This window comes from Spea bombifrons, chromosome 8 (assembly GCF_027358695.1).
Source record: "Spea bombifrons isolate aSpeBom1 chromosome 8, aSpeBom1.2.pri, whole genome shotgun sequence".
NCBI lineage: Eukaryota > Metazoa > Chordata > Amphibia > Anura > Pelobatidae > Spea > Spea bombifrons.
Window position 1 is genome coordinate 6,124 of NC_071094.1, and position 67,529 is coordinate 73,652.

General features: G+C 52.2%; 7 protein-coding genes and 1 non-coding gene across 10 annotated transcripts in view; 7 read left to right on the forward strand and 1 right to left on the reverse strand.

Moving 5' to 3' along the window:
- Positions 1-13,915: 13,915 nt before the first annotated feature.
- Positions 13,916-15,838, forward strand: RPL10 (ribosomal protein L10). Its single transcript, XM_053474234.1, has 6 exons — positions 13,916-13,995; positions 14,288-14,346; positions 14,480-14,587; positions 14,676-14,814; positions 15,285-15,447; positions 15,645-15,838. Exons 1-6 carry the CDS (start codon positions 13,973-13,975, stop codon positions 15,798-15,800), a joined length of 648 nt encoding a protein of 215 aa, XP_053330209.1. The 5' UTR covers positions 13,916-13,972; the 3' UTR covers positions 15,801-15,838.
- LOC128504160 (small nucleolar RNA SNORA70) lies at positions 14,910-15,043 on the forward strand. The gene has a single exon (XR_008355393.1). It is a non-coding gene; the product is annotated as a small nucleolar RNA SNORA70 (small nucleolar RNA).
- A 501-nt stretch (positions 15,839-16,339) lies between the features above and the next one.
- On the reverse strand, positions 16,340-19,769 carry LOC128503647 (deoxyribonuclease gamma-like). The gene is made up of 8 exons (XM_053473805.1): positions 19,632-19,769; positions 19,409-19,497; positions 18,183-18,269; positions 17,959-18,059; positions 17,562-17,674; positions 16,983-17,140; positions 16,514-16,610; positions 16,340-16,425 (listed from the first exon to the last, which is right to left on the reverse strand). Exons 1-8 carry the CDS (start codon positions 19,767-19,769, stop codon positions 16,351-16,353), a joined length of 858 nt encoding a protein of 285 aa, XP_053329780.1. The 3' UTR covers positions 16,340-16,350.
- A 1,077-nt stretch (positions 19,770-20,846) lies between these two features.
- TAFAZZIN (tafazzin, phospholipid-lysophospholipid transacylase) lies at positions 20,847-24,782 on the forward strand. Of its 3 annotated transcripts, XM_053472864.1 has the most exons (11): positions 20,973-21,058; positions 21,324-21,465; positions 21,685-21,813; positions 22,042-22,087; positions 22,324-22,409; positions 22,540-22,620; positions 23,054-23,095; positions 23,181-23,243; positions 23,531-23,583; positions 23,924-24,001; positions 24,431-24,782. In XM_053472864.1, the coding sequence occupies exons 1-11, from the start codon at positions 20,975-20,977 to the stop codon at positions 24,530-24,532; spliced, it is 906 nt and encodes a 301-aa protein (XP_053328839.1). In that variant the 5' UTR covers positions 20,973-20,974; the 3' UTR covers positions 24,533-24,782. The 3 variants fall into 3 exon arrangements, with proteins under 3 accessions (XP_053328840.1, XP_053328839.1, XP_053328838.1); XM_053472865.1 differs by lacking the exons at positions 20,973-21,058; positions 23,531-23,583 and adding an exon at positions 20,847-20,944; XM_053472863.1 differs by lacking the exon at positions 23,531-23,583.
- Positions 24,783-26,180: 1,398 nt separating this feature from the next.
- ATP6AP1 (ATPase H+ transporting accessory protein 1) lies at positions 26,181-29,705 on the forward strand. Its single transcript, XM_053473138.1, has 10 exons — positions 26,181-26,301; positions 26,812-26,938; positions 27,131-27,205; positions 27,427-27,620; positions 27,907-27,947; positions 28,269-28,354; positions 28,449-28,690; positions 28,797-28,847; positions 29,031-29,274; positions 29,496-29,705. Exons 1-10 carry the CDS (start codon positions 26,198-26,200, stop codon positions 29,703-29,705), a joined length of 1,374 nt encoding a protein of 457 aa, XP_053329113.1. The 5' UTR covers positions 26,181-26,197.
- A 1,828-nt stretch (positions 29,706-31,533) lies between these two features.
- On the forward strand, positions 31,534-39,418 carry GDI1 (GDP dissociation inhibitor 1). Its single transcript, XM_053473007.1, has 11 exons — positions 31,534-31,743; positions 35,221-35,328; positions 35,705-35,804; positions 36,737-36,871; positions 37,077-37,275; positions 37,555-37,686; positions 37,779-37,878; positions 38,206-38,377; positions 38,498-38,642; positions 38,936-38,990; positions 39,251-39,418. The coding sequence occupies exons 1-11, from the start codon at positions 31,699-31,701 to the stop codon at positions 39,401-39,403; spliced, it is 1,344 nt and encodes a 447-aa protein (XP_053328982.1). The 5' UTR covers positions 31,534-31,698; the 3' UTR covers positions 39,404-39,418.
- A 2,468-nt stretch (positions 39,419-41,886) lies between these two features.
- On the forward strand, positions 41,887-45,402 carry FAM50A (family with sequence similarity 50 member A). The gene is made up of 13 exons (XM_053472547.1): positions 41,887-42,109; positions 42,486-42,570; positions 42,766-42,865; positions 42,933-43,087; positions 43,325-43,401; positions 43,479-43,545; positions 43,664-43,725; positions 43,891-43,967; positions 44,277-44,331; positions 44,446-44,494; positions 44,707-44,777; positions 44,947-45,057; positions 45,234-45,402. The coding sequence occupies exons 1-13, from the start codon at positions 41,999-42,001 to the stop codon at positions 45,240-45,242; spliced, it is 1,029 nt and encodes a 342-aa protein (XP_053328522.1). The 5' UTR covers positions 41,887-41,998; the 3' UTR covers positions 45,243-45,402.
- An 8,612-nt stretch (positions 45,403-54,014) lies between these two features.
- The window catches only part of PLXNA3 (plexin A3), a gene marked incomplete at its 5' end in the record, with an annotated part of 16,909 nt that continues 3,394 nt past the window's right edge, over positions 54,015-67,529 (forward strand). The window contains 24 exons of the mRNA XM_053473119.1: positions 54,015-55,118; positions 58,916-59,098; positions 59,541-59,669; positions 59,753-59,853; positions 60,572-60,695; positions 61,119-61,272; positions 61,359-61,458; positions 61,567-61,681; positions 62,285-62,485; positions 63,138-63,234; positions 63,452-63,642; positions 63,898-64,043; positions 64,323-64,443; positions 64,573-64,709; positions 64,857-65,027; positions 65,143-65,236; positions 65,382-65,624; positions 65,720-65,863; positions 65,953-66,187; positions 66,402-66,544; positions 66,694-66,950; positions 67,063-67,129; positions 67,257-67,403; positions 67,474-67,529. The exon at positions 67,474-67,529 is cut by the window's right edge and continues 104 nt beyond it. Coding sequence (XP_053329094.1) covers positions 54,015-55,118; positions 58,916-59,098; positions 59,541-59,669; positions 59,753-59,853; positions 60,572-60,695; positions 61,119-61,272; positions 61,359-61,458; positions 61,567-61,681; positions 62,285-62,485; positions 63,138-63,234; positions 63,452-63,642; positions 63,898-64,043; positions 64,323-64,443; positions 64,573-64,709; positions 64,857-65,027; positions 65,143-65,236; positions 65,382-65,624; positions 65,720-65,863; positions 65,953-66,187; positions 66,402-66,544; positions 66,694-66,950; positions 67,063-67,129; positions 67,257-67,403; positions 67,474-67,529 — 4,460 coding nt within the window. The remainder of the gene's footprint in view (positions 55,119-58,915; positions 59,099-59,540; positions 59,670-59,752; positions 59,854-60,571; positions 60,696-61,118; positions 61,273-61,358; positions 61,459-61,566; positions 61,682-62,284; positions 62,486-63,137; positions 63,235-63,451; positions 63,643-63,897; positions 64,044-64,322; positions 64,444-64,572; positions 64,710-64,856; positions 65,028-65,142; positions 65,237-65,381; positions 65,625-65,719; positions 65,864-65,952; positions 66,188-66,401; positions 66,545-66,693; positions 66,951-67,062; positions 67,130-67,256; positions 67,404-67,473) is intronic.

Below are 67,529 nucleotides of genomic sequence, written 5' to 3' on the forward strand. Positions count from 1 at the left end.
TAACCCTAACCCTAACCCTAACCCTAACCCTAACCCTAACCCTAACCCTAACCCTAACCCTAACCCTAACCCTAACCCTAACCCTAACCCTAACCCTAACCCTAACCCTAACCCTAACCCTAACCCTAACCCTAACCCTAACCCTAACCCTAACCCTAACCCTAACCCTAACCCTAACCCTAACCCTAACCCTAACCCTAACCCTAACCCTAACCCTAACCCTAACCCTAACCCTAACCCTAACCCTAACCCTAACCCTAACCCTAACCCTAACCCTAACCCTAACCCTAACCCTAACCCTAACCCTAACCCTAACCCTAACCCTAACCCTAACCCTAACCCTAACCCTAACCCTAACCCTAACCCTAACCCTAACCCTAACCCTAACCCTAACCCTAACCCTAACCCTAACCCTAACCCTAACCCTAACCCTAACCCTAACCCTAACCCTAACCCTAACCCTAACCCTAACCCTAACCCTAACCCTAACCCTAACCCTAACCCTAACCCTAACCCTAACCCTAACCCTAACCCTAACCCTAACCCTAACCCTAACCCTAACCCTAACCCTAACCCTAACCCTAACCCTAACCCTAACCCTAACCCTAACCCTAACCCTAACCCTAACCCTAACCCTAACCCTAACCCTAACCCTAACCCTAACCCTAACCCTAACCCTAACCCTAACCCTAACCCTAACCCTAACCCTAACCCTAACCCTAACCCTAACCCTAACCCTAACCCTAACCCTAACCCTAACCCTAACCCTAACCCTAACCCTAACCCTAACCCTAACCCTAACCCTAACCCTAACCCTAACCCTAACCCTAACCCTAACCCTAACCCTAACCCTAACCCTAACCCTAACCCTAACCCTAACCCTAACCCTAACCCTAACCCTAACCCTAACCCTAACCCTAACCCTAACCCTAACCCTAACCCTAACCCTAACCCTAACCCTAACCCTAACCCTAACCCTAACCCTAACCCTAACCCTAACCCTAACCCTAACCCTAACCCTAACCCTAACCCTAACCCTAACCCTAACCCTAACCCTAACCCTAACCCTAACCCTAACCCTAACCCTAACCCTAACCCTAACCCTAACCCTAACCCTAACCCTAACCCTAACCCTAACCCTAACCCTAACCCTAACCCTAACCCTAACCCTAACCCTAACCCTAACCCTAACCCTAACCCTAACCCTAACCCTAACCCTAACCCTAACCCTAACCCTAACCCTAACCCTAACCCTAACCCTAACCCTAACCCTAACCCTAACCCTAACCCTAACCCTAACCCTAACCCTAACCCTAACCCTAACCCTAACCCTAACCCTAACCCTAACCCTAACCCTAACCCTAACCCTAACCCTAACCCTAACCCTAACCCTAACCCTAACCCTAACCCTAACCCTAACCCTAACCCTAACCCTAACCCTAACCCTAACCCTAACCCTAACCCTAACCCTAACCCTAACCCTAACCCTAACCCTAACCCTAACCCTAACCCTAACCCTAACCCTAACCCTAACCCTAACCCTAACCCTAACCCTAACCCTAACCCTAACCCTAACCCTAACCCTAACCCTAACCCTAACCCTAACCCTAACCCTAACCCTAACCCTAACCCTAACCCTAACCCTAACCCTAACCCTAACCCTAACCCTAACCCTAACCCTAACCCTAACCCTAACCCTAACCCTAACCCTAACCCTAACCCTAACCCTAACCCTAACCCTAACCCTAACCCTAACCCTAACCCTAACCCTAACCCTAACCCTAACCCTAACCCTAACCCTAACCCTAACCCTAACCCTAACCCTAACCCTAACCCTAACCCTAACCCTAACCCTAACCCTAACCCTAACCCTAACCCTAACCCTAACCCTAACCCTAACCCTAACCCTAACCCTAACCCTAACCCTAACCCTAACCCTAACCCTAACCCTAACCCTAACCCTAACCCTAACCCTAACCCTAACCCTAACCCTAACCCTAACCCTAACCCTAACCCTAACCCTAACCCTAACCCTAACCCTAACCCTAACCCTAACCCTAACCCTAACCCTAACCCTAACCCTAACCCTAACCCTAACCCTAACCCTAACCCTAACCCTAACCCTAACCCTAACCCTAACCCTAACCCTAACCCTAACCCTAACCCTAACCCTAACCCTAACCCTAACCCTAACCCTAACCCTAACCCTAACCCTAACCCTAACCCTAACCCTAACCCTAACCCTAACCCTAACCCTAACCCTAACCCTAACCCTAACCCTAACCCTAACCCTAACCCTAACCCTAACCCTAACCCTAACCCTAACCCTAACCCTAACCCTAACCCTAACCCTAACCCTAACCCTAACCCTAACCCTAACCCTAACCCTAACCCTAACCCTAACCCTAACCCTAACCCTAACCCTAACCCTAACCCTAACCCTAACCCTAACCCTAACCCTAACCCTAACCCTAACCCTAACCCTAACCCTAACCCTAACCCTAACCCTAACCCTAACCCTAACCCTAACCCTAACCCTAACCCTAACCCTAACCCTAACCCTAACCCTAACCCTAACCCTAACCCTAACCCTAACCCTAACCCTAACCCTAACCCTAACCCTAACCCTAACCCTAACCCTAACCCTAACCCTAACCCTAACCCTAACCCTAACCCTAACCCTAACCCTAACCCTAACCCTAACCCTAACCCTAACCCTAACCCTAACCCTAACCCTAACCCTAACCCTAACCCTAACCCTAACCCTAACCCTAACCCTAACCCTAACCCTAACCCTAACCCTAACCCTAACCCTAACCCTAACCCTAACCCTAACCCTAACCCTAACCCTAACCCTAACCCTAACCCTAACCCTAACCCTAACCCTAACCCTAACCCTAACCCTAACCCTAACCCTAACCCTAACCCTAACCCTAACCCTAACCCTAACCCTAACCCTAACCCTAACCCTAACCCTAACCCTAACCCTAACCCTAACCCTAACCCTAACCCTAACCCTAACCCTAACCCTAACCCTAACCCTAACCCTAACCCTAACCCTAACCCTAACCCTAACCCTAACCCTAACCCTAACCCTAACCCTAACCCTAACCCTAACCCTAACCCTAACCCTAACCCTAACCCTAACCCTAACCCTAACCCTAACCCTAACCCTAACCCTAACCCTAACCCTAACCCTAACCCTAACCCTAACCCTAACCCTAACCCTAACCCTAACCCTAACCCTAACCCTAACCCTAACCCTAACCCTAACCCTAACCCTAACCCTAACCCTAACCCTAACCCTAACCCTAACCCTAACCCTAACCCTAACCCTAACCCTAACCCTAACCCTAACCCTAACCCTAACCCTAACCCTAACCCTAACCCTAACCCTAACCCTAACCCTAACCCTAACCCTAACCCTAACCCTAACCCTAACCCTAACCCTAACCCTAACCCTAACCCTAACCCTAACCCTAACCCTAACCCTAACCCTAACCCTAACCCTAACCCTAACCCTAACCCTAACCCTAACCCTAACCCTAACCCTAACCCTAACCCTAACCCTAACCCTAACCCTAACCCTAACCCTAACCCTAACCCTAACCCTAACCCTAACCCTAACCCTAACCCTAACCCTAACCCTAACCCTAACCCTAACCCTAACCCTAACCCTAACCCTAACCCTAACCCTAACCCTAACCCTAACCCTAACCCTAACCCTAACCCTAACCCTAACCCTAACCCTAACCCTAACCCTAACCCTAACCCCTAACCCTAACCCTAACCCCTAACCCTAACCCTAACCCCTAACCCCTAACCCCCTAACCCTAACCCTAACCCTAACCCTAACCCTAACCCCTAACCCCTAACCCTAACCCTAACCCTAACCCTAACCCCTAACCCCTAACCCCTAACCCCCTAACCCTAACCCTAACCCTAACCCTAACCCCTAACCCCCTAACCCTAACCCTAACCCTAACCCTAACCCTATAACCCTAACCCTAACCCTAACCCCTAACCCTATAACCCTAACCCTATAACCCTAACCCTAACCCTATAACCCTAACCCTATAACCCTAACCCTATAACCCTAACCCTAACCCTATAACCCTAACCCTATAACCCTAACCCTATAACCCTAACCCTATAACCCTAACCCTATTGTAGATTAATTTTTTTTTCACACAAATTACTGTTGCACAAAGGCTTTAATATGAATTCACTGGGGCCTATGTGTTTTATTTAATTTTCTAAACAAATTGTATGTGCGAAGTAATAAAATATACAAACACCTAATAACCTAATTAGCACTATAAATAATCTGTAGGTGTTCCAAGATGGCCGACGGGGTCAGGGTGTTCTAAGATGGCCAATCGCAACTAGGTGATCCAAGATGGCCGACGGGGTAAGGGTGTTCTAAGATGGCCGACGGGATCTCGGTGTTCCAAGATGGCCGACGGGATCTCGGTGTTCCAAGATGGCCGACGGGATCTCGGTGTTCCAAGATGGCCGACGGAAACCAGGTGATCCGAGATGGCCGACGGGATCAGGGTGTTCTAAGATGGCGGATCGCAACTAGGTGATCCGAGATGCCCGACGGGATCAGGGTGTTCTAATGTGGCAGATCGCAACTAGGTGCTTCAAGATGGCTGAGAGGATCTGGTTGCTTTGACGTGGCGGATCGTAGCTGAGTGTTCCAAGGTGATATATGTGGTTTATTCGTTTTCTTTCGCTTGTCGGGTCTGTGAGGTAATAATATAACAACTAAATAAACTTATGCAGGACATTGCTGCTCAATAAATGTCACAAAAGCCATCCTAGACGCAGATTACACTAAATCTACACCCTGTGCAGCAGCGCTTTAAAAACGGGGTGCAATCACAATATGTCCACACGAGGGCGCTATAGGATAACAAATGCCAATGTCATAGCAGCTTTACTAATAAAATGAATGCCAAATATTATTACAAACTATGTCCACACGAGGGCGCTATAGGATAAGAAATGCCAACGCCATAGCAGCTTTACTAATAAAATGAATGCCAAATATTATTACAAGCTATGGCCGCTGGGAGGCTGTTCCATTTATCTACCACTTAGGTAGTGAGGTAAACCTCTAACTTAACTATAAATGTATAGTTCAATTAAGGAGCCTGCCCTGTATGTGGTATACTTTGATAGGAGTCAGCCCTGTAAGATATATATAAGTAATCAGAAGCCTGTAGAGTTTTTTTCCTTCTTCCTTTGGAATTAATTTAATATGCATTCTCGTACCCAAAGTAGTTTGCCAGAGAGGGAAGTGTTAATGTGTGTAACCATTGCATTGTGTATTATTTCTGTGTTCTCAGCCTTTGTCATCGTGGGGACTCCCTGATCCAGACACCGTGCTAGACCACTGGAGACAGAACTGTTATGGATCCTGGTCGCGTGCGTTGCTGCGCAACTAGAAAATTCCTGGATAAACTAAGCAGGTGAGCTGTTTATTGGGCAGACATGGCATGTTTGCTTTCCCGGGGTCTTGTAAACTAAGAGCTATTTCTCTACTCTCATGCTCTGCTGTCTCTGCTGCCATCTCCCAGTCTCTGCTGCCATCTCCCAGTCTCTGCTGCCATCTCACAGTCTCCCCCTAGTCTCTGCTGCCATCTCTGTGTCCCCCTAGTCTCTGCTGCCATCTCCTAGTCTCCCCCTAGTCTCTGCTGCCATCTCCTAGTCTCCCCCCCAGTCTCTGCTGCCATCTCCCAGTCTCTGCTCCCAGTCTCCTCCTAGTCTCTGCTGCCATCTCCCAGTACCCCCCTAGTCTCTGCTGCCATCTCTCAGTCTCCCCCTAGTCTCTGCTGCCATCTCCCAGTCTCTGCTGCCGTCTCTGTCTACCCCCAGTCTCTGCTGCCATCTTCTAGTCTCCCCCCAGTCTCTGCTGCCATCTCCCACTCTCTGCTGCCATCTCCCACTCTCCCCCAGTCTCTGCTGCCGTCTCCCTAGACTTCTCTGCCATTTGCTCGTCTCCACTGACGCCTGACAGTTTCCCAGGAGTCGCTGCCGTTTGACAGCCCCCTACGCTCTGCTGCCTGCTGCCATCTCTGTGTCCCCCAGTCTCTGCTGCCATCTCCTAGTCCCCCCCCAGTCTCTGCTACCATCTCCCAGTCTCTGCTGCCATCTCCCAGTCTCCTCCTAGTCTCTGCTGCCATCTCCTAGTCTACTCCTAGTCTCCTCTGACATCTCCCAGTCTCCCCCTAGTCTCTGCTGCCATCTCCCAGTCTCCGCTGCCATCTCACAGTCTCCCCCTAGTCTCTGCTGCCAACTCCCAGTCTCTGCTGCCATTTCCTAGTCTCCCCCTAGTCTCTGCTGCCATCTCCTAGTCTCCCCCTAGTCTCTGCTGCCATCTCACAGTCTCCCCCTAGTCTCTGCTGCCAACTCCCAGTCTCTGCTGCCATTTCCTAGTCTCCCCCTAGTCTCTGCTGCCATCTCCTAGTCTCCCCGCAGTCTCTGCTGCCATCTCCCAGTCTCTGCTACCATCTCCCAGTCTCTGCTCCCAGTCTCATCCTAGTCTCTGCTGCCATCTCCCAGTCTCTGCTGCCGTCTCTGTCTCCCCCTAGTCTCTACTGCCATCTTCTAGTCTCCCCCCACTCTCTGCTGCCATCTCCCACTCTCTGCTGCCATCTCCCACTCTCTGCTGCCGTCTCCCTAGACTTCTCTTCCATTTGCTCGTCTCCGCTGACGCCTGACAGTTTCCCAGGAGTCGCTGCCGTTTGACAGCCCCCTACGCTCTGCTGCCTGCTGCCATCTCCCCCTAGTCTCTGCTGCCATATTCTAGTCTCCCTCCACTCTCTGCTGCCATCTCCCACTCTCTACTGCCATCTCCCACTCTCCCCCCAGTCTCTGCTGCCGTCTCCCTAGACTTCTCTGCTATTTGCTCGTCTCCGCTGACGCCTGACAGTTTCCCAGGAGTCGCTGCCGTTTGACAGCCCCCTACGCTCTGCTGCCTTTTGCCAGTCTTTTCAGACTCTAGTGCCATCGGCCTTTCTCCGCTACCATCTCACAGTCTCCCTACACTCCACTAAGTTCTGCTGGTCTCTTTATAGTCCCCTACCATCTGCCAGTCTCCCCAGACTCTGCTGCCTTGTGCCAGTCTCCCCAGAGTCTGCTGCTGCTCTGCTGTCTGCCAGTCTCTGCTGCTGTCTGCCAGTCTCTTCTGCATCCACATACACCTTAACCTAACCACATACACCTTAGTATATACCTGCAATGCTGGGTTTGTGTGTTCTGTTGGTTTATACCTGCAATGCTATGTTTCCATACATTATTTATGTACCTGCAAATACAAGTTTTTTTTTTTATCTCATTCAGTTGCATGTGCTCTTTCCATGTGTTGTTTATTTGATCTATACCTGAACTACAGGGTGTAAGTAAAAGAGCGCTATGGTTTAGTGAATGAGGGGATAAAGGGACTCTGGGGATGATTACAGGGGCGAGGACCTCTCAATGTAACGGTGCAGGACTGACTCTCACGGTCTTCCCCTGATCTGCAGTCAGTGTGGGAAATATTTTTTTTATTTAGTATGGTAGCGGAGGGAGTGATTGCATGAAAGGAAGCGTTGAGCGGGGCCCAAGGAAATGCTTGGGTAGGGTCCATTTTTTTTCACTATAAAATATATTGGCAGCAGGGTCTAATATTTATATATATATATATTGGCAGCAGGGGCAAATATTTATATATGTTTTGGCAGCAGGGGCTAATATTTATTTATATACTGGCAACAGGGTCTAATATTAATATATATTGGCTGCAGGGGCTAATATTAATATATATAGGAAGCAGGGACTAATACTATATATATCGGCAGCAGGGTCCAATATTAATATATATCAGCAGCAGGGGCTAATATTAATATATATCGACAGCAGGGGCTAATATATATTGGCAGCAGGAGCTAATATTAACATATATTGGCAGCAGGGGCTAATATTAATATTTATTGGCAGCGGGGTCTAGTATTTATATTCATATTGGCAGCAGGGTCTAGTATTTATATATATATCGGCAGTAGGGGCTAATATTAATATATATTGGCTGCAGGGGCTAATTTTATATATATTGGCTGCAGGGGCTAATTTTATATATATTGGCTGCAGGGACTAATAATATATATTGGCAGTAGGGGCTAATATTAATATATACTGGTAGCAGGGTCAAATATTAACATATATTGGCAGCAGGGGCTAATATTAATATTTATTGGCAGCAGGGTCTAGTATTTATATTCATATTGGCAGCAGGGTCTAGTATTTATATATATATATATAATCGGCAGCAGGGGTCTAATATTAATATATATTGGCTGCAGGGGCTAATTTTATATATATTGGCTGCAGGGACTAATAATATATATTGGCAGTAGGGGCTAATATTAATATATACTGGTAGCAGGGTCAAATATTAATATATATCGGCAGCAGGGTATAATTTTTATGTATATCCGCAGCAGGGTATAATATAAGTATATATCCGCAGCAGGGGCTAATATCAATATATATCCACAGCAGGGGTTAATATTAATATATATCAGAAGCAGGGTGTAATATTTCTATATATCGGCAGCAGGTTCTAATATTTATATATATTGTCAGCAGGGGCTAATATTAAAGAATGAGAAATAACTGCCAGTTTAGCTGTTATTTTGAAATCATATTTCAATCACGGTCTTTACTTCAAAGAGATAAGTGCATATTATGTAGTTAAAAATGCACGTCTAACGTGTGTGTGTATATATATATATATATATGTATGTATATCTATCTATATATATATAGTGTATATATATATAGTGTATATATATATATATAGTGTATATGCACCGTTTTTTAATTTGCCCCCCTACTTTGGTCCCTGGCCCCCCATGTGCCCCCCCTAAATATGAAAGCTGGAGACGCCACTACCCCTAACCCTTAACCCTAACCCTTAACCCTTAAGGTCAGGTCTCACCAGGGCAGGCATTAAATGTTCAGACTACCTGTGCAATCCCCCTGAGACATTTTGTCACTGGGTGTTTCAAGATGACGAATTGCAACTAGGTGTTCCAAGATGGCCGACGAAAAAAGTTTGTTCCAAGATGGAGGATCTCAACTAGGTGTTCCAAGATGGCCGACGGAAACAGGGTGTTCCAAGAAGGCGGATCGCAACTAGGTGTTCCAAGATGGCCGACGAAAACAGAGTGTTCCAAGAAGGCGGATCGCTACTAGGTGTTCCAAGATGGCCGACGGAAACAGGGTGTTCCAAGATGGCCGACGGAAACAGGGTGTTCCAAGAAGGCGGATCGCTACTAGGTGTTCCAAGATGGCCGACGGAAACAGGGTGTTCCAAGATGGAGGAACGCAACTAGGTGTTCCAAGATGGCCGACGGAAACAGGGTGTTCCAAGAAGGCGGATCGCTACTAGGTGTTCCAAGATGGCCGACGGAAACAGGGTGTTCCAAGATGGTGGATCGCTACTAGGTGTTCAAAGATGGCCGACGGAAACAAGGTGTTCCAAAATGGTAAATCGCTACTAGGTGTTCCAAGATGGCCGATGGAAACAGGGTGTCCCAAGATGGTGGATCGCTACTAGGTGTTCAAAGATGGCCGACGGAAACAAGGTGTTCCAAGATGGTGGATCGCAGAGGTGCTTCAAGATGGCCGACGGAAACAGGGTTTTCAAATGTATCGGACCGTAACTGAGTGTTTCAAGATGGAGTGTGGCGTTCCACATGAACAAAAGATATATGTTTATTCATTTTCTTTCGCTCATCGGGTCTGTAAGGTAAGAATATAACGGCTAAATAAACATATGCCGGACATGCTTATTAAATGTCACAAAAGCCATCAATCTAGACACAATCTACACTCTGTGCTGCTGCCCTTTAAAAACGGGATGCAATTACAGAGTATGTCCGCACGAGGGCGATATAGGATAAGAAATGACAATACCATAGCAGCTTTCCTAATAAAATGAACGCCAAATATTATTACAAGCTATGTCCACACGAGGGCGCTATATGATAAGAAATGACAATACCATAGCAGCTTTTCCAGTAAAATGAGCTGCATGCACGTTTAAATTCCCTAACTGCGTTAGCCTCTACCACTTCTGCTGGGAGGCTGTCCCTATCTAATCTAATTGTGGGTGCTATATACATAAAAGATAATAATAATCTACAACTTTGTCAGTTACGTAAAACCTTTCTTGAATTACATTTAAATCTCTGGCCTCCACTATAAATTTATTGTTCAATTAATGAGCCAGCCCTGAATGATGTATATTTAAATTAGGGGCCCAGCCCAGTATACTTTTTTTTTCAGAAGCCTGAACAGTTTTTTCCTTCTTTTTGGTAAGAGAATGCATCTTAAATTAATTCCAAAGTACTTTGCAGGAGAGGGAAGTTAATTAGTGTAACCATTGCATTGTGTATTATTTCTGTGTTATCAGTATTTGTCATCGTGTGATCTCCCTGAGCCGGACTCCGTGCTTCCACGGTCTTTGGAGACAAAAGTCCTATCGCTCCTGATGGCTTGCAATAAGTGAGTAGAAATTCCCTGGATAAACCGGGCAGGTACCATTTGCCCGTCTCCGCTGCCCTCTGAGAGTCTCCCCAGGATCTGCTACTGTCTCCCCCTGACTCCACTGTCATCTGCTGGTCTGCTGTCTGCTATAGTCTGCTGCCCTCTGCCATTCTCCACAGACTCCACTGCCATTTGCCCGTCTCTGCTGCCGCCTGACAGTCTCCCCACACTCTGCTATCTTCTGCCAGTCTCCCCACACTTCACTGCCATTTACCCGTCTCTGTAGCTGTCTGCTGCAAGTCTCCCCAGAGTCCGCTGCCGTTTGCCAGTCGCATCATACTCCTCTCCCATTTGCCAGTCTCAGCTGCCATCTCCTCAGACTCCTCTACTGTCTCCCAGTCTCCACTGCAATTTGTCCATCTCCGCTGTCTTTTGCCTGTCTCCCCAGACTCTGCTACTGTCTCCTAGTTTCCACTACTGTTTCCTAGTCTCTGCTGCCATCTGCCAGTCTCTTCTGCCATCAAGGAAGGAGCCTAAAGCTGCAGCAGACAGCCAAATGCATCCACGTGCACCTCCACCTTTCTGCCCAATGCAGGGCTCTGTTCCTGCACTGAGAGTCCTACCAGACATTTTTTCTGCTACCCTGTCACCGGCATGGACTGTGATTAATTAATAAATGAGTTTCCTTAGTGACACACGCTCACATACATAAGCATAGTCAAGCAAGCAGTCACTGCACCACTTGTGGCAGGGGGGCAGGTCACCAGAGAATGGCAGCTTCAGCTGTCACCTGTGCAATTCCCCGAGTCCTTTTGTCACCACTATCACATGACACACCTCTTTTCCTCCATCATCTATTTGCAGGTAAAAAGTAAATACATAACCCAAGAAGACACAGCATTGCATGTACAGATCAATTGAAAACATCAGGCAAACAGTATTCAAGGTATAGATCAAAAATAGGTGCCACCTGCTGGCGGAAAGTCAGCACTGCACGCTGTATGTGGGATATGCTGCCACCCTGTGGACAAAGAGCAGAACTGACTGAGTGCGAAACAAATCAATAAATATAAAATTATAGAGGTAATTCTCATTGTTTTTGTACAAATTACTGTTGTAAAAGGACCTAATTACTAATCCACCAGGGATATGGGACCCTACTATAAATTTATAATTTAATTAGTGACCCAGTCCTGTATGCAAGCATTGTTGTTTTCCCTCCTTCTTTTGGGTAAGATAATACATATTAAATTACTTTCAAAGTACTTTGATGTGCGTTATCATTGGTGGGTCCCTAAAGTGTTCCTTTAAATATAAGCCAGAGAGGGAAGTGTTAATTAATTTAACCATTGTATTGTGTATTATTTCTCTGTTATCAGCATTTGTCATTGTGTGATCTCCCTGAGCCGGACTTCCACGGCCTTTGGAGACAGAACTCTTATCGTTCCTGATTGCTTGCGTTGCAGAAAATCCCTGGTTAAACTGAGCAGGTGAGTTCATAAACGGGCAGATATAACCTGTTTGCTTTCCCGGGGTCTTCATACATTGAACTGTTTAAATATTTTAAAAAAAAAAACCTTCTTCTAAATGTCTTCACCACCTCCCCCATACATTCACTCACTTCTCCGGATGTTTACTCACACTCTCACTCAGTCACTCACATTCAGTTCTCATGGGCTAAAAACTCGAGCAACGAAGCCTTACATGAGTAACTGGGAAATTACTGGGAACCGAGCCAAAGGAGAGGATCGTTAAATATCTGGAAGTAAATGGTTTGCATGATCCGAAACAGCTCAGGTTCCTGCAGGGAGATCCTGTCAAACTGAGTAGCTAAGATAATACCCCGGGAGGGGCAGTAGATGTCTATCTAGATTTTAGTAAAGCGCCTCACAGCGTCCCTCATAGAAGACGTAAAAATACACTGCAGTGTTTGGGTTTGGATGCCAGAATAGTTGAATGGATCAGCCAATGAATGAGTGTCAGGAGGCAGAAGGTTCGGGATTTCTGTCCTTGACAACGGAAGAGAGGGGCTCGGGGGTAATTATTTCTAATGAATTAATGACAATGCAATGAAGCTTCTCAAAAAGCAAGAAGGGTGCAGGTGTACAGTGAGGGGCATTAGTGGCAAAAAGAGAGTGGAGGTTCTGCCACCTTACAAATCTCTGGTCAGGCCTCACCTAGAGTAGTGGGTACAGTGCTGGGGACCCATCTCCAGAAGGATATGGACACATTGGAGAGATTTCAGAGGAGAGCAAAAAAATGGTAGGTGGTTTAGAGGACATGAATTACCGGTAAAGAATCTTAATATGTCCTGCTTGGAGGTGAGAAGAGAGGGGGATGCAATAGAAACATTGAAATACGCCTGTGTACTGCGCTGCAGTATAGCTAGGCTCAAAAAACAGTTCAGAGCAGTTCTGAGTCACCAGTTCACTGACTCAAAGAACCGTTCAGAGCAGTTCTGAGTCACCAGGTCACTGATTCAGACTTCAGAGAGTATTCATGTCATCAGTATACAGCACACTGACTCAATGATACTTTCATAACTAAATACGGGGTTAATCTTCACTGCCCCCAGGATTTAGATCCCCCTTAGTTTGCCCCTCCTTTACCTCTAACTGCACCTTAAGTTAACGTTATTAAATTAATAAAATGAACACCTCAGTCCTCCGGATTAAATTAACCCTAAAGACCCCGTTAACTGTAACTGCCCCTAAATTAACCCCCACCTCCCCTTACTTCCAGCAGCCCAGATATGAATGTTATGCACATTACTGTGAGTTGAGTTGCTGAGCAGTGTGGACACTTATTACATGACTGTACAATACATTGGGGTGTAATACATATTACATGACTGTACAATACATTGGGGTGTAATACATATTACATGACTGTACGATACATTGGCGTGTAACACATATTACATGACTGTACAATACATTGGGGTGTAACACATATTACATGAATGTACAAAACATTGGTGTGTAATAAACAAATCATCCTGATTGGGCAGGCAGATGGATTCGTAGACTATAAGGAAAGGGGCGGGGCTAATTGTCTGTGTGACTACAGGGAGTGACTGGGAAGCAGTAACTTCTGCGATGAATCGGTTTATTTCAATGAATCACTGGAAAGGAACCGATTCACTTTACTGATCTGAACTTCCCAGCACTATCCGTGCCCGCCCACACCTTATACGCATATCACTGCCAGGGGGCTGTCCTGGTACGTCACGTCGCTTCCTGGGGCGGGGCTCCCATAAAAGGCCGCGCGCAGGCGTCGTAGCTTCCTTTTAGCTGCCGGTGAGGTGAGTGGGGCGGTCGCTGTGTCGTGTTCCCGGGCCGGTTTGTAGGATCTTGCTCGTTGGGTCTTTTTTTTTTTTTTTTCTGGCTTTCACAGCTTTACTTTGTGTTTGTTTCAGATCGAAGCCGCCATCATGGGCCGTCGACCCGCCCGCTGGTGAGTGTTCGCTGAGTGGGCACCATGTGTCTGCAAATATGGCGGCGTCGAGGCCTAGGAGCCAGGGTCTGGTCTGGGACCGATCCCGCGAGATTCTTGATTTAAGGGTGGTTTACGCAATGAGTTCCCCCGAGCGCTAGACCCGTAGCTGACGTGTATTGATGGTAATCACGCGAGGCCGGCCTCGGCTGTCAGACACGACCCAATGCGGTGTAGGACTGGGAACGGGCCGTGCGTGGAATGGTGCGTACGTCTGTGACACGCGTGTAACGTGCTTTGTGTCTCTGTTCAGTTACAGATACTGCAAGAACAAGCCGTACCCCAAGTCTCGCTTCTGCCGCGGTGTCCCAGGTAGGAGTCCGTGCCGGTATTCGGATAACCTGCTGTTGGTATCCGCGGGCTCTCGGTGATGGATGCCCTGGCTGGACGTGCGGTGAGGGCCGGTTATCTAAATATGTCCCTCCATTAACTCTTTCTGCTCTAGATGCCAAAATCAGGATTTTCGACTTGGGGCGGAAAAAGGCAAAAGTGGATGAGTTTCCCCTGTGTGGTCACATGGTCTCTGATGAGTACGAGCAGCTGTCATCAGAAGGTACATGGGTGTATAGTGACCCCGGCCTCCCCTTGATTAATTCTTTGTGTGGCGTGGAAATGGTCACTGTGGGTCTCTGTCTTTCCAGCCCTTGAAGCGGCTCGAATCTGCGCTAACAAGTACATGGTGAAGAGCTGCGGGAAGGATGGCTTCCACATCAGAGTTCGGCTGCACCCCTTCCACGTCATCCGCATCAATAAGATGTTATCGTGTGCCGGTGCTGATAGGTAAGGAGCCCTCCGCTGGGCGTCCGTTCCCTGCCGGGACTCCCGGGCGAAATAGTGTGTCTGGGGGCGGGGGTCTCTGCCACAGCCTTTACTTCTCGCAGCCTATTAAGCCGACCAGCGTTTGTTGTAATCAGCGATTGGTGCGCAAAGGCTGCGGACATCAAGCTCCCTGGCTGTGTATGCGCTCCGTGTACCGTATAGAGCGCTTAAAGGGGCCTCGGACACATGTCCTGCCGGTGGCTGCTGCCTGCTGTGGCCGGTGGCTGCTGCCTGCTGTGGCCGGTGGCTGCTGCCTGCTGTGGCCGGTGGCTGCTGCCTGCTGTGGCCGGTGGCTGCTGCCTGCTGTGGCCGGTGGCTGCTGCCTGCTGTGGCCGGTGGCTGCTGCCTGCTGTGGCCGGTGGCTGCTGCCTGTGCTCGTGTATGCCCGCCATTTGATGCATGCTGTCTCCCCCCCCTCCTCCCCACCACAGACTTCAGACCGGGATGCGTGGCGCCTTTGGGAAGCCCCAGGGCACCGTGGCTCGTGTGCACATTGGCCAGGTTATCATGTCTATCCGCACCAAGACCCAAAACAAGGAGCACGTGATCGAAGCTCTCCGCAGGGCCAAGTTCAAGTTCCCCGGACGCCAGAAGGTAACGTGTTTAGCACTTTAACCCATAGAAACTCAGAACCTGCCGGCAGATCGGCCCCTGAACGGACTGCTGGAAAACCTTAATCAGCCACAAACTTCTCTACCCCATCTGCTGGCACGCTGTTCCCTTTATCTACTACCCGCTCACTGTGAGAGCCCAGCTTTGCTCGTTTCTGAACGTGATTGTTTTGTTCGCAGATCCACATCTCCAAGAAATGGGGTTTCACGAAGTTCAACGCAGACGAGTTCGAGGGCATGGTGGCCGAGAAGCGCCTGGTCCCCGACGGCTGCGGCGTGAAGTACATGCCCAACCGTGGCCCACTGGATAAGTGGAGGGCGCTGCATGTTGCTTAAATCCCGTGTTTTCAAGTGAATAAAACCCCGACATTCTACCCTCCGTGTTTTTGTGGTTTCTGTGGGGTGGATGGACTCGGCCAGGGATCACGCTGCTGGATCTCTGCTTCCTGACAATAAGACTCATTGGCAGCACAACATATCAGTTTTAATAACAGCATGTTATACAGAATACCCTCCCCGGGGCAAAGGTCTGCTCAGCAGGCGAAACTGGTTTGGTAAGAAGGGTGTCCTGCTGCGATAAGTGCAATGCCAGTGTGTAATGTAGTCAGCTGGCCCCCTGTATAATGTATAGGTATATCGGTGGCCGACCCCCTGTATAACGTATAGGTAAATAAGCGTGCTGGCCCTTGTGGAATTCGATCTTTGAATTATACATTATACCAGGCCTTCAGGATAAATAATAAACTCAGCTTCCAGCTAATGGGCCGGGTGAGGCGATCCGCACTTTGAGAAGCTCCAGCGAACGCTTTAGACAGCTGGGGGATCCTGGTGCACGAGGTGGGTATTCGGCCGGCGGTCTGATGGGGTCTCGGTGGTCTGCGGGTGATCACAGCTCTCTGTCCACTCTGGGATGGATTCGAAGATTAACCTCCACTGGGAAGTGATCGCTCACTCGTAATGCCTGCGAGAGACCCGACACGATGTCACCCTGTAGAGCGTCGCGTGCAACCCGCCCACCCATCCCCCCCTCCTTGGTCAGAGCGTCTCACCTCTTCCTCAGACAATCCCAGTTTCTTCGCAAAGTTGAAGGGTTTTGCGGATCCCTGGACGATCGCTTTCAGGAATCTCTCCCCGTGGATCACAATCCTTCAGGGCAGAGGAAGCGGCCACATTACAAACACAAACCTGCTGCTGGTCATACGTGGCCTGCCTGCACCTTCCCAAGAGCTAATTACACCACTGAGCACTTCTGTAACGGACCTTCCATCCGTGGCTCAGTCGCTGTGAGTGTGGATCTGTGGGTGTTTTAATGCAGAAGATTTGGGAAAGGCTTTCAAGCTCTTGCTAGGAAGCCGTGATCCAACACAGGCGTGGATCATGAAACGTGGCCAGAATATTCGTAAAGAAGTATTTTAGTTGCAATCGGTTTACAGGAGGAACCTTTTATTTCTCCACGTGGATCTCTACAGGATCTGTGGCCCCGTTTCTGCGTAACCCTTTACAGCCCGCCGCTGTTACCTGTCATAGGCGCAGTGTGTCTTGTGGCTGACGGTGGTGTCTTCTTGGTCTCCGATCAGCCAGTGAAAGGTGTCGCTGCTTCGTCGTAGGATCCCTTTCCACTCTTCCACGGTCACATAGCCACAGGATGCGTTCAAATCACCGAGAAGCATTACGCTCTATAAAAACACAACCATAAAGCGATCCACTTACCCCCCCACGCCACCACGAATATTATTTCTGTAGCTCCAGCATAGGCTGCAGTGAGGTACGAACACGATGTACGATCACTTTACTATCCGGAGGGACAGAGGGTGAGGAGGTCCCTGCTGAGAAGAGCTTTCAATCTACCGGTCCCTTGTTATAGAATCCGGATCACCAAAAGAATCCAGTCATTGTGTAAATGTGACACTATGCCAACCACGTGGCACCAGAACAAAACCTTTACAGCAGGAAGGGGGCCCAATGAAGTAAGCTCTATACAGACTGCTCCTCAGGGCCACAAGCATCTCGGCACAAAGGACTCCACGAATCACGGATGCTTGAGCCAGGCCAGTGCTCGGGGCCACAGCTCGTAAAATGTTCACAATTCCCACCTACCTCCACCTTCCAGCGGCGCTCCACGTCCAGCATGAGCTCTAGCAGCGCGTTAATTTCCTTGGCTGCCTCTCGGGGACACGTGTGATGAGACATCACAACAAAGTCCTTCATTACTGGAAACCACAGAAAATGTCCACGTTCAGTTAGTCCACGCGGCGAGTCCGTGCCTCTCTAATGACTTCTACTAACGGAAGGAGAGTGATCTCCAGACGATTCCTCCCAATGTAAAGCTCGGGGGGAGCCGCTCCCAACCCTTGAACGGCTGCCGTTACGGGGGTCCGTGTAGTGATGCCTTCTATTGGCCAATGTACAGCTTTGCATTTGGTGAGACTCCTTCATACACTACGGACAGGGCCACATCTATGAGTGCCACGTAATGGCGCGCTGGGAGCCTTACCGGTCCTTGGCGAGTGGAAGCGCACGGCCAACGGCTCTCTTGCAAAGGATTCTGGGTGTTCCTCGTACTGATGCCAGTCAGTGACTTCAACCGTGTCACTCCTGCCAGTCAATTAGTGAGAGTTACACGGAGCGGCCCACGCTGCGCCCCAATCCGCCCCCCACACCTCATCTCAAGCCGCTCCCCACGTCTCGTCCCAAAGCAAATAGCGGTTAGTGGGTTACCTGTAGAGAAACACGAGCTGCTCCTTATAACTATTCCTCCCCAGCCTCCTGCTGTTCAGGTGCGCGTACAGATGATGCCCGGCATACCTGCGCAGGGGAAGGAAGGGCCACGTGTCCCGTTACATCCACTGTTATTATTTATATATCGCCGTCATACTCTGCAGCGCTGTACAACGTGTGTTATCATTTATATATCGCCGTCATACTCAGCAGCGCTGTACAACGAGTGTTATTATTATTTATATATCGCCATCATACTCCGCAGCGCTGTACAATGTGTTATTATTTATATATCGCCGTCATACTCCGCAGCGCTGTACAATGTGTGTTATTATTATTTATATATCGCCATCATACTCCGCAGCGCTGTACAATGTGTTATTATTTATATATCGCCGTCATACTCCGCAGCGCTGTACAATGTGTGTTGTTATTATTTATATATCGCCGTCATACTCCGCAGCGCTGTACAACGTGTTATTATTATTTATATATCGCCATCATACTCCGCGGCGCTGTACAATGTGTTATTATTATTTATATATCGCCGTCATACTCCGCAGCGCTGTACAATGTGTTATTATTATTTATATATCGCTGTCATACTCCGCAGCGCTGTACAATGTGTGTTATTATTATTTATATATCGCCATCATACTCCGCAGTGCTGTACAATGTGTTATTATTTATATATCGCCGTCATACTCCGCAGCGCTGTACAATGTGTTATTATTTATATATCGCCGTCATACTCCGCAGCGCTGTACAATGTGTGTTATTATTATTATTTATATATCGCCGTCATACTCCGCAGCGCTGTACAATGTGTGTTATTATTATTTATATATCACCGTCATACTCCGCAGCGCTGTACAATGTGTGTTATTATTTATATATCGCCGTCATACTCCGCAGCGCTGTACAATGTGTTATTATTATTTATATATCGCCGTCATACTCTGCAGCGCTGTACAATGTGTTATTATTTATATATCGCCGTCATGCTCCGCAGCGCTGTACAATGTGTTATTATTATTATTTATATATCGCCGTCATACTCCGCAGCGCTGTACAATGTGTGTTATTATTTATATATCGCCGTCATACTCCGCAGCGCTGTACAGTGTGTGTTATTATTATTATTTATATATCGCCGTCATACTCTGCAGCGCTGTACAATGTGTTATTATACATCGCCGTCATACTCCGTGGCGCTTGGCGTTTACCTGTTCAGCTCCTTCACCAGGGTCGGGATCGCTTCTCCTTTGGCGTCTCGGACTTCTTGGATGACACAGATATCGCATCGCGCCAAGATCTGCCCCAAAGCACATGGAATGAGTATTATTTATACTCCACGGCGCTGTACGCTGCTCATATATAACGAGCCCGTGACGGCTGGTAGAAGCCTTTGTTAAGACGCGGAAACGTGGGTCAGCGCTCCTCACCCACCTTCACCAGACTTTCCAGGACCCTTTTGTTGGACACTTTTGCTTCTCCAAAGCTTTTGACGTTGAAAGCGCAGATTTTGAAGGCAGCTGCGGCGAGGTGTGCGCTGAGCAGGAGCAGAGCCACGGCACGGCACGGCATGTCGGAGCAGAGGACACGTACCTTCTTCCTGCACAGAGCTGGGCGGGATGGCGACGGGTTACAGGGGAATCGCTGTGTCCACGGGATGCTATGAGGAGAGCGTCGGGAGGTCACAAGCTGATGCTGTGTCAGCGCCCAGTCAGCACGAAGCGGGCTCTAGAATCTGTCACAACACACAATGCCGGTACTTACCGCGCTGCCGCCGGTACTTACCGCGCTGCCGCCGCCATCAGGATGAAGGTGTGCGCCGCTCCCTTGTAGAGGCCATTTATAGCTTATGCAGACGTGTGAAAAAGAAGCCACAACCTCTATGAATTGTACGATTTTACAGATCAGGACATTAATCAGTCCCTTAGCAGGTCTACAAATGAGCTAAATAAAGCTAAACAGAACCGCAGATGAACAGCACATGACATATTACACATGGTCACGATTTATTTCACTAAAATAAAGCCAAAATGGAGAAGCCATGTGTGAAAAACTAAATACCGTTTATCAGGCTCCAACTCCGCACTATGAATGGCCACGTATGTCCGTGTGTATGTATATGTGTATATACGAGCATTCGTATGGCGCTAACACATGTATGATGGGGGAGGGGCCCTGAACAATGCATAACACTGAATGTGGAGTGTGGCTATCGACGGAGCACTGAGCCTCCACCCACATCGCAGTGCTCCCCTTCAATATGTCCCAAGGTGGCAGTGAGGGAGAGGTGGCCGAGCTCAGCATATGCTCGGGGGCCGTCCTCTAACCTCCCCAACTGGTCACTGAAATCAGGAATGTCTCACACGAAGCGGTGCACTTAGGAGCTATGATCACATGCAGTGAAGCAAAATTTGGATGCGCAGCGCATGTACGCAGAACCTGCGTGTAAATGGACTGAAATCCACAGCAACTAACGGACCATTGCTTGCCACAGCATAAGTCCACTTATGAGAGGTAAGCGCTGATTTGCACAGGAGAGCAGATAGGGCTCTGTTCAGGAAAGCGCCCCCTCGCGGACTCCCGCCAGCAGCACACAGGAAGTCGAGCCCTTCCGGGTAAGGGCGTGGCCGTGTGTCGGTCACGTGATCGCTGCGGCAGCCATGCTTGTTGGGGCACGGCCCCCTTTTACCCGTCCCTGAGGCGCTTCTGTTTGTAATTCTTTAGTCTTGGCCGTTTCGCCAGACGTGGTGTGTGTGGCGGCTCTGCCCGAATTAAATATGGCGTTTTGTACACCAGCTGTATTACTGGGTTTCCTTACGACGCTCGGCAGTGGTTTACGGCCTCGTTTGCGCTGCCGGCAGGTGAGGGCGGTGGGGGGGGGAGGAGAGTTAAGGGGCTTTTGCGAGGAGGTGAAGTCCACGGGGAGATTAGGGATCCTCGCAGATTCATTGCTAGTGAATGAATGGCGGCAGCAGCAGGTTCCGTGGCGTTGTTACATTAAAGTGAACATTACAACTGCCATTGAGATTTACATAGGAGGAGCGGGCCTGGGAGCTTGCACTCTGCTTCGAGGGGCTTTAGTGGCTGTCACCGACCTCCGGCGTGGCTCTTCTCTCTCATTAACAGCTCGCTGATCCGGGTCCTCGTCGCCTCCAGAAGATGCCCCTTCTGGTAAAATGGCCTTTCCCGGAGCGTGCGCGTCTCCCCCGGACTCTCACCGGCACCGTGGTCATGGGTCTCGTGGGCACATACAGCTGGCTCTGGACTCGTGAGTTATTGGCTCGGTACTGAATGTAGAGTTGATGCGATCTGTGTGTTTAAGACTGGTTGGCCGCGTGTGGTCCCGTGGCAGGTGTGCTCCGTGGATACGAGGTCCCGTTGAGTACGACGAACGTGTCGCCCAGGGCAGCCTCCGAGCGACGCAGTTCGTGCCACGTGAGGAATCGTTGCCCGCGGACCTTTCATTTTCTCCGCCATTATTTTACAGGGTACGTGAATCACGTGGACGTCCACAATAAAGAGGTCCTGTATGACCTGATTGAAAACCGGCAGCCGGACACTCCGCTTGTGACCATCTCCAACCACCAGTCCTGCATGGATGATCCCCACCTGTGGGGTAAGTAAATGCCGAGTCCTGCTCCTGTCGCTGGCGCCTGCTGGCTAGAATGCCACCGTATGGGGTGAATGAGCCCACGCTTAGGCTTGTCCTGGCACATGTGCAATACGTGACAGAGCAGCGTTTCTAGACAAAATGGTTCTTGGTTGTGGCGGAAACGTGGTCGGGAAGCAAACACCGTGGCTTAGCTGTGTGTTACCAGCCGTGGGTTTCTTCTTCTTTACGCAGGCATTCTGAAATTAAAGCACGTGTGGAATCTGCACAGGATGAGGTGGTGAGTATCCCACAAGACGCTCTATTCGTTCCACGAGGGGGAGACCATAAAGCCACCTGCGGCAGTGGCATTACAGTGAGAGTTTAAAGTTAGAATAGGAGCAGCGCAGGTAACATGGAGAAGCGAAACGTGGGCAGAAAGAGGGGATAACGGATGGAGAGAGGTGAAACGTGGGCGCAGAGAGGGGATAACGGATGGAGGGAGAGATGTGTCTAACGTGTCGGTTCCCACCGCAGGACCCCAACAGCTGCTGATATCTGCTTCACCAAAGAACTTCATTCGCTATTTTTCAGCCTCGGGAAGTGCGTGCCCGTGTGTCGAGGTGCGTGGCCATGTCTTGTGTGTAGCTGGTAGATATATAAAATAATGTATACATACAGAAATTATATACTTATTGCTGTCCGTGGCTCTGTGTCCATGCTCGGCTCATAGATGGTCTTCTTTCTGTGCAGGCGATGGCGTGTATCAGAGAGGAATGGACTTCATCCTGGATCGGCTCAACAGGGGAGACTGGGTCCACGTGTTCCCGGAGGGTAATGACCCCTAAGCGGCCGCTCAGGCCATTGGTGGAGCCTCAGCCACCCCCGAAGAGGCATTAAATGGCCCAATGTCTGCTCTCGCCCCCTTCCTTTCTGCTGCTATCTCTTTACGTGTCCGTCTACAACACGTTGGAATATGTTGGTGTGTTACACATAAAGTAACACAATATCGTGTGTGTGTATGTATGTATGTGTGTATGAGTGTGTGTGTGTATATATATATATATATATATATATATATATATATATATATATATATATATATATATATATATATATATATATATATATATATATATATATATATTATAGTGTGTGTAGTGTATATGTATATAGTGTGTGCGTGCGTGTATGTGTATATGTAATCGAGAAGCCTGTCCACGTAGAGATCCGGAGCAGCTCTGATACTTTTTTTTTTCTCGCATAGGGAAAGTAAACGTGAGTCAGGACTTCGTGCGGCTGAAGTGGGGTGAGTGCCGTTGATTATATTTGTGGTTCGTGTCATCTGGGGGTAAATGAGCCACGTGAGCAACTGTCTGCGTCCTTCTCCGCAGGAATCGGCCGTCTGATCTCTGAGTGTGCGCAGAATCCCATCATTCTTCCTCTGTGGCATGTGGGTGAGTGTTCGTGTGGCCACTTACTGCGTGGTATGTTTGGTACAAGGGGGGGTTTGGCCGGGGGTTGGTTTGTGAGTGGGGGGTTGGCAGGGGTGGGGGGTATGGTCTGGGGTGGGGATTGGTTTGTGGGGGAGTTGGCAGGGGTAGGGGTTGGTTTGTGGGGGGGTTGGCAGGGGTGGGGGGGGGTGGGGGTTGGTTTGTGGGGGCATGGGGTGGGGGGGTGGCCTGTGGGGGGGGTGTCGTTCTGTACGTTGCATGCTTTGTGGTAATGTGTGTCTCTCATACAGGATTGAATGACGTTCTCCCCAACGATCCTCCTTACGTTCCACGCTACGGACAGGTGAGCCACGATTTAGGGATCCAGTAAAGTGGGCCGTCGGGCTGTTCCTCCCCGTCGGGCTTCAGAATATCTTCTCTGTGAAAGCTGTCCGCTTGCCGGATGCGGTTTGGGTCTCGTGGGCTCCCGTAAACAGTGTCCCCGACGCTGGGGGTCTGGCTGGCCACGTAGAATGTGGGACAATCTTCTGTTTTCCTCCGATTTCTTAACGCTTTTTATTAAATAGACCCCTAAATATCTGACCTCACTGCGGAATATGACGGCGCTATGTGAGTGGCTGTGCGAAGCTCGGGGGTCTCTGAAGACCACAAATAACGTTCTTCATTTATTTTAACCTTTATAGAGGATCACTGTGTTGGTGGGAAGACCCTTCAGTGCAAAGAAAGTTGTGAAGCAACTAGAGCTGGAAAATCGCTCTTCGGTAAGTTAAGTATTCGGGTGCAGTGGGATTTAGGGGAACAGTGAGGGTAGATAAGTGGAGCAGCCTCCCAGCAGAAGTGGTAGAGGGTAATACAGTGAGGTCCAGCCACACGTATGGGATAGACATACGGCTCCTGAATCTAAGACGAAACCAACGATTGATTAAGGTTTGAGGCAGGTTCTAGGTTTCTGATTGTTCGATCTGTGTGAACGATGAGTGGGTTCCGCAGCCTCCATGTTTGTGCAGAAACCGGTTAGAATAAGAGACTCAACTGGTTTATGTGTCTGCTGGTGGCTTAGTTCATAGCCCTGTTTCTGCCCCGGGGGTTATTTGGCAGCGCCGGTGGCTTAGTTCATAGCCCTGTTTCTGCCCGGGGGGGGGTAGTTATGTGTTTCTGTTCCGATGACCGTGATCATTATCTTTCTCGAGGTGGAGATCAGGAAGGCCGTAACAGATTACATCCAGGACGAGTTCCGCAAACTGAAGGCGCAGGCAGAGACCCTTCACCACGGCCCCCGGGGACAGACGTGACACGTGGGGGTCCTGCCAACTTGGGCAGGAAAGGGTGTATCATATCAGACTACCTCTGAGCGACGACCACCGCCGGATCGGTGCATTTTACACGCAAGGAGATCCCTTTCCATCCGTCACGGACAATGAAGTAGCCCCAATCGCCCCCCCCCAATGTGCAGATATATGTTGTTTGTATCGGACCCGACTAATGCTGTTTTATTAAGTTTTTAGGTATTTTTAAAAGGAATAAAAAGTTTTCCATCTTGAATTGTTGCATTGAGAAGGAGGGGGCAGATGTCGCGGTGTATGTGCGTGATGGGACAGATGTCGCGGTGTATGTGCGTGAGGGGACAGATGTCGCGGTGTATGTGCGTGAGGGGGCGGGTGTCGCGGTGTGTGTGTGTGCGTGAGGGGGCGGGTGTCGCGGTGTGTGTGTGCGTGAGGGGGCGGGTGTCGCGGTGTGTGTGTGCGTGAGGGGGCGGGTGTCGCGGTGTGTGTGTGCGTGAGGGGGCGGGTGTCGCGGTGTGTGTGTGCGTGAGGGGGCGGGTGTCGCGGTGTGTGTGTGTGCGTGAGGGGGCGGGTGTCGCGGTGTGTGTGTGCGTGAGGGGGCGGGTGTCGCGGTGAGGGGGCGGGTGTCGCGGTGAGGGGGCGGGTGTCGTGTGTGTGTGCGTGTGAGGGGGCGGGTGTCGTGTGTGTGTGTGCGTGTGAGGGGGCGGGTGTCGTGTGTGTGTGCGTGTGAGGGGGCGGGTGTCGCGGTGTGTGTGTGCGTGTGAGGGGGCGGGTGTCGCGGTGTGTGTGTGCGCGCGTGTGAGGGGGCGGGTGTGTCACGGTGTGTGCGCGCGAGGGGGCGGGTGTCGCGGTGTGTGTGTGTGCGCGTGAGGGGGCGGGTGCCGGGGTGTGTGTGCGCGTGAGGGGGCGGGTGCCGGGGTGTGTGTGCGGGTGAGGGGGCGGGTGTCGCGGGGTGTGTGTGTGTGAGGGGGTGTCACGGTGTGTGTGTGTGAGGTTGGTGTCGCGGTGTGTGTGTGAGGGGGGTGTCGCGGTGTGTGTGTGTGTGCGTGAGGGGGCGGGTGGTGTGTGTGGGGGTGGGTGTCGCGGTGTGTGAGGGGGCATCTTTAAGGTTCCTTCTTGCTATAGGTCAGACTGATCTGCGGTGGGGGCCCTTCCAGCGCATGGCCCTCGTTAGCAGGACGTGGTTTCTCTCTGAAGGTGTGAGGATCGGGGTCCCGGGGCCTTCCCCGCTGCTGCTGCTCCTCGCTCATTAGTTTTCTTTACGTTGCTCTATAGAGACTCCCCCATTACAGCTTAAGCCGTGGGGGTGTTCCTCCCCACATCTCTCATACGCAAGACGATTAACGATGGAGCATCTGTGTACTTGGTGGTATTACAGCCCTGCGCTCCCCTACCCCATGTTAGGTGCCCCCTCCGTGTCACTGCAGGGGTGTAGCGGGGTATTACAGCCCTCCCCCTACCAAGCAGATGCACCCATCGATGTCACTACAGGAGTATTTAAGCTCTACACCATGAAATACCCCCTCTGGCGGATGCCAGTACCGCAAGCAAAGTGCGCGGCCCCGCCTCTCTGTTATGACGTTTTATGTAGTGTAGCCAATGAACATGCCTTGTTGTCACATGACAGGTCATAGCTGGATCACATGATACGGCTTCGGTCTCAGTGACAGGAAGATGGCGGAGCAACTTCTCTTCCTTTCGGCCGTCCTCCTCCTTGGGTGCCTCCGGCTCGGTGCCTCTTCACAGCAGGTGCCGCTGCTCATGTGGTCCAGTGAGAGGTGAGATGTGGTAACAGGGGCCGGGGGTATTTGCAGCTGGGGCAATTTGCCGGTTGGGTGACAGAGGCCGGGGGTATTTGAAGCTGGGGTAACACTGGCTGGGGCAATTTGTCGGTTGGGTAACAGAGGTTGTTTGCAGCTGGGTGAAGGGCATATGGCTCTGTGGTGATGATGCGGGGGCGGGGTGCAGAGTAAATACAGCTGGGGTGGTATTGCGTGTCTGTAGCTGGTTTGGTAAGGGTTAATCCCTCTGGTGTTTGGGGGGGGCAGTCCGAGGGGAGGAGGGTGGAGCCGGGCTCGCAGGGGGGGGTCTGGAAATGGCCGAGGTGAATCAGCTATGCCCCAACTTCCTGTTTCTGTGCCCTCTGCCACCTCCTCCAAGGCAACCCCTCCCCTCCGCTGGGCTCGCTCTGACGCTAAACTTATACAGGTCACATGATCATTACGCAGGGAAGGAGAAATATGTCTGACGTCCTGTACGCGGGGGTATTTGTTTTCTTTTTTCTCTAGCTCCGTGTGGATGTCGCAGCCCAGCGCACAGAGTGGACACGTAGCCACGGACGTTCAGCTCGGCCAGTACCTGGAGCCGGCGCTGCTCTCCGGACCCAAGAATGTCCTGCTGTTTCTCCAAGAGAAGGTACCTGGTGCTTTACCAATATATAATAATCGGCGTGTCCACAGATACGTGGAACCTGGCAGCGTGTGAGCGCCTGTTTCCAGCGACGACGGGGCCCGCGTGTCCTCGCCGCGTGTGAGCGCCTGTTTCCAGCGACGACGGGGCCCGCGTGACGGGACTAATGGCCTTCCCTGTCTCTTCTCCCTCTGGCAGCTGAGCGTGGAAGATTTCACGGCATTCGGTGGCGTTTATGGCAACAAGCAGGACAGCGCTTTCCCAAACCTGGAGGTGAGAGAACTTGGGCCAGTTTGGTGTTTGCCGTGGTAGGCCCGTGACTTACACGTGTGTAGCGGAGGAGTCCAGGTAGAGAGGAATCCAAGACACGCTTAGTGATAAGATCCCGGGAAGGAAGAGTTTGGTCTTAGGGGGTAACTGGCACTGTAGACTTGAGATGTTTATGGCATATAAGTGGTTTCCACGTGGACTAGCTGTCTGATAATGGGTTGCAGAGCATTATGGAGTCATCGCCCTCCTCCCTGGTGCTCCCCGCCGTGGACTGGTACGCTGCCAACATCCTCCCCACCTATCTGAAAGAGAAACTGGGCGCCAGCCCTCTGCACGTGGACCAGTCGACCCTCCTGGAACTAAAGCTAAACGAAAGCATCCCGTCTCTGCTCGTGGTCAGCCTGCCCTACGCCAGCAGGTATGACGTGATACTGAACGTGGGCTCCATGGCTGTTACGCTAGTCCATGCGCTAGTCACGATTGCCTCATGTTGGCAGTAAAACGCTGCCCTGGGCTCTGCCCATCAATCTCGGCCGACGGCGGAGGGGTCTCATTAACGGTTTCACCGATCAGGGCAGTGGCTGCTGCGTTAATACGCCACCGTACGCCACCGTTTGGTAAATAAATCCCTCTTTCCTCGTCGCTGCGATGATTTTTGTGTATTTCATTTTTTTAAATATTTTTATTGACTTTTCTTTTCTTAGTGCCGGGCCGATGGGGGCCAAAGACGTCCTGAGAGCCAATGGTAAGCGTTACGTGGCTTCCTCCCATCATCTAAACGCCACTGTGCATCCAGCTTATTGGTATCTGTGGGGGCTGAGGTTGGACAGCCTTTTATATTAACAGTTTGGAAGAAATGTATTCTCTATTAATCGTGCAGTGCGTTGAGGAACTGCGGGTGGAACATGCACCACGTGCAAAGTGAATACCCCCTGCCCTTTAGATCTGTGCCACGTGCAAAGTAAATGCCCCCTGCCCGTTAGATCTGTGCCACGTGCAAAGTAAATGCCCCCTGCCCGTTAGATCTGCACCACGTGTGAAATAGTCTGTGGTTTTCTCTTTGCAGATGAGGTGATCGGACAGGTCCTGAGCATGCTGAAGTCGGAGGGGGTCCCGTACACAGCGATCCTGACGGCCCTGCGGCCCTCGCGGGTACGTCCTGTGGCGCGTCTCGCCGGAGCAGGGGGGGTGTTTGTGTGTTGAGGGTTCATTTTGTTTTTAACCATTGACTGTCTGGGCTGCTTAGGTGATCCGTGAAGCTGCGTTCTCCGTGGGCAGCCTCGGGCGTCAGTTGCTGGAGACGGCATCGCCTGCTTCCAGCTACCCTCCCGTGTCCTACAACGACACCCAGAACGCCCCGTGTATCCTGCTCTGGGCTAAAAACGTCTCTGTGTTGGTGGATGATGTGTGGCTGGACTTGACCAACAGAACATTCCTTGCAAAAGATCTGGACCTGACTGGATCCAGTTGCTCCTGGAACCGTTCCACGTGAGAAAAGCTGGCCTTTGTTTTGGGTGTGAATGTTTCCGGGGGGTTTGCATCGTGGTTGGGGGGGACACGCAGCGCTGCTCTCTGACCCGTTCTCTGTTTTTAGGCTGGTGCTCAGATATGAAAACGCTCTGAAGGCAAAGCCTGTGACGCTCACGTAAGTTTTCGGCCTGTTTGGTAAACGGAGAAGATGGTTTTATCGCAACCTCCGTGTCCGTTAATAAATGACCCGTAACCACACACACACACACACACACGCAGGTAGGGTATTGTCCACGTGACAATGTTTCGGGTCGGCCGTTACGTGTAGTTACCAACCCAGCGAGCACTTTCTCTACAGATTCCAGCTCGCCAGCCTGTGGTACCCCGTGTCTGCCCGCTTTTGGTTCACTTTGACTCGCGTGGACATCGATTACGACAATCAGAATGCCACGTTCCTCGCTCCGCAAGTCAACGCTCCCAGCAATTACTCCTTCCACTGTCAGTACGTGAGCAGTTACTCCGTGTACGGTGGGCTCCTCGTCAGCAACACCAGCAAGGCTTCCCCATCCTCCAAGTGGCAGCTGCACGTGGCCGATTTCCAGGTAGGAATAAGTTGGGCCATTTCCGTAGCGCTTGCTTGGGGGTTTTATCAGGTCTGCTTGGGCCAGACCACAATAAACATCAGGTATATTAAGATCCTCCTGACTCTTCAGTTAGTAAAGTGGCCGTCAACAAAGATGGCGACTGTTTGACTTCTGTTTGACTTCCTTTCTTCTGGTAATGGCCGCACGCTTAGTGACGCTTTCCTCTGCTTCTGTTCCAGATCCAGGCTTTCAATGTGACCGGCGTGAAGTTCTCTTATGCCAGCGACTGCGCCGGCTTCTTCTCGCCAGGGATCTGGATGGGGCTCCTCACCACCCTGCTTTTTGTCTTCATTCTGACGTATGGGCTGCACATGGTGATGAGTCTAAAGACTATGGATCGATTTGATGACCCCAAAGGTCCGTCCATATCTGTGCCCCAAACAGAGTGACCCTGAATGCCCCCCTCAGTCCAGAAGCAGCGCCCCCTGCATCACTCTGTCTATGAATATGCCATCAGGTAGAAGGATTAGATCCTAACCCCCCCCCCCGGTCTCTGCTGTCCGGATTAAGGCTGTGATCGTGTTACCGCTGCCTGGCGGCGACTCTGGGCCATAATCACGTCCGCGGGAAGGCCGGGGACAGGTCTGGGTCTGAGGGTCCCGATTTCATCACCATAAACCCCCAGCAGTCTGCCGTTGGCTGCGTTTCTGGACTTTCCTTCTGTAGACTCGTGCTCCGCGTGTCTTGTCCCGATTTGGTTTCTTTCCCGTGTAAGTGTCGTTGGCCGATGCTGTGACGTAGAAATCCTTTGAGATGTTCATATGGCGTCCCGGGAGCGATGTATGGATTTGTGGCTCCTGTGCTGTATGTAATTGTGATGCTTCTCATGAGCTCCTGGGGCCTGTTAACCCCTTTGTAACTGTTCACTGTGTAACTTATTGACAAATAAAATACCGCTGTTCTACCTGACCTATGCGTCTGAAATGTGGCAGCATTCTCACGTGGCCCCTGGAGTCAAGTTTGGAGAAGAGACAGCCGATGACCGTAACGGGGTCTTAAAAACAAGAAAGCACTATTAGCAGCTGGAGCCTTGGAGCAGCGAGACCCCATGTAGAGAGTATAATATAGCTTGAACCTTGTCGGATACGCGGCACAGTGACGCGTGGGATATGAGAGCCATGTTGTGAGTGGAGCGCCAGGTCTAACGGGAATGTTCTAGGTAGCATGTAACATAAGCACAGTGATGTTCTAGATTCTGTTAAATAAAAGGCACGTGTTCTAGGTAGCGCGTCAAATAAGGCACAGTCACGTTCTAGATATTGTCAAATGCAATGGCTGGCGATGATCTAGAGTTAGGTATAAGAAGCGTGTCATATAAGACAGTAATGTTCTAAATAATTTCTCTCATAAGGCACACTAATGTTCTGGATATTGTCGAATATAAGGCACGGTCATTTTCTAGATGCCATCTAACATAAGGGACAGCAATATTCTAGATACCATCTGATAGAAGGTAAACTTCCCCTTAGATGTGGTTAGATATGAACATATATCACTGTATAATATAACCCGAATCCTTTCTCCCGCTGCGCTGAAGTATTATGGATGCTACATGTTATAGTAATCCTGCCTCGCTCTATATAATATGTCGCAATAAGACCAGCCCCTGCCCCCGCGCGCATCAATAATATCAGGCCGGCTCCAGCTGAGGGTCTGTGTATAGATGGCGCATTATAGATATGAGCAATAATAACATTATATGATATATAGTATGATATGATATATAGTAGATTAATAGTAGCTATTAATATTAATATTAGCTATTAATAATAATAATAATATCAGGCCGGCTGGGGCTGAGGGTCTCTGTATAGAGGGGAGCTTTATAGATATTTTTATGTGATAGTATTAATATTACTATTATTACTATTTTGGGTCTGGGCGCAGGCTCAGTGTATAACGGGTTAGGTAATAACGGTGTCATTTCTGAGATTATTATTTGATCATATTAATTGTTATAGTATTTTGGGATTATATATTATATCTATTTATTATATGATATATCTATTTATTATCTGACGTTGCATGCTATTATTTTATATTAAACAACCCCCCCCCCCCTGTCTCTCCCATCCCGGAGAAGATGCTGCGGCCGCGGAAGGATACCGCTGCTTTCGCGTCACTCGGCTCCCCCACCCTCTCCATCATTGGACGGAACAGCAGCCGGATTTTGTCTTTGACCCTCACGGTTCTGATCAGAGCTCCGGTCTGGTGCCCGCAGAGAAGCATCTGGCTCCTGGAAACCAGTTTCTAGCCGTCCAACTCGGCTGCCGAGCCGCGAGAGCCAACAGATACTGCCTGGGACTATTTGCCGGCGCGGAGGCGCACAGGGCGGTGCTGCGCTGCCATCTTTGGTCCATTCGTTGATTTGGAGTCTGAGACATGGATGAGGAATACGATGTGATCGTGCTGGGCACCGGCCTGACGGTGAGGGGGCAAATACTGAGAGCAAGGGGGTATATTCTGACACATGGATACAGAGGGGTATATACTGAAGCCGGGGGAATATACTGACAGTAGCAAATGCAAAAACACACAAACAAAAGAGGGACTAGAGGACGCCTGAAGCCGGGGGGTATATACTGACAGTAGGATGCAGGGGGGTATACACTGAAGCCGGGGGGTATATACTGACAGTAGGATGCAGGGGAGTATATACTGAAGCCGGGGGGTATATACTGACAGTAGGATGCAGGGGGGTATATACTGAAGCCGGGGGGTATATACTGAAGCCGGGGGGTATATACTGACAGTAGGATGCAGGGGGGTATACACTGAAGCCGGGGGGTATATACTGAAAGTAGGATGCAGGGGAGTATATACTGACAGTAGGATGCAGGGGGGTATATACTGAAGCCGGGGGGTATATACTGTCAGTAGGATGCAGGGGGTATATACTGAAGCCGGGGGGTATATACTGACAGTAGGATGCAGGGGGGTATATACTGAAGCTGGGGGGTATATACTGTCAGTAGGATGCAGGGGGTGTATACTGAAGCCGGGGGGTATATACTGACAGTAGGATGCAGGGGAGTATATACTGAAGCCGGGGGGTATATACTGACAGTAGGATGCAGGGGGGTATACACTGAAGCCGGGGGTTATATACTGACAGTAGGATGCAAGGGGGTATATACTGAAGCCGGGGGGTATATACTGACAGTAGGATGCAGGGGGGTATACACTGAAGCCGGGGGTTATATACTGACAGTAGGATGCAAGGGGGTATATACTGAAGCCGGGGGTATATACTGACAGTAGGATGCAGGGGGGTATATATACTGAAGCCGTGGGGTATATACTGAAGCCGGGGGTTATATACTGACAGTAGGATGCAGGGGGGTATATACTGAAGCCGGGGGGGGTATATACTGACAGTAGGATGCAGGGGAGTATATACTGAAGCCGGGGGGGGTATATACTGACAGTAGGATGCAGGGGAGTATATACTGAAGCCGGGGGGTATATACTGACAGTAGGATGCAGGGGGGTATATACTGAAGCCGGGGGGTATATACTGTCAGTAGGATGCAGGGGGTATATACTGAAGCCGGGGGGTATATACTGACAGTAGGATGCAGGGGGGTATATACTGAAGCCGGGGGTTATATACTGACAGAAGGATGCAAGGGGGTGTATACTGAAGCCAGGGGGTATATACTGACAGTAGGATGCAGGGGGGTATATATACTGAAGCCGTGGGGTATATACTGAAGCCGGGGGGTATATACTGTCAGTAGGATGCAGGGGGTATATACTGAAGCCGGGGGGTATATACTGACAGTAGGATGCAGGGGGGTATATACTGAAGCCGGGGGTTATATACTGACAGAAGGATGCAAGGGGGTGTATACTGAAGCCGGGGGGTATATACTGACAGTAGGATGCAGGGGGGTATATATACTGAAGCCGTGGGGTATATACTGAAGCCGGGGGTTATATACTGAAGCCGGGGGGTATATACTGACAGTAGGATGCAGGGGGTATATACTGAAGCCGGGGGGTATATACTGAATCCGGGGGGGGGGTGTATATACCTGAAGCCTGGGGTTATATACTGACAGTAGGATGCAGGGGGTATATACTGAAGCAGGGGGGAATATACTGACAGTAGGATGCAGGGGGGTATATACTGAATCTGTGGGGGGTATATACTGACCCTAGGATGCAGGGGGGGTATATACTGAAGCCGGGGGGGTATATACTGAATCGGGGGGGGGTATATACTGACAGTAGGATGCAGGGGGTATATACTGAAGCCGGGGGGTATATACTGACAGTAGGATGCAGGGGGGTATATACTGAAGCCGGGGGTTATATACTGACAGAAGGATGCAAGGGGGTGTATACTGAAGCCGGGGGGTATATACTGACAGTAGGATGCAGGGGGGTATATATACTGAAGCCGTGGGGTATATACTGAAGCCGGGGGGTATATACTGTCAGTAGGATGCAGGGGGGTATATATACTGAAGCCGTGGGGTATATACTGAAGCCGGGGGTTATATACTGAAGCCGGGGGGTATATACTGACAGTAGGATGCAGGGGGTATATACTGAAGCCGGGGGGTATATACTGAATCCGGGGGGGGGGTGTATATACCTGAAGCCTGGGGAATATACTGACAGTAGGATGCAGGGGGGTATATACTGACAGTAGGATGCAGGGGGGTATATACTGAATCTGTGGGGGGTATATACTGACCCTAGGATGCAGGGGGGGTATATACTGAAGCCGGGGGGTATATACTGAATCGGGGGGGGGTATATACTGACAGTAGGATGCAGGGGGTATATACTGAAGCCGGGGGGTATATACTGACAGTAGGATGCAGGGGGGTATATACTGAAGCCGTGGGGTATATACTGACAGTAGGATGCAGGGGCTATATACTGAAGCCGGGGGGGGGGGTGTATATTGCCGGCAGGGGCAGTCAGGTGGTTTGTTCCCGGCACGCTCATTGGACACACCGGACGTGGTTCTGCGGCACACAGAGGGTCGCGCCTCGCAACGGTTCTGTGCCATGGATCAAAGTGTGATACTGCGAATGCGCACTGCTGCACTCTGTGTGTGTGATATATATATATATATATGTGTGTGTGTGATATATGTATGTGTGTGTGATAGATATATATGTGTGTCATATATATATATGGATATGTGTGTGTGATATATATGTGTGTGTGATAGATATATATGTGTGTCATATATATATATGGATATGTGTGTGTGATATATATGTGTGTGTGATATATATATATGTGTGTGTGATATATATGTGTGTGTGATATATATATATATATATATGTGTGTGTGATATGTGTGTGTGATATATATATATATATGTGTGTGTGATATATATATATATATGTGTGTGTGTGTGATATATATGTGCGTGTGTGTGATATATATATGTGTGTGTGTGATATATATATATGTGCGTGTGTGTGTGTGTGTGTGATGTATATATGTGTGTATATATATATAGATATATGTGTGTGTGATATATGCGGATCATATCCTGGAACCGCAGGCGGAACAGCCAATACCCAGCACCCCGTCCTCTGTATAACACGCGGCCCCTGTACCCAGCACCCCGGCCTCTGTATAACACACAGCCCCGGTACCCAACAACCCGGCCTCTGCATAACACGTGGCCCCGGTACCCAGCACCCCGGCCTATGTATAACACATGGCCCCTGTACCCAGCACCCCGGCCTCTGTATAACACGCGGCCCCGGTACCCAGCACCCCTCCCTCTGTATAACACGCGGCCCGGTACCCAGCACCCCGGCCTCTGTATAACACGCGGCCCCGGTACCCAGCTCCCCGGCCTCTGTATAACACGCGGCCCCAGTACCCAGCACCCCAGCCTCTGTATAACACACGGCTTTCTGTTGCAGGAATGTATCCTGTCCGGAATCATGTCTGTTAACGGGAAGAAGGTTCTGCACATGGACAGAAATCCGTACTACGGGGGGGAGAGCTCCTCCATCACCCCCCTAGAGGAGGTAAAGCTTCCACTACTTACCCCACGTATTAACCCCCGGATGCTGCCCAGAACGTGGCCGCTGTCGTCGTGGGCGCTGTGATCTGTCAGCCCGGTGACTTGATGTTTGAGGGACAGGCGTAAGAAAACACCGGGGGGGGGCAGATTGTTTGGGGCCACAGCGGAAAAGCGCTTGGTTTTATGTGTAAAAAGTGATCTTATCGCCATAGCAACCAGTGGAGTCAGAACGATTCTTTATGTAGTTTGTGGTCTGTTTCAGCCAACAGTCAGGCTGTGGTACCCCCGGGAGTTACCCCTCTGGCTGGGAGAGATGTGAGTTGTGGCTCCGTGTGCTTACAGCCGAGTTCCGAGCTCTTAATCCTATGATTTCATTCCAGCTGTATAAAAGATTTGATCTTCAGGAGGGACCCCCGGAGAGCATGGGAAGGGGCCGCGACTGGAACGTGGACCTGATCCCCAAATTTCTCATGGCAAATGGTGAGTTTAGGGAAAGTGTTTGTGACACCGTGTGTAGTGCGTGACACATGTGACGCCCTGTGTGTGGGATGCGTTGGGCAGCGTGTGACGCTGTGTGTAGCGTGTGGGGAGCACATGATGCTAGCTCTCTCTCTCTCTCTCTCTCTCTATATATATATATATGTGTGTGTGTGTGTGTGTATGTGTATATATCTATCTATATACGGTATATGTGTATATATCGCTATCTATATACCGTATATATGTGTATATATCTATCTATATACCGTATATATGTGTATATATCTATCTATATACGGTATATGTGTATATATCTCTATCTATATACGGTATATGTGTATATATCTATATACCATATATATGTGTATATATCTATCTATATGCCGTATATATGTGTATATATCTATCTATATACCTTATATATGTGTATATATCTATATACCGTATATGTGTATATATATATCTATCTATATACCTTATATATGTGTATATATCTATCTATATACCATATATGTGTATATATATCTATCTGTATACCGTATATGTGTGTATATATATCTATATACCGTATATGTATGTATATCTATCTATATACCGTATGTATGTGTATATATCTATATACCGTATATGTGTGTATATATCTATCTATATACCGTATATGTGTATATATATCTATATACCGTATATATGTGTATATATCTATATACCGTATATGTGTGTATATATCTATCTATATACCGTATATGTGTATATATATCTATATACCGCATATGTGTATATATATCTATATACCGTATATATGTGTATATATCTATCTATATACCGTATATATGTGTATATAGTTTCATCAGTTATTTGATTTATACTTATATATATATGTACAAGTAATGACCCTGTCCTTATGGGCTGGATTGAATCTGTCTGCTGTCCAGGTCAGCTGGTGAAGATGCTGCTGTACACGGAGGTCACGCGTTATCTGGACTTCAAGGTCGTGGAAGGAAGTTTTGTGTATAAAGGTGGAAAAATATACAAGGTGCCGTCCACGGAGACAGAAGCCCTGGCGTCCAGTGAGTGCATACGGCACGCTCCGGACTGTTCCGTCCCCTCCATCTTAGCCGAGTCCGGACTGTTCCATCCCCTGAGTCTTAGCCGAGTCCGGACTGTATCGTGTTCCGTACCCGTCCCCCCACTTACGGCAGAATGTGGTTGTGTTCCGTACCCCCGTTGGTGTGGCGTTCCGTGTCTGTCACTCAGGAACTGTCTCTTTCGCAGACCTCATGGGCATGTTCGAGAAACGCCGTTTCCGCAAATTTCTGGTCTTTGTTGCAAACTTTGATGAAAACGACCCGAAAACCCTGGAAGGGGTGGATCCAAAAACCACAACCATGAGAGACGTCTACAAGAAGTTCGACTTGGGCCAGGACGTTATAGATTTTACGGGCCACGCGCTGGCGCTGTATCGGACGGATGAGTATGTGGCCTATTCGCTGAATGTGGCTGAGGGCTCTGGGAGTTGGCAGCCTTTTCTCACGTGGATAGCGTCCACGGCGTTTCGAACCTTAATGAATATGTGGCTGTTACACTTATTTAGTGTTTAATGACTGGGCCGGTAGAACTTGGTTGCAGTGGGTTACCTAAAAGAGTAAATGGCCCCATGAAAGCCCCCTAATGAACGCAGTAAGGGGTCCGAGGGGTTGTTTCCGTGGCTGACAGTGGTGTTACCGTTCATTGCTGCCTCTTTTCTTTGCAGCTATCTGGAGCAGCCGTGTCTGGAAAGCATCAGCCGCATCAAGCTGTACAGCGAGTCCCTGGCCCGCTACGGCAAAAGCCCCTATCTGTACCCGCTGTACGGCCTCGGAGAACTGCCCCAGGGCTTTGCCAGGTGCGCACGTGGCCCGGAGTGTCTGTATGAATGTTAAAGGGACGGGGAGGCAGAGAGCGGCCGTTCTAAAGCGTGGCCTTTCCTTCCCGCAGACTCAGCGCGATATACGGAGGAACCTACATGCTGAATAAATCCGTGGATGAGATTGTGATGGAGAAGGGGAAGGTGGTCGGCGTGAAGTCGGAGGGAGAGGTAAGTTTAAAGGGACGGCGTGGAACTTGTTTTCATGCCACTGATTGGCTGGACTCGTATCCTGCCTGCGCCCACGTGGTCTACTCGCTGCCAACCGTATCACAGGAGGGGGAACCAAATGAAACCCCTTTACCCGATGCAGGGGCAGGAAACCCGCAGCTAGGAAGGCAAGGGGCAAACAATTCCAACTGAGGCTATTCCGCGCGGGCACCGGGCCGCCGCTAGCCAGGCTATTCCTTGTGTGGCTGGCCTGTGTACAGGCCTTGATTGAGCCATCCGTGGCAGCCATTTACACAATGAAGAGACGCTTGGCTTTGTGTTTCTAAGGTTGCGAGGTGCAAACAGCTGATCTGCGACCCCAGCTACGTTCCCGATCGAGTTCGTAAAGCCGGCCAGGTGATCCGTGTCATCTGTGTCCTGAGTCACCCCATCAAGAACACTAATGACGCCAATTCGTGTCAGATTATCATCCCACAGAATCAGGTCAACAGGAAATCTGGTGAGCGGATGGTGGGACGGGGGGCAGAGCTGGCGGGGGGCATGAGTGCTTTTACTGTGGAGTCGTCTACAGATGGGACTAAGTGTCCTCAAATCCCCCCCCCCCGTGTTCCTCTTGCAGACATCTATGTGTGTATGATATCCTATGCACATAACGTGGCCGCCCAGGGGAAGTACATTGCAATCATCAGCACCACGGTGGAGACGGCAGAAGCGGAAAAAGAGATTGAGCCTGCGCTGGAGCTTCTGGAGCCCGTGGACCAGAAGTGGGTACACAGCGTATCAGACGGCCTACAGGGGGCACTGGTGGCATGGAAAGTGTTTAGTAGTAGTAGTGGGGGGCATTAATAAAATCCAGGGGAGGGGGTCCGGTCCTTGTATATGGCCGGTGGTGGAAGGGAATATATATATACTCGTACATTGTAAAGGAGGCGGATATGTAAATACCGTGGGTACATTTTTATATATATATATATATATATATATATATATTGTGAGGGGGCGCCCACGTGTTTTCACGCCCTGAGACCAAACGTGCGCCTATAATTTCTTCTTCCAGATTTGTGGCGATTAGTGACCTCTATGAGCCAACGGACAATGGAGCGGAGAGCCAGGTGAGCCCCAACATGGCTTCTGGGAGGGACGGGGTAACTGTAACCCTTTCCTGACAATGGGTGGGGCAAGTCCTAAAAGCCCCTGTTTTAAGGGATGCACCGCCGAGATCGCCGTGCAAGGATTTTTTTCACATACCGGGTACCTGTGGCTAGTGTGGCATAGGGGGTATCTAAAGCCACCAAGTTGTTATGGCTCCTGCGCAATGAGCGCTCCGGTGGCCATGGCAGTTGTGTTTTTAACGCGTACCTCTCGCCTGTAGGTGTTCTGCTCGCGTTCTTATGACGCCACGACCCATTTTGAGACAACGTGCAACGATATCAAAGACATCTACAAGAGAATGACGGGAACGGACTTTGACTTTGAGAACATGAAGCGCAAACAAAACGACGTATTCGGGGAGGACGAGCAGTGAAGATGTTTGGAAGCAGAGGGGTTAACGGCGAGGGGATGGAAAGGGGGAACGGGCAGGAAAAAGGGGGTGAGGGCGGGCGGTGGACAGCGTGATGACATGGGGGAGAGAGGGCAAGCGAACGACCCCTGCCCGCCCATCACCCTCCCCATTAATGCTTCTGTTACCGCAGATTGCAAACGCAGTGCCTGGTCTGTCTGAGGCTGGGGCCCCCAGGGGCCGGTCACTGTGTTTGTTTGGCTTGTCTTGGCCGTTACACGAGTCCCAACTAGTAGGAATTTCCATTCTGTCGGCTGGTTCTGTGGGCTGCGTTTCCACACGTGGAGCCTGCGCAGCAACCAATACGTAGCGTAACATATCTGCCACGTATGATGCGGTCCTCTATCCTTCATGGTAATCGAGAGGTCCTGCAGTCAGAGAGACGCCGGTTCCGTGTCACATACGTGATGTACAGGATGCAGGTCCCTTGGCGTGCACTCCGTACACTCGCTGTAGTTTGCAGCTTAAAACATATAAAGCGTTTAATTTATTTAACTTATTAGCGACAAGCCGTGGATTTGTTTTTTACGATTAGAGGAATGAGCGAGGGCAGCTCTACCCTGGACACGGCGCGTTATATCCCTGGGCATGGAGCGCTATATCCCCGGGACACGGTGCTCTTAACCCCCGGGCATGGAGCGATATATCCCCGGGACACTGGTGTGAAGCACTATATCCGCGGGACATGGTGCTGTATACCCCAAGGTGTGGAGTGCTATATCCCCGGGACACGGTGCTCTATACCCCTAGGCGTGGAGTGCTATATCCCGGGGACACGGTACTCTATACCCACAGGCGTGGATCGCTATATCCCAGGACGCGGCGCGCTATACCCCCGGGCGTGGATGTCTCTGCTTTGTGATGTGCTGTCTGTACCTTTCCTTTTCTTACATCATTTACCATCCCGTTTGCACTATCTGCCCCTGCGAGGGGTATCTCGTACCCGGTAGATATTCTCATGTACTGTGTGTTTTATGATACCAAGTAAAAATATAGTGGAAACTTTGTGTCGTGTCTCTGACCTTTATCCCCGTGGCTGCCGGTGTGATTGTACCCGATGCTGCGCGTTCTGGTCGTAGCCCCATGGTCTCTCTGGATGTGGAAGGATCTATGGACAGAGATGGATCCTACTCCCGGTATCACAGAGGAAGCTGACTGGAAGCAACGTTACTCTCCGTGTAGCCGTCATGAATTGGTGACTCAAAGAACTGTTCGGAGCAGTTCTGAGTCACCAATTCACTGACTCAAAGACCTGTTTAGAGCAGTTCTGAGTCACCAGCTCACTGACCAAAGAACCATTCAGTGCAGTTCTGAGTAGCCAGGTCACTGATTCAGACTTCAGAGAGTATTCATGTCATCAGTATACAGCACACTGACTCAATGATACTTTCGTAACTAAATACAGGATTAATCTTCACTGCCCCCAGGATTTAGATCCCCCTTAGTTTGCCCCCCCTCCTTTACCTCTAACTGGTAAACGTTATTAAATTAATTAAATGAACACCTCAGTCCTCCCCATTAAATTAACCCTAAAGACCCCGTTAACCGTAACTGCCCCTAAATTAACCCCCACCTCCCCTTACTTCCAGCAGCCCAAATATGAATGTTATAGATAAGGTGATGCACATTACTGTGAGTTGAGTTGCTGAGCAGTGTGGACACTTATTACACGACTGTACAATACATTGGCGTGTAACACATATTACATGACTGTACAATACATTGGTGTGTGACACATATTACATGACTGTACAATACATTGGGGTTTAACACATATTACATGACTGTACAATACATTGATGCGTAACACATATTACATGACTACAATACATTGATGTGTAACACATATTACATGACTGTACAATACATTGGTGTGTAACACATTACATGACTGTACAATACTTTGGTGTGTAACACATATTACATGACTGTACAATACATTGGTGTTTAACACATATTACATTACTTTGCAATACATTGGTGTGTAACACATATTACATGACTGTACAATACATTATTGGTGTTTAACACATATTACATTACTTACAATACATTGGCGTGTAACACATATTACATGACTGTACAATACATTGGTGTTTAACACATATTACATGACTGTACAATACATTGGTCTGTAACACATGTTACATGACTGTACAATACATTGGTCTGTAATGCAAATAAACAAATCATCCTGGGCAGGAGGATTCATAAACTATAAGGAAAGGGGCGGGGCCAATCGTCAATGGGACTGTAGGGAGTGACTGGGAAGCAGTAACTGCTGTGAGTCACATTGAGTGAAGCGATAAATCGGTTCATGAATCGGTTCATTTCAATGAATCACTCGAAATGAACCGATTCACTTTACTGATCCGAACTTCCCATCACAAATACCCGCCCTATCCGCAGATAGTCCCTCCCCCATGATGCGTTTTCTCCACCCGCTTTGGCTGGCAGGGGCGAGTTCTGTGGCCGGCGCTTTCTTGTGACGTATTCAGGCTACGACCGCCGGGTTGTTGATAAGGTTTTTCGGTGTTCGGTGTTTCGTTGTCCGTGGTGATGGCGCAATACAAGGGGGCGGCCAGCGAGGCCGGGAGGGCCATGCAGCTCATGAAGAAACGGGAGAAGCAGCGGGAGCAGCTGGAGCAGATGAAGCAGAGGATCGCGGAGGTAACGCAACGGCGCAACTACACACTAACCCTATAACCACCGGAGTGCTACACAGCTATACAACTACACACTAAACCTATACACGGCAGTGTGACTGCACTATAACATAACCACCAGAGTGCTACACAACTATTCAACTACACACTAACCCTATACACAGCAGTGTGACTGCACTATAATGCCCTCTTCTGTGGTGATGCGTGTAACGTGTTGATTTGACCGATTTGTTGCTGCACGCTGTACGGAGCCCTCTGTCCCGGCGATCCCCTTGATGAGCCGCTGAACCCACTTTGGATCATTTCCACCGATCAGAGCAAAGGTGGGGGGCTATGTACTGCGCTCTGGTGTAGGGATTGATATCCTGCTTCTTCTGCAGGAGAATGTGGTCAAGGCGAACATCAACAAGAAGTTCTCTGCGCACTACGATGCCGTGGAGGCCGAGCTGAAATCCAGCACTGTGGGTGAGTAAAGCCACGCATGAAGTCGTGGTCCGAGCCGTGGCGCCTCGTGGGCCGGGCCGTGGCGCCTCGTGGGCCGGGCCGTGGCGCCTCGAGGGCCGGGCCGTGGCGCCTCGTGGGCCGGGCCGTGGCGCCTCGTGGGCCGGGCCGTGGCGCCTCGTGGGCCGGGCCGTGGCCAAGCATGTGTTTGTTCTCCAGGTTTGGTGACTCTTAATGACATGAAAGCCAAGCAGGAGGCTCTAGTCAAAGAAAGAGAGAAGCAACTTGCCAAGAAGGAGCACTTCAAGGACCTTCAGCTGTAAGTGTGTGTGTTGGGGGGGGGGCGTAGCACTTGCGTGGACCAGGTTTGTAATTCTTCCCCACAGGAAGCTAGAAAAGCAAAGAGAGAAAGAAAGAAAAAAAGAACAGAAAAGGCAGATCGCCAGCCTGTCCTTCAGCCTCGAGGAGGACGGAGACGACGACGACGACGATGATGATGATGATGACGACGACGACGACGAGGAAGAAATTGAAAAGGAAGGTGAGTTGTTTGACTTTGTGCCGCGTTACAGTGAAAGCAGGGTGTAGGATGTGAGTTGTAGGGGTTATTTCCTGCCCACGTTTGTTACTGGTCTGAACTCCCACAATGAAGCCCTACCAGTAGCCACCTGCTTCCTGCGTGGCTGGTAACGCGGCAGGTTCTTGGCCCGGGACGCACTTCGGGTGACTGGCTCCTGTTCGCCGCCGCTCTGAAATGTATTTCTTTTGTATCTGTCAGAATTGCCAAAGAAGAAGAAGAAGCTGGGAAAGAATCCAGATGTGGATACGAGTTTCCTCCCCGACCGAGACCGGGAGGTGGGTGAGCGAGCCGTGGCCAGAACGGTATCCGTGTTTTCGTGGTGTCTTAGTGAATAGAAGTTTCTCTTTCGCAGGAGGAAGAAAACCGGCTCCGGGAAGAGCTGAGACAGGAATGGGAGCGCAAGCAGGAAAAGATTAAAGGTGAGGCTGAGCACCTAGGGTCCGGCAGCTCCGAGAGCCACGCTTAATCCGTGGTATTTAAAGGGCTGGTAACGTGAGGGCTGCTGTGAGTCACTTTTTTCCCCCTTCCTCCTCTCAGGTGAAGAAATTGAGATCACGTTCAGCTACTGGGACGGCTCCGGACACAGGAGAACCGTGAAGGTAACGTGTGTGGAGCTTCAGTCCACGTGAGCAGTTTCTCCAGCTTGTGGCTTTTCTGTAGGTTGTGTTTGTAACGAGTCTGCACCAGCCCGGGGCAATAAGACGTTTGTGGGTCAGGGGCTCACTAATGGGGTGCACTCTGTGAGATGTCTCTCCTCGTTCTAGATGAAGAAAGGAAACACTATGCAGCAGTTCCTGCAGAAGGCTCTGGAGATCCTGCGCAAGGATTTCAGCGAGCTTAGGTAAGGGGTAGTGGTAGCACCGAGAGGCCTTCAAGCAGAGGTGATGGGGATTTAAAACATGTGTGTTCTAGACACGCGGCTCCTGAATCTGACGAGACTGACTGCGGATTAAGGTTTGAGTCGTTACAGTAGAGACATCAATGCCGAGTGCGGCTGGGGCTCTCCGGCCTTTTTTGGTGATTGGATTGAGTGATGCTTTCAGTATCGCTGTGATCTCCAAGCATGTGGCTTTGGGAGAATAGGAAGGGTCTTGCTGCCACGTTTCTCTTTGCCTGGGAATGAAAACGTTAACGTGTGGAATCTCCACAGGTCGGCTGGCGTGGAGCAGCTCATGTATATCAAGGAAGATCTCATAATTCCCCATGTAAGTATGTACCGGCAGGGGCCACGGGATCTGCTGCCGCTCTGGTGATGTCACTGCCTCACGTGACACGAGTCCCGAGAACGTCCCAATCTAATGTTTGTCCTTTCTTCTCAGCATCACAGTTTTTATGACTTCATTGTGACAAAGGCCAGAGGCAAAAGTGGTGAGTGACATCAGTGCCCCCCCCATCACCCTCAGCCGGCTGCTGCTCGTCTCGGTTGCGGACGATCGCGCTCCTTAGTCGTATAGATTTAGATTTGTTATCCAGCGGCGATTCCGGGTTAATAAGTCCCTATCCTGTCGTTAGGAGCTTCTGAGTTTCCATGGCGGCCTCTCGATCCGCTCCCCACCATCTTATTTTTGTCTTCGTTGCAGGTCCTCTGTTCAACTTTGACGTCCACGAGGATGTCCGGCTCCTCAGCGATGCCACTGTAGAAAAGGATGAGGTGGGCCTAAAAGCTGCTGTTTATTCTGTCTGGATGGGAAAGGGTGGCTGTTCTTTCTTTGGGGAATAATAACACCTTTCCTGTCCCTGCAGCCGCGTTCCTTGTGGCATGTTGGGCCGGAAGGGCCGGAGTCACGGAGTAAAACGTGGCTCTCTCTTGTGTCTTTCAGTCTCATGCTGGCAAAGTTGTTCTCCGCAGCTGGTACGAAAAGAATAAACACATCTTCCCTGCGAGCCGGTGGGAGCCGTACGATCCGGAGAAGAAGTGGGACCGGTACACGGTAAGCACTCTGTGGGTGGATGAAGTTTCTGTTTTTTTGTGTGATTTTAAGTTATTTTCCTGGCTTTTCTGTATTGGCGCCGCTGAGCTCGCAGTCTCTATATAAATAAATACGTTTTAAGGGTCGCGTCCGGTACCGGCCCCTTTACTCTGACCTTTCACTCGCTTTCCCCGCAGATCCGCTGAGGAGCCCGGTGCCAGAGCGCCTTTCTCTGTGCCGCTGCTTTTACTCGGCTTGCCGTTACCGTGGAGACCTTGGCTTGAGGTTGGACCGTGGAATTGTTCTCCCGTGGATGTGCAGCTTCCGGCTTCTGGACTATATCTTTTTTTTTTTTTTTTTTTTTTACACGTTTTCTGTATTTCTGTATTTATGAATTTCTGTAACTCTTCTTGTTGTGTGAGTCTTTTATTATTATTTTTTTTTTGTTTGTGCGGCCGGGGCATGGCCTTTAGTTTATTAGGTGTGAGGTCAGGGCGTAGAGACCCTCGCTCTGTCTCCCATTGTTCATGGGGCAGTAGTGCATGGACGTTACCTCCCCCCCCCACCGTATGTATTAAGTCTTACAGGTGGATTAGTAATGGTGTAAAGTGGTAGCTGGTGATCTCATCGCCGCTGCTGTATTTGTTGGCAGACAGGGGGCCATCTCCTGGGGGGGGCCCCGAGAGGCCCCTTCTGTTACACGGCATGACGTAGCGGCAGGCGCTCGGATTTGGAGGGTCCGGCGCTGGCAGTGGCTCAGGTGAGATTGCGCGCTATGAAGGCTGAAGCGTTATTGTGTTCGTGTTCCGTCCACCTTCTTTAGGTTTTGCTGGGAATCTTCTGACTTGCGGAGTCGCCTTCTACGCAGCCTGATGATGTCATTTTGGGTTTCTGATCCCTTGCCGGTTTCCTGTAAGACCGGGCACAGCCTGCAGGGGGAGCCATAGCTCTGTAAGCTGTGGCTCCAGGGTTCGCTCCTGGTCTCGATTGTGATACTTGCGGTGGATCACTGCTGATGGCCGTTAATGTTGGGATGTCTCGTCTAGCCTCCAACCCCCCCTAACCGCTGACGTCGGGGGGCCCCAAGTCCCCCAATGAATATAATGTTTGCGTGAAAAGTTTAGGGACGTGTAGCTACTTCTGTTCATGTTTGCTTGTGATTTCCCACCCACACCTAATCAGGGTCATTGGGGGCTTCCAATATGTCCGTTACCCCACATTTCCTCTTCTGTGGTATTTTGGTAGATGTTAGACGACCGCCTTTTCGGTCCTGCTGCGCACCGCTGCTCCCGTCCCTCTGTGCGTTTAGGGGCAGTTATTTGGGGGATTATTGCCCGGTATAGGGGTATTTGGGGTATTATCTGCTATCCTTGCGCTTCATTTTACTCAATGGATTATACAATTAATGTAGGAATGTTCTAGTGGCGGGGCAGGTCAAAGGTCAGATAATGAGTATACCCCTCGTTAACCCTCGCTGCCGCCCGGTATAACAGAAGCAGATGGAAGGGAATTGCATGCTTCAGATCACCTCCCACCAAATGCTAATGGAGTAGCATCTGTTACATCTCAGCCACGGGGGCCACATCAAAGCCTCCTTGCCGAGACCACAGGGCCACCCGGAGCATCCGCGCTGAATCCCTGCCGCGGTTTCAGTGGATATCGTTCCTTCGGATTTTACTCGCCCTCCGCAACACCCCGTTTTAATTAACGACGTCTCTTGATTACTAGTGGCCAAGGTTAGGGTCACTTTATGGCCCCTCTGTGCCCCAATGTTCCCGCTTTATCGCCCCTCTGTGCCCCCAAAAAATACCGGCAATCAGAGCCTTGCTTTAAAAACCCAAAAAGCTGCCTTCTCATCTGGGCTGGTGATGTTTTTATAGAAACCTTTTTGCGTCCCAGCAGGGTTCAGCCAAACCTCTTACTCGACAGAATACACGGCAGTTTAACGGTAGGTGGCAGATTCCCGGTAGACTGCGCGCTAACGTGGCACCCTTTCACTTCTCTGACACTAAAGACCCAGTCAGTGGCCCCCGGGTAATGGCAGCTGCTGAGCCCCCGGAGTGGTGAAGACGCACAATGGTGTTTATTGTCCTGCTGGAGATTCCTAACCCGGTCAAGGGTGCAGGAGCTTTTAGGAGATGCGGAGGCTCCTGCCACAGGCGCTCTCATCGTACAAAGGCTGCGTGTTAATCCACGAGCCACAGCGGGGCACACGGATCCAGTGCCTTGTCCGCTGAAATAACGGCTTTCCTAAAAGGTTTGGGAAGCGGGCCATGCTATGGGACTGTAAGGATTTTATAGACATATATCTGCCATAAGGGGCAATACTGGAGGGGTATCAAGGGGACCCCCAAAAAATACACCAAATCTCCTCATCTGTGACTGAAGCCACGAACTCAGTCTGGCAGCGATGAAAACAGATTATGCCGGGGCCCTAAATAATTCCCTGAAGCTGGTGGTCAACACAGCCTTTTGGACGTGACTTGGACTTGCAGCAGTCAGCTCTATGACATGAACCACGCTTTGTCTCGCCTTCACAGCGGCGCGTGGTTATCCTGCGCCGTCCTGGCTCCGTGGGGGCTGCCTGCTGGCACCTCTCAAAAACTGCAAGTTATACAAAGGCGTTTACTAGAAACCTCAGGGGCCACGGCCAGCATGCGTTACTTTGCCAGGAGTCGGTGCGCATTTCCTTCCGATAGGCGTTACGCTGCCCCCCGCTCCGCACCGTGAGTGCCCCTCGGCTCTGAGGGAAGGTAACGGCTCTCGGCTTGTTAACTGAGTCCAATAGGGACAAACAGCTGGTGCTCTTAACCCCTTGGGTGCCAACTGAAGATGAGAGTGTTAACCAGGCTCTGATCCCGATTGATCTGATTTTACAAAGTGTGAATTAGAATGTTTTTGGGGGGCTGCAGTGTTGCCCTCCCCAGACTTCTGCTCTTTTCATACCCCCCCCGTTATTAGACGTGAAGCCAGTAACCAGCTGACCTTATTGGGGTAAAAGCCGCGGCGGCTCGGAGTTCTCCTGGCGCGTTTCCTAACTTTTGGAGAGAGAGAGCGGGAGAGAAACAAAGTGAGAGAAGGAGAGAGCGGCAGCCATTAGCGGCCACGTCTTGGCAGGAGCTGAAGGGTGCGATCATCAAATGTCTGGAGAAGGAAGCGGGGACGTGGCTCGGCTCCTGGTCCCTGAGGCCTCCTGTGGTTCCGCTGGTGAATGATGCTGCAGACAGACAGACAAATGGACAGGAGAAAAGGAGACAAATAGGAAGATGGGGCTAGGGGCCACAGATCCCATAGAGGCCCGGGGCCACAGATCCCATAGAGGCCCGGGGCCACAGATCCCATAGAAGTCTTCCTAGATAACCCCAGATTTAAAGATAGTAGCAGCTCCACGACACGTTGCTATAGTTACAGGCAGCCATCTTGGTGCACCGCGGATGTTTGGGATTCCACATTCCGTGACACCATATCTTCACGTGTATTTTCCACGTTTGCTCATGTTACACGCTCTTTCTTAATATGAATGGGGTTTATCACATGACGGCGCCACCTTTACAGTACGACATGTTTTGTCCGCTCTTCAGGAAGTGACGTCCATGAAAAAAAACTCCATCTCCAGTGGCCATTCCACGTCGGCGTGGACACATTCAGAAGCAAAAAAGATGTCGCACAGCCTGCATACCCACCCCGACAGCGCTTGGCGTACTACCCCCATCCACACCACTCCTGCCCCCCCTATCCACACCGCTCCTGACCCCCCTATCCACACCGCTCCTGACCCCCCATCCACACTGCTCCTGACCCCCCCAACCACACCGCTCCTGCCCCCTCACACTCAGGGCTCCTGCCTACCCCAACCCCCACACACACACAGTGCCTCCTCCCATCGCAGTCTTGTTACCATGGAAACAGATTCTGATAGTTCCTTCACCCGCTGCAGGAAGGTGGTCTCGCCATTAATACGGAGAACAAACAGTTCTGTCTCTGCCCCTCGCCGTAGACTGCTGCCCCCCAACCTGCCCCGTCTCTGGAGCGATTCCCACCGACCCGTATTCATCTCACCCAAATAAGCCCCGTTTTTAACCCATCCTCAGCACCCCCATACCCCTGAATTACACCAGACGTTCCACTAAATGCCTCATAGGCACGTTCCTGCCCCAGACATCCCCCAATCAGGGGCAACTGCTTCAGGGATCGGTAGCACCGGGCAGATAGCGCTAGAGTCAGGGGGACTGGGGTCAAAGCCTTAGGAATTAGAGTAAAACGTAATCCTGTCTAATAGATTGTAAGATCCTGGGATCAGGTCGCTCCCTACGCATTAATGTTTTCATTTTTCACTCTTTCCCAATGAACCTGCGCCGTGGCATGTGTCGGTGCAACATGAGTTAACGTAAAAGCCCTAGTTTGGTTTATGTTGTATTATTAGTGGCCCCTGGGGTAATAGGGCCCCCCCCCTCTAATCCACGCCTTTCTCCAAACTGCCCCGATGCCCCGGCCGTGTATCCCTGGAGCTTATTGGCGAGAGGGACAGGCGGGACGCGGCGGCCGCCTAATTATTCTGACATCACCGGGAGATGGGATCATCTCACCGGATTAACCCCGACCGTTCCGAGTCCACTAACCCGAAGGTTTACCGATTGGCCGGTGTTAATCGGCGGCAGCCTGGGCACCCAGGAGTGCCCGTAGAGCCCCGTCTCGGCCCTGCACACAGAGAGGGTTAATGGGTGCATAATGCGCCCATAATGCGGTTAGCGGCTGCTCGGCACTCACTTTCCTTCCCGCAGCCTCCGGCGAGACGGCCCCAGAAACTCAAATCACTTGGTAACTGGATTACGATGCCACGTCGGCAAACAGAGCGGCCTCTGCGGGGTTAAAAGATCATTTCCAATACAGATCAATACCAGGGATGCCCTCCTCCGTGCGCAACACCTGCCGTCACTCACACTCACCCCATTAGACCCTCATTTCACTCACACTCACACACAGACAGACCCTCCTCTCTCTCACGCTTACTCAGACGGACCATCCTCTCTCTCACACTAACACGCAGACGGACCCAACTCTCTCTCACACACAGGCGGACCCAACTCTCTCTCACACACAGGCGGACCCTCCTCTCTCACACTCACACACAGATGGACCCTCCTCTCACACACACTCACACAGATGGACCCTCCTCTCTCTCACACAGACGGACCTTCCTCTCTCCCACACTCACACAGACGGACCCACCTCTCTCTCACACAGACGGACCCTCCTCTCTCTCACACTCACACACAGACCATCCTCTCTCTCACACTCACACAGATGGACCCACCTCTCCCTCACACTCACACACAGACGGACCCTCCTCTCTCTCACATTCACACACAGGCGGACCCTCCTCTCTCTCACACTCACACACAGACGGACCCTAATCTCTCTAACACTCACACAGACGGACCCTCCTTTCTCTCTCACACTCACACACAGACGGACCCTCCTCTCTCACACTCACTAGTGATGGGCCCTCCTCCCACACTATCTGTTAGATGAGACCTGCTCTGGGACGGTACCACTGCATTTAAAGGGGTGTGAGGGTCTTCACTGAAGGACAGGAGGCTGTCAGCCGACAGCTACGTGATTCCAGGGCCCCCTGCACCGGATGGCTCTGGCGCAGAATCGGGCTGCTGCTGCTGCTGCTGCTGCTGATGGATGGATTTTCGCCGGACACTGCGGTGAGTGAGGTGATTGTTGCGCGCGTGTCCCCCCTGCGAGAGAATGGTACAGTCCGTCTTTAAAGGGTCTCCGGAGGCTCGGAGCGGCTCAGTGCGAGCAGAAGCTGGAGGGGTCGCGGTGTCTGTTGAGCCCCGTGCCAATCGCCCCGTGCCAATCGCCCCGTGCCAATCGCCCCGTGCCAATCGCCCCCATCCCCCACCCAGGGGCATCAGGACCCTGCCTGTCCCTCGCGCGGTAAGCCTCGGGCGTGGGGTACTGGGGAGGGCGGTTAGCGGTATATGGGGGAGGGGGCTTTACTGATGGGGGGGGGCAGTGTTTTGTAGGTGGGGTCGGCTTGTTTTTTTTTGTGATGGGGGTCCTGGGGTATTGGGGTAGATGAATCTGCGCTGGGTAGGTTTTGGGGTATTGTATTCGCAGTAAATGTTTATAACTTGACCGAGGAGCTTGCAATCTGCTCGTTTAGAATGGTCAGTCCGGGTGTTTGCACCCAGACCCAAGGCCCCTCCCCCCTGCTGTACGTTGCCCCATCAGTTGTTGCTGGATGTGATGTGATGTGGGGGTCTCCCCCAGACCCCCATGTTAGTAGCGCATGGTGCTGAGGAGTGACCTCTGACCCCCCTGGTGAGTCCAGCTGTGATAGGGAGGAGACTGGGCCGGAGAGCTCGCAATCCATATTCTGTTATTAATGTTTATTGTATCCGGGTTCCAGGGGTGGCCGAGAGGCTCTGCGGATCCCACGTTCCATTCCGGGAAGGCCCAGGTAACCCACCTGCCAAGCGTGCTTTACCCCCAACCCGGCTACTGAGCCAGTAAATGACAAAGATCCCACGCGTCTGCCGCCACGTGATGCTTATGCCACGGGAGCTTGCAATCTGTGGTAATGCAACCGCTGCGTGTCTGCTTAGTGGGTCTGACTCTCCTGCCGACCGGTGGAGTGTTTTTTTCCGTGGGACCTAAATTTGCCGGCTGCTTACGGGTCGTGGTTATCAGAAATGGAGAGGCCGCCCCTCCGAGGCCACGGGGGAGTTTGTGGTTTCGATCCGTGCTGCTTGCAGAGCAGAAGCCGTTCCTCATTTCGCTGACCTTCCATGGTCTCCATTTTATTGGCAGGTGTGCCGCTTGGTTTTATACGTGGCACTGTGGTACACGGATGGTTTGCCTTGAAGTGTTAGCTCTGCTGGTTACCTGCTCAGTGTCGTAGCCGATGACTTGCTTTATGGCTGTAGATTGTCAGCCTGTGGGCGAGCCCCTCTTTACCTTACGTACCCCACGCCATATATGATGCACTGTGGAGGTTGGTGGCTCCCTGTAAAGGCATTAGCCATGTGACAGCGGACTGTGCCCCGGTACATTGTGGGTATTTTCCGTGGCCCTGTACTGTAATGGGCATTGCACGTGGCACATTGTGGGTATTTTCCGTGGCCCTGTATTGTAATGGGCATTGCACGTGGCACATTGTGGGTATTTTTATATTTTATAATTTCTCTATAAAACGTGGCCTTTCCAAGCAGAATAACCCGTGTCGGATATGGAGCGTGCCGGGAACGGAGGTAGCGTGCCGGGAACGGAGGTAGGGTGGCCCCCTCTGCGGAGCGTGCCGGGAACGGAGGTAGCGTGGCCCCCTCTGCGGAGCGTGCCGGGAACGGAGGTATCGTGGCCCCCTCTGCGGAGCGTGCCGGGAACGGAGGTAGCGTGGCCCCCTCTGCGGTGTGTTTTCAGGGCTGTGCCTTTGGTTGGCCGTTGTGTGAAATAAACTCAGCTTATCAATTGAGTGCTGAGCCTCTTGCTTCTTTATTTTGGATTTATTGAAGGACTTGGTGGTAACGTGGCTCGTGCGCCATCTCACTACTGAGTGCTGCATTCAACCTCTCGTGGTGTGATCCTGGTGGCCGCTCTGCCCGTTAGCTCGGCGTTGTGGGTGTTGCTGTGACAGGTGGCCGGCTGTTCTGGTTTTGGTCTGTGCCGTAAACTCTCGCACCGTATGATGAGCCCACGGGCCACGCCCCACCACACCATCTGCCACTGACCTCCCCCGCTCCCAAAGTCTCCATTGAGGGAAATTCCTCGGTAAGGAAGATGGCGCCGTATTGATCTGAGAGGAAGAGAGCGATGGGGACCTTAGAGGTCTCTCCTTCCATGGCAGCAGATTGGCTCCTCCGTCCACTTCCACCACCCGGGACGTGGAACCAAAGCCCCAGGCGTGAAATTCTTTTCTCTGTGGATTTGTTTGAATCTCCCTCTTTCTGCGTCTGAGGATAAAACCCGCTTTCCAATCCAGAGTAATTCAATGGGGAGGAATAATCCTGCGGATCCTCTCTGCGGATGCTCTCTTGGGTCAAACGTGGCAGATTCTGAGTACATATGTGTTGCTTGTTTTAGTCTGTGATCTCGGATCTGTGGCTGTATTTAGTGAATAGAACTGGAACGTGGGGGGTTTGGGGAAGTGGCGTGGCTGCCATTATGTATGAAGGGGGAACCGGTTTCATCTTATTCGGAATTGTGTGATGGGAGTAGGGGTTTCTCACAATAAAACGGGGCGTGCGGCTCACGCTCTGTCCACGAGTACTAAATAAACCTTTCCAAGGCAATTGGGGGGTTATGGGCTGCCGGTTGTGTGCGTCGGGTCCGCGTGGGACATGGGCTGGTGTGTCATTTTTCTGATTGGGAACGTGGCGTCTGCAGACCTCTCACCCGCTAAAAATATATGGTGGGTGCCAAAAATAAACGCTTCAGTCTCCATGGAAACCTGGCTATCGCTCCTCATCGTCACAGGACATAGGAAGAAGTGGCTTAAATCCACTGATTTTCCACGATAGCAGCGGCCGCTCGTACTGCCCCCTGCCACCCCGCGATAGCAGCGGTCGCCCCTAACCCCCCCCCCCCGTGTAGAGCCCGGTTTTGGAGGTTGAGGGGGGACCATGGACCCCAAATACATGATGAGTTCTGGTGGTCGCAGAATGAGAGATGGTGGCCGGCGGTGGAGCTGGCGGGATTTGTTGAGGTTCAGCATAGGATAGGGGTGAGGGTTGGGGATGCGTGGTGGTTCATGTGGGGGGTCTGTGTCCTGAGAGTAGAAATGTTTGTGATTATTACTTCTGTATATGTGTCACCGGTCTTCTGTTCTTCCTCCCCAGGAACCTGCCACAGCTGAGAGAGGGGACCCTGCACCAGATGCCTGTAGTTCTGCCTCTTTTCCGTGCCAGATGTTGAGAATGGTGGGAAGACGAGCCACGGGACCTCTGCTGGGTTTCTTCTCTTTTCTCCTTTGCTTTTCCTTTGGATGGGGATCCTCTGTGTCCTTCCCGAGCTTCCACGTGACGGACACGTCTCTCTCTCACCTGGCCGTGCACAGACATACCGGAGACGTGTACGTGGGAGCTGTGAACAGAGTATACCGTCTGTCGGAGAATCTGACGGAGCTTCGTTCGCATTTGACCGGTCCCATCGAAGACAATTCGCGCTGCTACCCCCCGCCGAGCGTGCGCGCCTGCAGCCACAAGCTGTCCCCGTCGGATAACGTCAACCGGCTCCTTCTCATAGACTACGCGGGGCAGCGCGTGGTGGCCTGCGGGAGCGTGTGGCAGGGCATCTGCCAGTTCCTCCGTCTAGACGATCTCTTCAAGCTGGGGGAGCCCCACCATCGCAAGGAGCATTACCTATCGGGGGCCCGTGAGCCCGACTCCATGGCCGGGGTCATCGTGGAGCAGGACGCAGAGCAGAGCAAGCTCTTCATCGGAACGTCTATTGACGGCAAGTCGGAGTATTTCCCGACGCTGTCCAGCCGCAAGCTGGTCCGAGACGTGGAGAGTGCCGAGATGTTCCGCTTGGTCTACCAGGACGAGTTTGTGTCCTCGCAGATCAAAGTCCCCTCCGACACGCTTTCCCTTCACCCCTCGTTCGACATCTTCTACGTCTACGGCTTCGTCAGCGGGGGCTTCGTCTACTTCCTGACGCTGCAGCTGGACACGCAGCAGACCTTGCTGGACGCCACGGGCGAGAAGTTTTTCACCTCCAAGATCGTGCGCATGTGCTCCGGAGACCCCGAGTTCTACTCGTACGTCGAGTTCCCCGTCGGCTGCACCAAGGACGGGGTGGAGTATCGGCTCATCCAGAGCGCGTACCTCAGCAGGCCCGGCCGGAAGCTCGCGCAGGTGCTGGGGATACCCGAGGACGAGGAGGTGCTGTACACAGTCTTCTCTCAGGGGCAGAAAAACCGCTCCAACCCCCCCCGGGAGTCCGTTCTCTGCCTCTTCACTCTCAGCCAAATTAATAAGCGCATTAAAGAACGGATCCAGTCCTGTTACCGCGGAGAGGGGCGGCTCTCGCTGCCTTGGCTGCTCAACAAGGAGCTTCACTGCATCAACACGGTGAGCGCTTCATACGTGTGACCCTGATCCATGCGTGTCTTCTGTACGGTGTCCGTTTCCCCGCTGAATGAATGCTTGAACATCGTGGTGCGTGTTCTATGTATGACCGAGCGTAAAGCCTGTGCAGGTATCTCTGTCTATCCTAATGCCCCCCCCCCGTGTATCCCCCCCCCCTGCCCGCCGTGGCGTCTGCTCTCCCTTCCATTCTTGGATGTTTCTCCACGTTTCTCGCCTGATGGCTCCGGCAGATGTGCCGGAAATATTTTGTATGTTTTATTTCTGCTGTGGCCCCGTCCTGCTCCTCTAACCCTGGGGCGGTGGGTCGCAGAGGGCTCGTCCCGAGTGATGGGAAAGAGCGGCCGCCGCCATGACCTCATCTTCTGGCTTTGTGTTCTGAAGGGAAGGGCCCGGCTCTCCTTATAATCTTATCTTTTTATTGCTCTGGTGAGTCTCCCCCACCCCCGATGTACGCAGAGGCGGCCATCAACTGCCCATCTCTACAATAAAAACCAGAAGTAAAAACCTTCAAATCCCCCCCCCCGTTCTCTCGCAGATACCCGGGTGGAGACTCCAGCGCATGGGGGTGATGGTGGAGACTCCAACGCAGGGGCAGATACCGGGGGGGGGTACTCCAGCACAGGGGCAGATACTCGGGGGTGGAGACTCCAGCGCAGGGGCAGATACTCGGGGGTGGAGACTCCAGCGCAGGGGCAGATACTCGGGGGTGGAGACTCCTAGCGCAGGGGCAGATATCCGGGGGTGATGGTGGAGACTCCATCGCAGAGGCAGATACTCGGGGGTGGAGACCCCAGTGCAGGGGCAGATACCTGGGGGTGATGGTGGAGACTCCAGCGCAGGGGCAGATACAGAGGGGGGAAGGTGGAGACTCCAGCACAGGGGCAGATACTCGGGGGTGATGGTGGAGACTCCAGTGCAGGGGTGATGGTGGAGACTCCAGCGCAGGGGCAGATACAGAGGGGGGAAGGTGGAGACTCCAGCACAGGGGCAGATACTCGGGGGTGATGGTGGAGACTCCAGTGCAGGGGTGATGGTGGAGACTCCAGCGCAGGGGCAGATACTCGGGGGTGATGCTGGAGACTCCAGCGCAGGGGCAGATACTCGGGGTGGATGGTGGAGACTCCAGCGCAGGTGCAGATATTCGTGGGTGGAGACTCCAGCACGGGCAGATACCCGGGGGTGATGGTGGAGACTCCAGCGCAGGGGCAGATACTCGGGGGTGATGGTGGAGAATCCAGCGCAGGGGCAGATACTCGGGGGTGATGGTGGAGACTCCAGCGCAGGGGCAGATATTCGGGGGTGGAGACTCCAGCGCAGGGGCAGATACCCGGGGGTGATGGTGTCGACGCCAGTGCAGGGGCAGATACCCGGGGGCGATGGTGTCGACTTCAGCGCAGGGGCAGATATTCGGGGGTGGAGGCTCCAGTGCAGGGGCAGATACCCGGGGGTGATGGTGGAGACTCCAGCGCAGGGGCAGATACCTGGGGGGTGATGGTGGAGACTCCAGCGCAGGGGCAGATACTCGGGGGTGATGGTGGAGACTCCGGCGCAGGGGCAGATACTCGGGGGTGATGGTGGAGACTCCAGCGCAGGGGCAGATACTCGGGGGTGATGGTGGAGAATCCAGCGCAGGGGCAGATATTCGGGGGTGGAGGCTCCAGCGCAGGGGCAGATACCCGGGGCTGATGGTGGAGACTCCAGCGCAGGGGCAGATACTCGGGGGTGATGGTGGAGACTCCAGCGCAGGGGCAGATACTCGGGGTGGATGGTGGAGACTCCAGCGCAGGGGCAGATATTCGTGGGTGGAGACTCCAGCACAGGGGCAGATACCCGGGGGTGATGGTGGAGACTCCAGCGCAGGGGCAGATACTCGGGGGTGATGGTGGAGAATCCAGCGCAGGGGCAAATACTCGGGGTGGATGGTGTAGACTCCAGCGCAGGGGCAGATATTCGTGGGTGGAGACTCCAGCGCAGGGGCAGATACTCGGGGTGGATCGTGGAGACTCCAGCGCAGGGGCAGATACTCGGGGGTGATGGTGGAGACTCCAGCGCAGGGGCAGATACTCGGGGTGGATGGTGGAGACTCCAGCGCAGGGGCAGATACTCGGGGGTGATGGTGGAGACTCTAGCGCAGGGGCAGATACTCGGGGGTGGATGGTGGAGACTCCAGCGCAGGGGCAGATACTCGGGGTGGATGGTGGAGACTCCAGCGCAGGGGCAGATACTCGGGGGTGATGGTGGAGACTCCAGCGCAGGGGCAGATACTCGGGGGTGATGGTGGAGACTCTAGTGCAGGGGCAGATACTCGGGGGTGATGGTGGAGACTCTAGCGCAGGGGCAGATACTCGGGGTGGATGGTGGAGACTCCAGCGCAGGGGCAGATACTCGGGGTGGATGGTGGAGACTCCAGCGCAGGGGCAGATACTCGGGGGTGATGGTGGAGACTCCAGCGCAGGGGCAGATACTCGGGGTGGATGGTGGAGACTCCAGCGCAGGGGCAGATACTCGGGGTGGATGGTGGAGACTCTAGCGCAGGGGCAGATACTCGGGGGTGGATGGTGGAGACTCCAGCGCAGGGGCAGATACTCGGGGTGATGGTGGAGACTCTAGTGCAGGGGCAGATACTCGGGGGTGATGGTAGAGACTCCAGCGCAGGGGCAGATACTCGGGGTGGATGGTGGAGACTCCAGCGCAGGGGCAGATACTCGGGGGTGATGGTAGAGACTCCAGCGCAGGGGCAGATACTCGGGGTGGATGGTGGAGACTCCAGCGCAGGGGCAGATACTCGGGGGTGATGGTGGAGACTCCGGCGCAGGGGCAGATACTCGGGGTGGATGGTGGAGACTCCAGCGCAGGGGCAGATACTCGGGGGTGATGGTGGAGAATCCAGCGCAGGGGCAGATACTCGGGGTGGATGGTGGAGACTCCAGCGCAGGGGCAGATACTCGGGGTGGATGGTGGAGACTCCAGTGCAGGGGCAGATACTCGGGGTGGATGGTGGAGACTCCAGCGCAGGGGCAGATACTCGGGGGTGATGGTGGAGACTCCAGCGCAGGGGCAGATACTCGGGGGTGATGGTAGAGACTCCAGCGCAGGGGCAGATACTCGGGGTGGATGGTAGAGACTCCAGCGCAGGGGCAGATACTCGGGGGTGATGGTGGAGACTCCAGCGCAGGGGCAGATACTCGGGGTGGATGGTGGAGACTCCAGCGCAGGGGCAGATGGTGGAGACTCTGGGATCTTTTCTGTGGTCAGATTCCTTTTTGACCAAATCTCTGTTGGCTGTAAATTTGCGTTATTACCAGTCCTCTAATTACTGGTTTCCCGTGTAAACCACGACTGAGGCTTATGGCAGAATAGTCACAGAATACTTCTAAATTGCCGACGTGGCAGGACAATTCCAGTCCACGTGGCTCCGAGGACGCTTGTCCTATCAGGGACCCAGGTATACTCAGTGCTGCGCTGGCTATAAAACCCTTTGGACTTGAAGTCTGTATAAACGTGACGTTTGGGTTTATTAAACAGGAAATCTTTTGCTCGTATGGTCTCCCATCCTAATAGTGTTACTGTCCCCCACCTGTGTCTGCACGCTGCCGTCTCTCTCCGTCACTCTTCCTTTCTCGCACCTTCCCTCGTCTTCCTCCTCCTCCCCTGGCCCCTTTCCTGGTCTTCTTCTTCTTCCTCCTCCCCTGGCGCCTTTCCTCGTCGTCTTTGTCTTCTTCCTCCTCCCCTGGCGCGTTTCTCTTTGCTGTTGTTTCTTACGGTCCATATTCCTCCAGCCTATACTCATTAACGATGGCTTCTGTGGCCTGGCTCTGAATCAGCCCATCGGTGGTCTGCAAGTTATTGAAGGGATGCCGCTGTTTCAGGAGAAGGTGGATGGCATGTCCAGCGTTGCCGCATATAGCTATAACCAGCACTCCGTGGTGTTTGTGGGCACACGCGCAGGTACCCTTAAAAAGGTAAGTGCCTTTGGGGTACCATTCAGTACTCAGACCCTCCCATAAAGATGCCATCAGGGTTTGTCCCACACTCGCCTTGCAGCCATCACATCCCCCTGTCTGCGTGTTGGCCATCGTTGGGTGGTGCGGGCGGGCGGGTTGGGTAGACGGTGTATGAAGGTGGCACTGGGGTGGTACGGGAGAGAAATGGGCTGGGGAGAGGCTAATGAAGTAGAAAACCCTACATAAGCGACTAGGGCAGGGGCGGTGGGAAAGGGTGCATGAGCGCAGTTTCTTGTCCGTGTAAAGAGCAGAAGGCAGGGGCAAAAACCTGGGTAAAGGACAGAAGACAGGGGCAATAGTCTGCAGCTTTTGTTTCTGATCCTGTACTATCCCATGCTTGGTTGATGTCTGATCCCGTGGACACACATGGCGGATTGTCGCTACCTTCTTGCCCCAATAGATCCGAGTGGACAGCCCTTCAGAGGCCGCCCTGTATGAGAGTATCTCGGTTGTCGGTGGACGGCCTATCCTGCGCGACATGGTGTTCAGCCCGGATTGGCAGGCTGTGTACCTTCTGAGTGACAAACAGGTGAGGGACCTGCATGGATCAGGGCCACAGACCTCATGTGGGGGCCCCTAGACCCTCCTAGTCTAATGAATCTCTTCCTGTAGGTTAGCAGGGTGCCTGTGGAGAGTTGCCAGAAATACGACTCGTGCAGATCGTGCCTGGGGTCCGGGGACCCGCACTGCGGCTGGTGTGTCCTTCACAACAGGTAAGTGTCTGCCATACACGGCAGGTTGCGTGACGCGCTCAGCTTTCCTGCGATGCGCATTCAGCGGGCGGTCGGCAGCCGTGCATCCACCTGGCATGTTGGTCGGCGGCTCGTGGTTGGATTGGTACGGGATATATTTGGCTCCTCCGGCTCACCATATTCTCTATGCCCCACGCGCTGCATCCTTCCTAAAACTGCCCCAGACCTGCATCCCTTGCACTGCATCTTTATTGTAACTGCCCCGGAATCCCTCCTCACTTAATTGTCAGCTCTGTGTACGCATTGGATATGTATCTGCCTGTCCGTGGGGTCCATAGATGTATCTGACGGACGCAATAAATCTAACGTATCCCTCTAAAGCGACAAAATCTGAAACAAAGAAAGATGAAGAGCGGCTGCCGTCCGGGGTCAAATCCGTAATGGCCGGGCAGCCGCTCCGTATAATTATCCTGGAGGCTGATTTACAGCCGCGACCTGCGGGACAATTAATCTGATTGTAACTCATACGACTGACTTAATGAAAGTGCTTCCTGCGCTGCCGGCTGCCCTCTGCGTATCAGAAACTGCTCTCCACCCTCCCCACCAATCCTCCAACCGATATCTCACTTGAAGAACATTGGCTGTTAATAAAGATGTCTGCAGGCCGCATACAGGTCGGGTTGTTACACGCTTGTGTTTGGCCAGTCATATGTGCTGTTAATGAAGACATGTTGTGTAGGTGCTGCCGGCAGAGTGAGTGTGAGCGAGCGGAGGAGACTCATCGATTCACCACCAACATCACTCAATGTGTTCGCCTCGACGTGACTCCAAACAATGCGTCTGTGAGCGTCCCGGAGCAGAGGGTAAGAATCACTGAACAGAGACCGTTGGCGCTCTCCGTGTGCTGATGGGAAGGGGGGGACAGTTATACAGCGCGCTCTCCGTGTGCCGATGAGAAGGGGGGACAGTTATACAGCGCGCTCTCCGTGTGCCGATGAGAAGGGGGGACAGTTATACAGCGTGCTCTCTGTGAGCTGGTGGGGACTGTAAAGCACAAGGTCTTCTACCCCAGTGCTGGTTTCTAGGGGTATCTGCAGCATAATCTTTGGGAGCAGGGCGCAGGTATCTGCAGTATAATACTCTGCGGGGGAGGGGCTATCTGTAGTATAATACTCTGCAGGGGCGGGGCTATCTGCACCATAATACTTTGCGGGGGGGGGGGGGGTTATCTGCAGCATAATACTCTGCTCTTCTTCCTTACGTCTTCCTGTCTCTCCATCTCCCAGCTGGTCTTGTCAGTGCAGAACGTTCCGGACCTGTCCGCCGGCGTCACCTGTTCCTTCGGGGATATCGCGGAAACGGAAGCGATGCTGGAGGATGGGCACATTCGTTGCTCGTCTCCCTCGCTGCGTGACCTTCCTGCCGTTTCTACCGGATACGGTAATTTGGAAACGCTTGCTGTTCCCAGCACCTACCTGCGTTCCCGGCGGCGGGCCCGGACGTCACCTGCCTTTTCTCTGTTGCAGGCGCCACACAAACCGTCCAGCTCCAGCTCCGATCCAAGGAGACCGGCCTGAGATTTGCCCAAACGGACTTTGTTTTCTACAACTGCAGTGTCCTCCAGTCGTACGTCTCTCGCGTAAAGTGCCCCGGGCTGCCTGGTGGGGAGGGGGGAGTGAGGGGTGATTGGCGGGATGGAGTGTTTCCATTTTCATGGTCTCTTTGGTCCTGCAGGTGTCTGACGTGCGTGAGCAGCTCGTACTCGTGCCACTGGTGCAAATACCGGCACGTGTGTACTCACAACGCAGAGGACTGCTTCTTCATAGAGGGCCGCGTGAACAGCACGGAGGTATGAGGGTGATGGGTGTTATGATCCCTCCCAAGGTTAACTTACTGGGTTTTGGTTCCTCGCCCTGCGGGGGTGGTGCAGCCGGTTCCTCCCCCACTCTGTACCCGCCTCCGTCGGCAGCACCGGGCTGGTGTTAGGTGCGAGAATTCACACCAAATTGTGTGACGGGGAGGGGGGGCGGCAATGCGTCGGATCACATGCGGCTTTTATTAAGAAGCTTATTAACCCTGTCTGGTCCCTAGTGGTGCCAATTCCTCTAGCCACATAGCGTCCTGCTGGGGGGTATAAATGGTTTCCGTATATCCCTATATGACATCATATCCCGGCGCTCCATGTCTTAAAGACGGACAACAATAACCCCCTTCTCTGTGCCTCTCCCCTCGCGTTCCCTCTCTGTCCCACCTTGTGTTTCTGTACCTCTCTCAGTCTCTGCCCACCGCTCCCAATTTCTTTCTTTCTCTCCCCCTCTCTCTCTTTGTCCCCCCCCTCTGTCTGTTCTCTCCCCCTCTCTCTCTCTCTCTCTGTTCTCCCCCCCCTCTCTGTTCTCCCCCCCCCTCTTTTGGTCCTCATGCCTCTCATAGTTCTTCATCTGCTGTGTTTCAGGGCTGCCCAGAGATCATCCCCACAGGAGAGATCCTCATACCAGTCGGGGTGGTTCAGCCGATTACCCTCAAAGCCAAGAACTTACCCCAGCCACAGTCAGGGCAGAAGAACTATGAGTGCATCTTCCATATCCAGGGAAAGGTGCAGCGCGTCCCGGCGGTCAGATTCAATAGCAGCAGCGTCCAGTGCCAGAACACCTCTGTAAGTGTAACCATGGAAACGGCATCCTGCTTCACAACCACTAGGGGGTTTAAAGGGGTAGATAAGAGGATCTGGAAGGGGCAGTTACATGAGACGGGGCTTGTGCGGCTCCCGCATGCCTGTAATAGGCCGGTTGCGTTAAGGGACCCTCTGTAACTGGGGGTCAAAAAATAACCCCTCGCTCGACATGTAAATTAGGGGCTGTTGTCTTTCCCACAACCTGATGCAGAGGGAGATTTTCAATGAAGTGAGAGATGATGAAAGTTGCTAGGTGACCGATCTGTTACTATGGAAACAGCAGGAACCGGAGAGCTTTCCCTGCCTCCTGGTACTGCCCCGGATGCCATGTGAGGGTATATCTGCATTTAACCCTTTCATCGTGTTCATTTGTACAATGGGTTGTTAACGGGAAGAGTCAAAATATTTGGGGAGGACCAGGAACCTGTTCTCGTGGACACGTGTTCCGGATCTGGCCTTATAGACCAGTTTACCACCATCGCTGTCTGCTGTAGCAGGGATTTAAGGGGTGCACCATTTAGCTGCTAAGCTACTTTGGCACCAGGGGACGGGTTAGGGTGAAAACTTGCTGGGCGTGAATTTGGGCGCATCCACGTCATATGTGCCGTGTTCTAGAATCCCACATGTCTTTCAGTACACGTATGAAGGGAACGAGTCTGGGGACCTCTCCGTGGGATTCTCCATTGTTTGGGATGGACATTTTCACATCGATAAACCCGACACGTTCAGAGGTAATAAACCCCAACACTCCGCTCCCTGCCACACCTGACTGACTGACTCGGCCTACCCCCCCCCCACACTGACTCGGCCTCACCCCCCCCACACTGACTCGGCCTCACCCCCCCACACTGACTCGGCCTTCCCCACTGACTTGGCCTCACCCCCCCCCGACCCATCCACGCCTGTCCTGGGCTCTGTGGTCTGTACTCAGACTCTTCTCCATCTCAGCTCTCCTGTACAAGTGCCCGGCCCAGCGTGAGAGCTGCGGGCTTTGCCTGAAAGCGGATCCACGTTTTGAGTGTGGCTGGTGTGTGTCGGAGGGCAGGTGCCTGCTGCGCCAATACTGTCCGACTCCCAAATCAAACTGGATGCATCTCAGTAAGCGGAACACGCGCTGCACCAACCCCAGGATTAGTGAGGTAAGTCTGACACCTTCTGTCTCTGATTGGAGGGCTGTGTGGTCCCTCTGTGATTGGAGGGCTGTGTGGTCCCTCTGGTGACTTCCCTCTGTGATTGGAGGGCTGTGTGGTCCGTCTGGTGCCTTCCCTCTGTGATTGGAGGGGTGTGTGGTCCCTCTGTGATTGGAGGGCTATGTGGTCCCTCTGGTGCCTTCCCTCTGTGATTGGAGGGCTGTGTGGTCCCTCTGGTGAGCTTTGTGGTTTTTCTCTCCCCAGGTCCATCCTGTGACCGGGCCCCGGGAGGGCGGGACCACAGTAACTATTAACGGGGCAAATCTCGGGCTCCTGGCACGGGAGGTGTGGGTGCAGGTGGCCGGGGTGCAGTGCACGTCTGTGCCTGCCCAGTACGTCAGCGCCGAAAGGTACGTGGCAAGTAAAACGGAGATCGTTGTTGCGCATGCTTGCTGCCGCATGCGTGTCACATGTATGTGATTAGTGATCAGTGGGGCACATAATGCTGAACCCTGTGTGGCCAGAAGCAGTCATGTGTCTGAACCGAGGGTCATGGCTTCCAGCTATGCGCCGGCTCGTGTCCCAGAACAATGTGTCGTTTGTATGGCGTGGTGAGAGGCGCCTCTGCTGCCCTTTCGTGGATTCTCGTCTTGTTGGCCACGTGACTCATTCATGTTCTCCCGTTCTAGAATTGTTTGTGAAATGGAGGAGTCGTTGGTCCCGAATCCTGCGCCCGGGGTAGTTGAGCTGTGTGTCGGAGACTGCAGTGCCGAGTACCGGACCCAGTCAGAGCAGCTCTATACATTTGTGGTAACCATGGGGCATAAATCACCAGGGGTGGGCAACCTGTGGTTGTATGCGGGGGCAGGGAGCTGGTGCATATGCTTTTGGGAGGGCAGATTGCCAGGATAATACCCCGTGTCTTGCTGCTCCTTTCAGACCCCCGGTTTCCACGCTGTAAGCCCTTTAAGAGGTCCAGCAGCGGGTGGCACGCGTCTCACCATCAGCGGCCGGAACCTGGATGCCGGCAGCTCTGTGTCTATACTGCTGAAGGATTCCGAGTGCCGGTTTGTCAGGTACGTGACAGCCCTCCACTATACCCCCCCCCCCGGGCAGGCTGTGCTGCCTGTGAAACACCCCCCCCCGGCCGGCTGTCCTGCCTTGGAACCCCATTAATGCCCCCCCCCCGACAGGCTGTGGTCAGTTTTGTGACTTCTTTGCAGGAGGAGTCTGCGAGAGATCGTTTGCATTTCACCGCCATCTTCTCAGGGCCCGAGCCTGGCGTCCATTACCTTAAAGATTGATAAAGCGAGCGTGAGGAACCCCAACGTCAGTTACCTTTACACCGAGGACCCCACCATTTTGCGGCTCGAGCCAACATGGAGTATTTATAAGTAAGTTGGGTGGTTGGGGTAATTGCGATTCCCTAATGCCCTCGGGACTGGGCTCTGGGGGCCACGTTCTGCCAGTTTCTCCTGTGTTTTGACCTTGATCTGCTCCTTCATACAGCGGCAGTACCGGAATCACAGTAACCGGCACGAACCTACTGACCATCCAGGAGCCACGCGTGCGCGCCAAGTATTCCGACATGGAAACAGTTAATGTGAGTGTCTGTGTGGGAGTGGGGCAGCAGGCGGTAAAATATTTAGGGACGGGCGTAGAGCGCAGTGACGTGCAGGTAGGGGTTGGGGTGCTGTGTGTCGTTGGCACACAGCGTGGCGCAGCTCATATGTTGCCCCGTTCTGTAGACCTGCCACATTCTGAATGACACCCTAATGCTGTGCAAAGCCCCTGGGATCCTGCCCCCTGCTGAGGACCTTACGCCAGAAGAAGGGGTGCAGCCGGACGAGTTTGGGTTTGTCTTGGATAATGTGACCGGTCTGCGCTCTCTGAACTTCACGTCCTTCACGTACTTCCCGAACCCCACTCTGGAGCCCTTTGGACCTGGCGGCACCTTGGAGATCAAACCCGGCTCGCATGTGATTCTCAAGGTGCGCATGTCTGTTAGCGTATCTCGCGGTGGGGTCCCTGCGCCCCCCCCCCTCGGCGGATAGTCTGCTTCACCCCCTGTGTCTGCCTTCTACAGGGAAGGAACCTGCAGCCTGCTGCCCCCGGAGGCGCCAAGCTGAATTACACCGTGCTGATCGGAGACGTGCCGTGCTCCTTCACCGTGTCGGACACGCAGCTGGTGTGTGACTCTCCCAGCCAGACGGGGGAACACCGCGTCACCGTGAGTGCAGCGCCAGCCACGCGACACCAGCCCATGAGCGGGGAGTTCCTGATGTCTGTATTGTACGCTCTCTGTGTCTCTCCTCTTAGGTCCTAGTTGGGGGACTGGAGTATACCCCGGGCACCCTGAGGATCTACGCCGACAGCTCGCTGACCCTGCCGGCCATTGTTGGGATTGGTGCAGGAGGAGGGCTTCTGTTGCTCGCTATTATTGCCGTGCTCATCGCCTATAAAAGGAAAACCCGCGATGCCGATCGCACCCTCAAAAGGCTTCAGATGCAGATGGATAATTTGGAGTCTCGCGTAGCTCTGGAATGCAAAGAAGGTAAGAAGATGGGCCCTTGTAGCCTGTAATGGAGACGTCCTTTCCTGTCGGCTGGAGCGGTGGGGGCCCACAGGCTGGAGCGGTGGGGGCCCACAGGCTGGAGCGGTGGGGGCCCACAGGCTGGAGCGGTGGGGGCCCAGAGGCTGGAGCGGTGGGGGCCCAGAGGCTGGAGCGGGGCTTCGTCTTACTCTTTTTTTCCTTTCTGTGTCTGCAGCATTCGCTGAGCTCCAGACGGACATCAACGAGCTGACCAATAACATGGACGGAGTCAAGATCCCCTTTCTGGATTATAAAACCTACGCCATGCGCGTCCTGTTCCCTGGCATCGAGGATCACCCAGTGCTGAAGGAGCTGGATGTGAGTGATGTGCGTTTCCCTGTCAGTCTCGTGGGGGCTCTCGGTATAGAAATCGTGGTTAATGGCAGCCGGCCTGCACGGTGATATGTGACGGGCGATACGAGGGGAGCAGCGACTGTCCCACGATTAACCCATTAAACTCCCCACAGATCCCACCCAATGTGGAAAAGGCTCTTCGCCTCTTCGGGCAGCTCCTGAATAACAAGACGTTCCTTCTGACGTTTATTCATACCCTGGAGGCTCAACGCAGCTTTTCGATGCGTGACCGTGGCAACGTGGCATCCCTGACCATGGTCACACTACAAGGACGCATGGAGTATGCCACGGTTTTACTGAAACAGCTGCTCAGTGACCTGATCGAGAAGAACCTGGAGAGTAAGAACCACCCAAAGCTGTTGCTGCGCAGGTGAGAACCCCCATAGCGAGGGATGTGGCAAGGTTTGGGGTCCTGGGAGGTCTGCAGCGGGATACAGTTCAGGGGCCACGTGTGGCATGTGACTGTTGCGATGTCTCCTCAGGACAGAGTCTGTGGCAGAGAAGATGTTAACGAACTGGTTCACGTTTCTGCTGTACAAGTTTCTGAAGGTAACATGGAGGGGACTGCAAGGGGTTTGCGTGACGCGTCGCACGAGGCAGCTGTCCACGGGAGAGTTGTCTGTGGACGTTTGCGTGGCTCCCGTGGCACAGTGCTCACGCTCTTTCTGTCCTTTAGGAGTGTGCTGGGGAGCCCCTGTTCATGCTATTTTGCGCCATCAAACAACAAATGGAAAAGGGGCCGATCGATGCCATCACTGGGGAGGCGCGATACTCGCTGAGCGAGGACAAGCTGATTCGGCAACAGATTGACTACAAAGTGCTGGTGAGTCCGGTTGCCGCGAGAAGCTGCCCCTTCATCAGACACGCTTTGTGACTCTTTGCGTCTCCCTCAGACCCTAAGCTGCATTTGCCCGGAAAGTGAAAACGGGACCGAGATTCCGGTGAAAGT

Bases quoted from the DNA above. Each gene is read 5' to 3' on its own strand.
- RPL10 (XM_053474234.1), top strand. From the start codon at position 13,973: ATGGGCCGTCGACCCGCCCGCTG. The intron at 13,996-14,287 runs GTGAGTGTTCGC...GTCTCTGTTCAG, and splicing joins GGCCGTCGACCCGCCCGCTG to TTACAGATACTGCAAGAACA. The intron at 14,347-14,479 runs GTAGGAGTCCGT...TTTCTGCTCTAG, and splicing joins CTTCTGCCGCGGTGTCCCAG to ATGCCAAAATCAGGATTTTC.
- LOC128503647 (XM_053473805.1), bottom strand. From the start codon at position 19,769: ATGCCGTGCCGTGCCGTGGCTCTGCTCCTGCTCAGCGCACACCTCGCC. The intron at 18,060-18,182 runs GTAACCCACTAA...ATTGACTGGCAG, and splicing joins CAGCTCGTGTTTCTCTACAG to GAGTGACACGGTTGAAGTCA. The intron at 17,675-17,958 runs GTAAGGCTCCCA...TGTGGTTTCCAG, and splicing joins CTTCCACTCGCCAAGGACCG to TAATGAAGGACTTTGTTGTG.
- TAFAZZIN (XM_053472863.1), top strand. From the start codon at position 20,975: ATGGCGTTTTGTACACCAGCTGTATTACTGGGTTTCCTTACGACGCTC. The intron at 21,814-22,041 runs GTAAGTAAATGC...TTCTTTACGCAG, and splicing joins GGATGATCCCCACCTGTGGG to GCATTCTGAAATTAAAGCAC. The intron at 23,096-23,180 runs GTGAGTGCCGTT...CCTTCTCCGCAG, and splicing joins CTTCGTGCGGCTGAAGTGGG to GAATCGGCCGTCTGATCTCT.
- ATP6AP1 (XM_053473138.1), top strand. From the start codon at position 26,198: ATGGCGGAGCAACTTCTCTTCCTTTCGGCCGTCCTCCTCCTTGGGTGC. The intron at 26,939-27,130 runs GTACCTGGTGCT...TCCCTCTGGCAG, and splicing joins TGCTGTTTCTCCAAGAGAAG to CTGAGCGTGGAAGATTTCAC. The intron at 28,691-28,796 runs GTGAGAAAAGCT...CTCTGTTTTTAG, and splicing joins TGCTCCTGGAACCGTTCCAC to GCTGGTGCTCAGATATGAAA.
- GDI1 (XM_053473007.1), top strand. From the start codon at position 31,699: ATGGATGAGGAATACGATGTGATCGTGCTGGGCACCGGCCTGACG. The intron at 37,879-38,205 runs GTAAGTTTAAAG...TGTGTTTCTAAG, and splicing joins GCGTGAAGTCGGAGGGAGAG to GTTGCGAGGTGCAAACAGCT. The intron at 38,378-38,497 runs GTGAGCGGATGG...TTCCTCTTGCAG, and splicing joins TCAGGTCAACAGGAAATCTG to ACATCTATGTGTGTATGATA.
- FAM50A (XM_053472547.1), top strand. From the start codon at position 41,999: ATGGCGCAATACAAGGGGGCGGCCAGCGAGGCCGGGAGGGCCATGCAG. The intron at 42,110-42,485 runs GTAACGCAACGG...CTTCTTCTGCAG, and splicing joins TGAAGCAGAGGATCGCGGAG to GAGAATGTGGTCAAGGCGAA. The intron at 44,778-44,946 runs GTGGGCCTAAAA...TGTGTCTTTCAG, and splicing joins CCACTGTAGAAAAGGATGAG to TCTCATGCTGGCAAAGTTGT.